The sequence below is a fragment of the Sciurus carolinensis genome, unplaced genomic scaffold (assembly GCF_902686445.1).
Source record: "Sciurus carolinensis unplaced genomic scaffold, mSciCar1.2, whole genome shotgun sequence".
Classification (NCBI taxonomy): Eukaryota; Metazoa; Chordata; class Mammalia; order Rodentia; family Sciuridae; genus Sciurus; species Sciurus carolinensis.
Genome location: NW_025920141.1, coordinates 1,797,924 through 1,870,012, shown reverse-complemented (window position 1 = coordinate 1,870,012; position 72,089 = coordinate 1,797,924). Strand labels below are relative to the sequence as shown.

The 72,089-nt window shown below is 40.9% G+C and overlaps 1 pseudogene; it reads right to left on the bottom strand.

The window, feature by feature from the left end:
• Positions 1-31,784: 31,784 nt before the first annotated feature.
• Positions 31,785-42,911, bottom strand: LOC124974280 (thiosulfate sulfurtransferase/rhodanese-like domain-containing protein 2; annotated as a pseudogene).
• Positions 42,912-72,089: the final 29,178 nt, after the last annotated feature.

The following is a 72,089-nucleotide window of genomic DNA, read 5'->3' as shown; positions in this document are numbered from 1 at the left end:
TGAAATCAGGATCAATAACCCCTGGGTGTACTATAAGTCCTTTTAGTGTTGAGGAACCTCTACCTAGTAATAGTCCTACACTGTTCTGTGGGATTTTTTCATGCCAATCAGTATCAATCATCTGCACCCCCATATCTGGGGTTAGTATGAGTCTGGAGGTGGCACAGATGTCCAATCCGGCACTTCCTGAGGTGGCTCTGCGCTCCCCTTCTCTGTGGGAGGATACCACCATTGGGGAACTTGTTGAATTACCCCGTATATTTGTTGCGGGTCCCGGGGAGGGCCCTGTCTCCCGTTTTTTTTGAAGTTTAGGATTCAACCCTAGGAAATTATCCTCCCTATCTCTAATAGGCTGACAGGCACTATTCCAATGACTTCCTCTTCTGCATCTTGGACATAGCCCAGGTCCGGTTCCCAGGTTATTCTTTGTATAGATGTTCCCACCCCGGGCAAAGGGTGGCCTTTTGTTTGGACAAGTGGCTTTTAGATGTCCCTTCTGTCCGCACACAAAACATGATCCTAAAGGCTCTTTATTAGTTCTTGAAGGGGACCTCCCCTGGGCTTGTGCAAGTGCAGCAGACAACAAGGTGGTTTGTCTGTCTATGGCTGCTACAAAGGCACTGCTCTGCGCCGAAGTGTCATTTACATCTCTACACACTTTTAAGTAGGCGGACAAGTCTTTGTTTCTCCATGGTCTTATGGCCTCCCTACACCACCTGTTAGCTTGTTTGTAAGCCAACTGTTTTACTAGGGGCATGGCTTGCTCTGCATCTCCAAAGATGCGTGATGCTGTCTAAATTAGCCTATCGACAAAATCCACATAGGGCTCACTATTCCCTTGAGTTACCTTTGACAACTGGCCCTGCAAATCTCCTGCTCCTTGTAATGTTTTCCAGGCCTTGGTTGCAGCCACGGCAATTTGTGCATAGACTGCTGGATGATAATTAAGCTGTGCCTGAAGGGTTTCATAAGGTCCTACGCCCATAAGCATGTCCCTATCAACTTGGGGATTCCCCGCTGCTGCATTTTGGCGGGCGGTATCTGTAGATATTTCTTGCCATGATGTTTTCCACATAAGGTACTGTCCCCCAGACAGAGCGGCCCTAGCAAGATTAGTCCAGTCCTGGGGCACTAAGTTTAATGATGTCAAGGTATCTACTAAGGCTATAGTAAAAGCTGACTGAGGACCATATGTGCTAACTGCTTCTTTTAACTGTTTCACTGTTTTAAAGTCTAAGGGTTGGTGGAATCTTTGATTTTGAGCATCCTCAAAAACAGGATACGCTACAGATCCAAGATGACTCCATTCTGAGCGTAACCCAAAACCGGACGCTTCATGAGGGGGTTCCGTATTTATGGGAGGTGCACTAGGCAACACGGGCACTAGAGGGGGCTTTTTATCTAGTCTTAATCTTTGTACTCTTTTTTCCAGTTCCTCCCCTGATAATTCCCCTTCCGATAGTTCCTCATCTGAGTTAGTTCCTTTTTCTGAATTTTGAGAAAGATATGAGCGTTCCTCTTTTATTTCTTCCAAAACCTGTCTTCCCTCAGCTAAAGGCTCGGTGAGTGAAGGTTTTTTGTTTTTATCTTGCAGACAGGATTTAATAAGAGACCAAATAGCCATAGTGCCTACTGGCAAAGGATTCTGCCTATCCGCTGTACGAAGGTCTTTCCCCAGCTGTTCCCACTGTAGGGTATTCAAAAGGCCCTCATCCAAAAACCAAGGGGAAATCCTTTCCACAGTATCAAGAAATACTTTAGCTGTTTTTTCCTTTAATGGCGTCCCATGGTTTTTTAATAACTCCCTGAGGGGTTGCTGCATTCTGAATTTAGACGTTTCAGACCCCATTGTTACTAATTTAAATAGCTTTAGTTATGGCAGTTACAATAACAAACAGTGGCCTAGCTGCCAGGAGCAACGAGATTACTGAAAGGAAAACTATCAAGTGTGCATTAGAATTTTTATAGCAGCTTTTCACGTACTACCTATACCCTAATTGGACCGCTTCAAACGTGTTTCTACTTTCACTTTAATTAGACCGCGTTCCACGCATCAGGACCGCCGACGGCGCATCCCGATACCTTTTAACCCGCATTCCACGCATCAGGACCGCTGATGGCGTATCCCGATACCTTTTGAACCGCGTTCTACGTGTCAGGATCCCGATACCTTTTAACCCGCGTTCTACGCGTCAGGACCGCTAATGGCGCGTCCCAATACCTTTCAACCGGACCGCACTCCGCGTGTCCCCAGGACCGCTGATAGCGCATCCTGATACCCTTTAACTTTTTTATAACCGGTTTAACTTGTATACAAAAAAAAATTTTTCAAATATCTTACCTTGTTTTCTTTTATAAGGCCTTCATCTTCCCTTCACGTCCCGGGTCTCGGCACCAGTTATCGTGCTCCCTCTGCCCGCAGAGACACGACAAATGTCTGAAGCTTTGGAAGTTTATTATGTACAGTCCCTCTCCTACACTTCCCTTACTCCTAGCTTCTGCGCACTCCCAGCTTCTCTTCTCTCAGCTTCTCCCAGCTTCCGCGCACTCTCAGCTTCCAGCTCAGCTTCAGGCTTCGCCTCCGCCGCTTCTTCCGCTTCTGCCTCTCTTCCGCTTCTGCCTCTCTACTCTCCCACCCACCAGGCTTATATACACTTCAACCAATCAGGGGAGAGTACACGAGGTAAACGCGGACAGCTGCAAGCATAGGATAAGTACACGAGGGGGGCATGCTCTAGTCACATCGTTAACTAGCCAATCATTGGAATTCGCTGGTTGTTTACTGTATAGCTGGCCACTTTTGGCTCAGCGTCAGGCACCATCTTGACCATGCCCAAGGCTGGGGGTCCTGAAAACCCCGACATGTTCCCACAAAAGGCCTGGTCTTGTCCACCTAGGCTCCCATCAGCCACATTTGCCCCAATTCCTCAATGGGGTCTGAAGTGTTCTCACACAAGAGGCCTTGGGCATTCTTACATGCCCTAATTCTAATGTGGGGACATTACTGACATGCTTGTGGCTCAAAAGATGAGTGAGTAAAGGATCAACTGTTCCCTGCTACTTACAGAGGAGGTGACTTTGTTAGAGGCAGGGGCTGGGGGCCTCTTTTATTTTGGACAGGAACTGTCCTGATCACTTTCCAACCCTGTGACAAGTACCTGAGATCAACACCTTCAATGGAGCAGAGATCTATTTTGGTTCATCATTTCAGATCTATGGTCATTTGCCACTCTTGCATCTGAACCTGTGGCAAGGCAAAACATCTGGCAGAGACTATGTAGCAGAGGAAACTGCTCACCTCATGGCACCTGGAAAGCAAAGAGAAACAGAGCCAGAAATGTACAGGGGTCCCAGGACCCATTCAAGGGCACATCCCAAATGAACTAATTTCCATCAACTGGGCCCCATTTTCTAAAATATTCCACCACCTCCCAATAGTGCCATCAGCTGGGAACCACAGGTTTAACAGGTAAGCCTTTGGGGAACATTAAAGGTCAATACCCTTGTCCCTTGTCCCCAAAAGCTCATGTCTGTCTCAGAAAAAAATAAATGCATTCAGTCCATCTCCAGGAGTCCACAAACCTCAACAGTGCCTGCATTTCTCAATAGTCCTCCAAAGTCTCCTCTGAGACTCAAAGGAACACAGTTATGCTAAACCCTGGATTAAAAGGTATTTTCCTCCACTCTTTCTTCTTTTGGATTCATCAGCATAACTTTCTTTCTTCCCTGTACACTCATCCTCTCTTAATGACTAACCACAGAGTTAGTTAAAATGCTACCCCTTGGACTGGGCACTCCCCCTTTCTAGGTCACAGGAAATGTCCAAATTCAAATGTATTGGCAGAAGTGTAGAGAAGAGACAGACTAGGGTGGAAACCAGATGCACACACTTTCAGAATCTAGCAAGCGTCTACAAAATCATGTAATCTTAGATTCAAAAGTCTCGCATGGCTCAGTGTCCACTGGATCCAGATAATACACACACAACCCCAGCTCCTGAAAAAGCACATCTGTCAAGAATAGTGAACTACCTCCTTGTGCCCATCAGACCAACACTGAGAGAACAATCCCCATATCACAGTATATACACTTTCATTCAGCAGTACTAAGCATGATGAAACCAGCAGCTACCCATTCATGTTGAATTACTGCAAAATGAACTCTTTTCTTCTCCCACCTCTCTGCCTCTTCAGGTACTGGCTGACTCAGGTGAAAGCAAAGCAGTACAATCAAAAGCAAAGCACCTTTTGCAGTTATGTTACCTATCATCCTCTCTAATGATCATAAAGAAAATAAACATATTTCCAAGATGCAATGGAAGATACAATGGCACAAGGGGAAACATAATTAGCCCAAAAGGGAAGAACAGGGAACTAACAAGGAAAAAATAGCAATCAGGGCAAAAATTTGGTCTAGTGCTCCAAGTGGGGAAGTATGGAGTGTGATGGTCTGATATGAATCCCTGAGGCTTGGACAAGTTTGATCCTCCAGCCTTGTCCCTTGCGGGGCCACTCCCTGGAGCTGGGTGTGCTCACTGCTTGTGACTTCCCTTGGCAGTCATTTCATTACCCTGGCATCACTAACTTAGGTCTCCACTAACACTGGCTCCACCCTCAGAGTTTGACAAATCACTCTTTCTGGAGTTAAAGACCTGGACTCCATCTGTGAAATACCCTTCCTGGCCATAAGCCTTTCCTCAGAATTATCAGTGAAAGCCCACAGTTCTTAAAATATATTCATTCCACAATACCCAAAGACACAATCAACTCCCAAGCACATAATGAACCTCTCGCATCTGCCAGAGTACACAGGCCAAGAGTCCCATGAATTCAAGACACACTCAGCCACCTACAACCTAGACTTCTCAAATGCATGAGATGAACCATAATTAAACACCAGGACCACACATTTTACTAATATCACCAATATCTTCAAGAATTATGTGCCACAATAAACACAAATACAATTCCTGAGCATTGGTATACACACAGATTTTAAATACCACATTCACAAATCCATGAACATACACATAATCACTTGTGTGCCTACACACAAAACACAAAAAATGATAATCTTGCGTGCATGAGATAGAGAGTTCAAAACCAGCACACACGAAAAAACATGCACCCAATAATCTCTAAATATGGATCAATATATACATACTTTCCACACAGAAATGGACAGACACACAAGCATTTTCAAACATGAATAGAGATTCTCTAAAACTACAGCATTCCACATCTCCAGAAAGCAAACTGCCAAGCCCTGCAGCCAAACATTCCCATATGGACCTAGAAATGTCACACATTCTCTGAAGAAATACATTTTGAATACTCCTAGCAACTTTATTCCCAATGAAGAAACTTACAGAATTCATGTACCCATGAGAATCCATAAACCAATTTGCATGCCCAAGACACAAAACTATCTCCAACTTCACATAAGCTCACTTACAAATCCCAAATTATCACACCCTACTAGAACAAATGTTGTTTCTAACAAATACTAACAAAAAACTGTATCATTTATCTCTAAAACAATTTCCACAGCCCCTGTTTAAAAGCACAATGTCACCTTTCCATCCCATATATCCATCCTTCCTTCTCACTTACATACAAATAACTTTCTACTTAATACAGATATCAACTTCCATGTCCCTTGAATACACATACTAATTGACACCTAAATATTCTTCCTTCTCACAACTATCGATAGTACATGAACACTAATACAAACACACACACACACATACACAACCTTGCAGTGTGGTACTGAAGCCAGAATTAAGGACAGGTAGTTAGTGTAGAAATAGGAAATCGGGTCCATTCGAGGAAATGAAGCCATGAAACCATCTGCCTTTGGAAGTTGGAGACTGCCCCTGGAAGAATGGAATGTCAAGGATCTCTGGAGCCCATTGATTACCAAATTTACCTGCCTTTATCAAGGACTGCAAGCAAGGAGCTGCTAATTAATGCCCCCTGGGCCCTTGCCTGCCTGAATCACCTTGGCCCTCCCCCTGCCCATGGTTTCTCACTTAATGCAAAACCAGGCCTAGTCATGTAGGCAGGAAGGAAGGAGAGATAAGGGGGGAGAGGACTAGAGAACAAAAGAGACTTTAACCTATAAAAGATGTAGGGTGTGCTCACTTCTTGGGACTTTAGAACATCAGCCATGGCCCCCTTCTTCCTCCTGGGAGAAGTCTGTATTATTACCTTTAAATAAAACCCGTTTAATAGGCTTGCCTTGGCGTGCTTCTCTAGTGTTCAATCTTCAACATTAGAAGGAGCAGAACTCGTCACCGGTAAATGGCGGTATCAGTACCCAACACAAACTCAATATACCAGTAACTCTCCATAGGCATCTCATCTCTACAGTTACCCACCACATACAAATAGGCAAATATCCCCCACTATACAAAAAATCTTATACTATGTTCATATACAAGCTCACACACTGCCAAATACGCTCGCTTCCAGGACAGAAGGCCCCGGGCCCTGCAGGGCCTGGTCTGGGTGCAGCTCACATCCAGATGAGAACAGGGCGCTGGAGGTGTCCCTTGAGTGGACACACAGCGGGGAGATCCGCCAGCCAGGATGGAAGACCCGTGCATGCACGACAGACTCGGGAAGGGAGAGGCACCCGGGTCCAGTACCTCTGGGGTGGGAACCCACTCTGGACGCCGCCATGGTAGCCGCGCTGGTGGTTGGGAAACCACCCTCAGCGCTCGCGCCTGCGCGTCATCCCCGCAGTAGCCAAAGCAATGAATTCTGGACAGTTGGATGGCGGCCCGCCAGCGCCTCACAGACCCTGGCCAAGGGTGTGCGCATGCGCGAGGGCTTCTGGCGGGAAGCGCGGAAAGCCTGCAGGACAGGATGGAAATGCTTCAGCATCTGTGAGGTTTCATCTGCAAGGCTGCTCCTCCTGGGGAAGCCTCAGGCAGCTCCTTCTTCCAGTAATTACACCTGAAATGACCATGGTGATGTTCACTATTACAAACCTGCCAAGCCTGCATTGGAGACCGCCCTGGCTGCAGCATTGCAAGGTCTCTACGCTGAAGCTCAGGCTCCTCATTTAGGACCATTGTTTTAACCCCCTTTGCACCACGTCCCTTTGATTTTTGTTCACTGGTCCAAACATCAGTGTGTGCCTTTCTCATACTCCATCAATAGGTTCCATTCTGGCAAAGAATTAGATCTGGGTAACACTCTGAATCCCCATTCCTTGAATTTGCCGGCTGGATTTACAGTACTCAGCTATTATTACATACATAGAGCCCTACCAATAAATACGGATGCTCAACTGCTTTCTTTGAAAGCTTTCCTTATATGTTTTTGAGGACTTTGCAATGTGGACCAATTTCAGTAGACAGCAAGTTAATGTTCTTCCTTTTCTACTACATGGCATAATTTTAGTTGGAACTTTAAAAATTGTACCATGGATTCACTGAACCTTGCAATACATGGGGAAAAAAAATCCCTCGATGCTCTTTCTGGGACTTGGGTAATTAGTATCACTTCCTTCCAAAGAATAATGGGGAAGATACTATGTCCTATGTGACACTGCTAATTGCCCCCAATGTGCAGATCTAACCTGTATGCAGCAGGCAGACAGGGCCTTTGCCATTCCTCCAAAGTTCCCTGATTAGGTAAACATCCATGTTCAGAAATGTGTGAGTGTGTATGTGTGTGTACATATATCTGTATACATACATATATCTGTGAACAGTGTTAGCTCTGGACTTTACAACAGCAATGGACACATGGTAGGGCAAAAGGTCATTTAACTGCTCCTTTCCATGGCAATTCTATACAAATTGAATTTGGGCTAGTAAGATTGTGTGCATCTGCAGTCTAACACTGTGAATTGGTACAAAACTGATTGCATAGGATTAGGAGTGTAGCTCAGTTGTAAAGTGCTTACAGAGAGTATGCAATGGGCCTGAATTGGATATTGGTCTCCCAAATAAATTTTGCTTTGGAAATCTGGTCTTCATCATTCATTACAGTTTAGTATTTAGTACTTAGTATAAAGAAGAAAGAAACAATTGTGGAATTAAGATAGAAAACAGTTTTTCCACACTGCACATTTTATATCACTTGTTCAAAAACATAAACCTGTCAATTTTATTAATAAGAATTACATGAATGAAATCTGTGGGAAATAATTAGCTCTCTTGAAAAGTGAAAGAAGAAGAACCAAAGAATCCAATTTTTAGTGCCTGGGTGGCATGTTTTGACAGACCATTCATTTAAAAAATTTTATGATACGGTGTTGAATATCTCATGAACACCCAAGTATGAGTTTTGCAGATGTGATGAGGTGCAAAAACCACTATCTCCATAAAATGCAAGCCACATCCTACAGTTTAGAGTAGAGGTTGTTTATACTCATTATTGTTTATAATTAATATGGTAGATGAGAGCCATGGTTCACCTGTTCTGCCCAGCAGGGAAGCAAACAAAGATGATTGATGGTGTTGTATTAGGGTTTCATCTACCAAGTCACTGATGAATACGCTTGTTTCTGTCATTCATCTGTGAATCTGATTTTATGGGAGTTAGGGAAGAAGTTCAGTGGTAAAGTGCTGCCTAAGAGTATGCAAGGGCCCTGAATTCAAACTTGGTCTAGAAAATAAAGCTTGCTTTTAATGTGTGGTCTCTGCCATTCATTATAGTAAATCATTATTTTAAAAAATTAAATGTGGAAATAGGAGAAGACAGTTTACCACATTGTATTTCATATAACTAGATCAAGAAACAAATAAGAAAGAGAGAAACACTCCAGGTCTAATACCAATGACATGAATGAAGACTGTAGGAAATAATAAGCCAAAATGACAAGTGAAAGAGCCAAAGAAGCCCATTTTCAGTGTCTGAGTATCCTGTTTTGTCCCATTCCTTTAAAAAGGCTTTTAATATGGTGGTAAATATATCATGCACACTGAATTGTGCTTTTTGCAGACATGATTGCATAAAAAAACCCACTATATCCATAAAATGCAAGCCACATCCTACAGTTTAGAGTATTGACTGTTTATACTCATGATTGTGTGACTGGTGAGAGCCATAGCTCACTGGTAGTGCTCAGCAGGGGAAGCAATCAAAGACAATTGATGAGGTATTTGAATAGAATGGCATCTGTCACCCACCCTCTGTGAATCTGAGAAATTATTTTAAAATGTTCCAGAGGCACACACCAATTGTGGCACCACTATAATATTTGAAGGGAACATGAGGTTCCTCCCTACCAGCCAAATCTCTTCATGGAATGTCTGCCCAGTCCCATCCAGGCCTGCTACCCCTTTTGCTTCCCCGCATGAATAATGTCTTGACTCATCCTTCCACTGGGGTTTCCCTGTACCAACACACCAGCTGTTCTGGGATGTGCCCCTGCCACCATGGGTGACTGAACCCATCTACCAGCATAAACCTCTGGTGCTGTCTGCTTAACCTTGAAAACTGTGTGTGGCTGATCTGTTCATCTGTGAAACATGAGGGCCAGAACTGAGGCCAGGAGAGCCTGCTCATATTCCGAACATTGACCACACTCAGGGACCCCTCATCTGGAGGGCCCCAGGGGCCTTCTGTGGGGGTGTGGAGCATCCTGCTCCCTTCCTCACAGCAGCTTCTGCCCTAAGGACCACTGTGGCTGCCTCAGTCAGTGGGGCAACCTGGAACTATGGGGCTCACTGGCACCAGGGCCTTTCCCCTCCAGCACCACCACCATTTGTCTGCCTGGACTCCACCATTTTCCCAATGGATGCCCACCAACAGCCAGGTGGACAGTTTGGATAGGACACCCTGTCCACCTTCTACACTTCAGTACCACCAGGTGCCTCCAGTGGACCTTAGAGCATCAATAAAATCTTTAAGGGGCTTTAAGACCCTGGTCCACAGGCACCTTCCTCAGACTCGAGATGTGGAAGCATTCTCCTGTTTCCTCATGTGAGCACTCTCCCCAGGGTCCCCAAACTCCTCCTAGTGCATTGACATGAGTAAAATCATGGAATGGAAAAAGGAGGCTGGAATGTAGGGGAAATGGAAGGAAGGTCCTGAGGTTTGGGGGAAGAGTTCAGAGACCTGATTCCCAGGAATATTTACCTCACACTAGGAGAAGAAATTTCCTTAACTCAGTTGCCAATCACAGCCCCATGAGAATAGGCAATGTTTCCAATGATCATCACCATCACACGGAGGACTCAAGGTCAGAGCAGGTGTCTGAGATAATGTAAGCCAGGATTTGGAGTTGGCTGTCTGACTCCATATGATGGTCCCTCCTCTGGTCATTTCAGATTCCAGCATCAACCAGATTGTTCATGGCACAGAAGACATCACAATCAGAAATAAGGTTTTGGATGCTGGCCCCAAGACAAAACTCTGCAGACACCCACACACATTGTCCTGAACTCCTGTGGTAAAGAGAAGCTCAAGGGAAAGTTCACTGTCTTTGGATTCTGGATGGGTATGTTCATCTTTGCCCCACTCTGAATCATGCTCCCAGGCCATTGTGTGTACCATCTCAAATAAATTGGGCTGCCATACCAGATGATATAGACTCAGTGGATGAAACCTCAGGCATTCACTTCTCACTGTTCTGGAGGCAGGAGTCCCAGAAGAAGGATGCCTGACCCAAAGTCCCATGAGGGCTTCCTCTCTTTCTTGGAAATATGACTCGCAGACCTATGTCCTCACATGACCAGCATCCCTTCAGTGTCTTCTCCTTCTCCTACCAAGACCACTAATGCCTTCATGAAGCCTCACCCTCAGGATCTCACCTAACCCTCCTGAACACTAAAATAAATCTCTGAATACCCTCATATTGGGTGTTAGAAATTCAACATGTGAAATTTGGAGAATAAAGACATTCATCACATAATACCCCACACCACTGAGGAATTCAAGTAAAATCATACAGTCCAATGAAGTCCTTAATGTTAATATTTGTTACAAGGTACATTGTCCCATGGCCCCAAAGCCAATAATTTTGACTTGAACAAGATGGGCTGATGCAACAAAGGTAGGAGAGTGTATTTGTCCAGGTAAGTTGAGAACAGAGGGTAACTTTGTGGAACCTGACAACTGCTGATGAATTCCAGTACATAGCTTTGGTGTCAGTCCCAACTGGAGCCCACCATATCCATGGAGGAGTGTGGAAGCCATCCTTACTTAGCAGAATCAGACTAAGTTCAGTCATGGGATGCAGAGGCATGTCTTCCAGGAACTAACCGCCACAGAAGCCCGTCCCAGATTGCCAGGAAGCATGTGGAACTGTGTGGGAGTGGTTCCCTGTCTCCTTGTGTAATATTCTCCCTAAGAAAATGGCTCCCCTAACTGCACCCTATCGTGTCCATCACAGAAATATCTCCTCCTGTTCTTTCCCCATTTACCTGAGTGTCTATAAATAAAAGAGAGTTGAATTACTCCAAGTCGTTGTTGTTAGAGGGCAGAGCTGGCATGGCCAGACCTGTCATGCTCCTCTCATTTAAAAGGATTATTGGCTGTTGTGTGTTTATTGAGTAGATAAGTTTGGGGGAAATTGAGAGATATGCAGCCAACATCTTCCTCCATCCATTAACCCTTTCTCATCCCTGTGGGACATGACTGAGAGACACCCCACAAAGGAGAGCCTTTGAAAGAGTTTCCAGGAATGGCAGTGCACAAGCATCTTTGATCATTGATGATACCCCAGAAATGTGAGTCAGGTTTCAGGGCCCAGATCCAAGTGGTGCAGGATTATGTATTGCACACTAGGGTCTCGTAGGTTCTGTCACCTATCTGTGTGTTGTTTCTGAGGCATCTAGCTTTCCAAATTGCAGCTCCCTCTAGCTAGAGGCCTAGGCATTCTCTCTGCAAATGTACAAGAAACTCCAACCTCAATGTTCCTGATTCCAACACTGCCTTGAAGTTCTGGGTCAGTTTGGAGAGGAGTAACCAGTCCAGCCTCAAGTTATCCTTCTGTTTGTGGACACTACAGAGGCCACTAGCCTCACACCTGCCTGGAAATGGTCACTTCTTTGGAGTGGAACTATCAGAGGTCATGAAAGTGGTGAGTACATCAACCTGATATTTCAGAAGATGATGGTAGTGGGGTGTGCATGGAGGGGTTCAGCAACACATCTCCAGTCTATATCAATATGGCTCTAATTAATCCCTGCCATTCTAATTCTAACAAGTGAAAAGAAATAAAAGAAACAGCCCTCATTGGAAGCAACCCAATGTTCTCAATTAAGCTTCCACTTTCACATGACCTCTCCTGTGTCTCTGTCTCCCAGGTGATTCTTTCAGGGCTCATGGTCCCAGCATCAATATCCCTGAATTTGTCATGGATGTTCCCTGATATGAATCTAATCCCTGATCAGCTTCTGGCAGTTTCCTGATCTGTGCAGTTCCTGGAAAGAACAGAAGATACCTGGAACAAGAGTCACCTATGGGTCCTGCCTGGGTCCCTCAGATCTGATTTTCTTCAGGAGCTGCTTGATATAGTGTTTCCCCAGAACTATGGTTCTTCCTTTATAGCAGCTCCCTTCTTGGACTGTACCAGTCCACTGCAGGATACAACTCCATATCCCTGCCACCAGCTCCTACTTGGAATTGAGCTAGCACCTGCCTGGTATGCCTAACTTGATTCTCAACTCAGCCTGTGCCACCCTTACCCAAACCCCACCCAGATTTATGGAACTTGAGACTTGACACCAAAGGGATCCAAGGGTCAAGAGAGATTGCTGTCCAAAATAAGAATTTTTCCTTCAGCATGGGGTATTTAATCTTTCAAGCAGAAGAGCCCCTTAGCACCTAATGTCCCTCCTAAACTTTTTTTTAGACTGTGCAGTGATGAGACCAAGTACATGGCTCCTTTTTCTCCATATCTTTCCAAAGAACCAACACACCAACTTTGCAGGACCTGGGTGGGGGTAGTGCATGGACTATCAGTGGCTCCAAATGTCCTCCCACATGACTGTACTAGATGTTCCACCTCCCTTAGGTCCTCAAGTCTGGTTGTCCTGGAGTAGGGCAGACCAGGTTAGGTCCCTGAGCCCTGCCTTCTGCCATTTGTTCGAAATGAAGTTGGATCCACCATCCATGCACTGCTCTGGTCTTCCCTGTCCTGGTATGCACCTCCAGAAAGACAATGCCTAAGGCATGACATGCCTGATTTTTAGCAGCCAAACCCAAGGTGCCAGAGACCAAGGCACCCAAGACAGGCACCCAATGAAATCACACATGAAGCCATCCATATGTACACCTTGGAGTCTACAAACTTTGCCACATGGCAGCCCTCCCACTTGCCCACTGGACAGTATTCTGCAAACTTGGGAGAGGAAGGACTGAAGCAGTCACCAAGAAAGGATAATTTATACCCAGATCCGTTTCCTGGGCTGCATTGATGAGGACTTTGTCAACAAGGTGGGCTGGGTCTACAAATCTTGGTGTAGCTTCATAGTTTAGACTCTCAGCATTGTATGTGTGTGTGTGTGTGTGTGTGTGTGTGTGTTTGTGTGTGTGTGTGTGTACACAGGTACATACATTTGTAAACATGTGTAAAACTGATGGTTGGGATTAACAACCCCATGGTGCAGACCAGGATGGGATCATCACCACTTCCTGTTTGTCCTAGAAGTCTTTCAGACTTGGAGTCATTTCCATCTGAGTTCACTCACACTCTTTTTCTTCTCTTTCCAGGTGTAAACTGTGATTCACCTCTACTTCCTGGAAGAATTACTTTTCTCTGAACTATATACAAATATCTTGGCTTTAACAAAAGTGCCTGAGCAGGAGAAAGGATTCACCCCTAAACAGATGTAAAGGGGAAGGAGGGTCTCCCAGTAGATCAGGGGCTGGTGATATACTGGCTATACAAGAGAAGCATGAACACCTGATGAACAAGTGAAGGGTCACCAGGAACACATGGGGTTGGTGAGAAACAAAAGTAGACCAGGAGAAAGGAGCACCAGGTAGAACTACAGAGTTGAAGACACCAGGTTTACTGGGGCTTGGGGACAGACACCAAGTGAAAAAGGCAGAGAGAGATACCTGGTAGGCTAGAAGAATAAAGGACACAAGTAGGTAAGAAAGGGAGTTTCCACAGGTGGACAGGGGAGCAAGGGATAGAAGATAGATGAGGCATATACAGGACCCTGTTCACATGGCACACAAGACCTCTTCTATCACCATCCTGCCTGTGATACATGACTCCTTGATTGTGACTGCTCCAGAACAGAGAATGTAGGTCAGGATGAAAACATTCAAATGGATTTTATGCATTCAACTTCTTAAAAGTAAGTAAATTTAAAGGCAAAATTTAAGAAGGGCACAGTCTCAGAACTGAGGACAGAACTTTTAATCAGACACATTTTACTTAAGAAAAACCTATCACATCATTTGTGCTGCTCTCAGAAATGTGTGTTTCATGACTCACATCATTGTGGCTGTGTGGATTATTAGAATATTGAAATATTTCCATACTGAATTCTGAGGAGTCCTGAGTAGGCCCCTGCTGTCATCCTGTCCCTGCTTCTCCTCTCACAATTGGGCTGTCATAACAAAGCATCCTGACAGATTTGCTTGAACAACAGAATTTTATTGTTTCACAGTTCTGAGGATTTTAAGGCTGACAATTCAGATGTCATCAGGAAGTGTTCTGAAATTTCTCTCCCTGGATTGTGTATGCTGTCTTCTCCTATGTCCTCACATGGTTCTTCCTGGTGTACCTTTCTCCTAATCTCCTTTATTTTCATGTGTATATATATAGAGAGAGTGAGTATATATATAGTCACATATTGGTTGTATAAATTAATGGGTTTCTTTTTGTCTATTCCATACATGCATGTATCATGCATGTCTTTTAATTTTGGTTTCAAGAATTGAACTGAGGGAAAATGGACCACTGAGTCCCACTCCCAACCCTATTCTGTATTTTTCTGAGAAGGGTCTCACAGAGAAGCTTAGGGCCTTGCTTTTCCTGAGGTTGGCTTTGAACATGTGATCCTTCAGTTTCAACCTCCTGAGTCACTGATGTTATAGGTATGCACCACTGTGCCCAGATTAAAATTTCAAAGAAATGTAACAACACACCAGAAAGGGGAAAACAATGCAGAGAGGCAAGTTTTTAGCAATATATGCCTAAACAAAAAGAATTAAAATCAACAATATCATGATTCATCATAATATCTTACAAAAACAAGAACAAACCAATTCCAAAATTTTTGGAAGGAACAAAGTAGTAAAATTCAGAGAAAAAAATAAATAAATTGGAGGAAAAAAAAAGAATAATGCAACCCTGATACCAAAACCAGATATAGACATGTCAAGGAAAGAAAATTTCAGACCAATATCCTAAATCAACATAGATGCAAACATTCTTAGCAATTTTAGCAAATTGCATGCAAAACCATATTGAAAAGATAGTGCACCATGATCAAGTGGGTTTTATCCCAGGGATACAAGGTGGGGTCAACATCCAGAAAAAATAAATGTAATTTACTGCATCAAAAGACTTAAAGTTAAGAATCATATGATTATTTCAATAGATGCAGAAAAATATTTGAAAGAATACAGCACCATTTATGCTCAAATCACTAGAAAAAATAGTGATAGTAGGAACTCAACATTGTAATGGCTATTGATACTAAGCCCATGGCCAACATCATTCTAAATGGACAAAAACTGAAAACATTACCCTTAAAAGCTGGAAAAAGGCAGGGATTCCCTCTTTCACCACTTCTATTCAACACTGTCCTTGATATTCTAACCAAAGCAATTAGACAGACCAAAGAATTTAAAGGGATACAAAGAGGAAAAGAAGAAATCAAACTATACCTATTTGCTGATGACATGATTTTATATTTAGAGGAGCTGAAAATTTCCACCAGAAAATTTCTAGAACTCATAAATGAATTCAGTAAAGTAGCAGGATTTAAAATAAATTATCTTAAATCTAAAGCATTTTTTATTCACTTGTGAAGAATCCACTGAAAGAGAAATTAGGAAAACTACCCCATTCACATTAACCTCAAAAAAAAAAAAAAAACTTAGGAATCAATCTAACAGAAGAGGTAAAAGAACTCTACAATGAGAATGAGAGAACACTAAAAAAACAAATTAAAGAAAACTAGAAGATGGAAAGATCTCCCATATCCTTGGATAGGCAGAATTAATATTGTCAAAATGGCCATACTACCAAAAGTACTATAAAAATTCAATGAAATTTCAATTAAAATCCCAATGATGTAACTCATACAAATAGAGCAAGCAATCATAAAATTCATTTGGAAGAATAAGAGACCCAGAATACCTAAAGAAATCCTTAGCAGGAAGAGTGAAGAGGGTGCTATCACAATACCAGACCTTCAACGATTCTACATAGCAATAGAAAATAAAAACAGCATGGTACTGGCACCAAAATAGGTGGATCAGAGGTAAAGAATAGAGGACACAGAGACAAACCCATATAAATACAATTTTCATACTATATAAAGGTGCCAAAAACATACAATGGAGAAAAGATAGTCTCTTCAACAAATGGTGCTGGGTAAACTGGAAATTCATATGCCGGGAAATGAAAATAAAATCTGATCTCTCACCCTGCACAAAACTAAACTCAAAAAGGATTGAGGACCTTGTATTCAGACCAGAGATTCTGCAGCTTATAGAAGAAAAATTCCAAGCTCCAAGTCCCGGAGCCAGCGCGGCATACTCCGGCCCGCAAGCAGCTTCAGGGACCAGGACAGGGCAGACAGAGACTTCCCCAAGCAGCCTGGACCCCTGCAGTGGGAGGCGCCTTTCAAGGCTAGCTTCTCGGAACAGACCGCCCAGTGAGAGCCTTTCTACATAGAGCCAGCCACAAGTCCCCACCCAACGGAGAGCTTTGATCTGCAAGCAGCCTCTGGGATCAGGGCAGGGCAGCCAGAGACTTCTCCAGGTGGCTCTGCCCACTCCAGCTGCAGGCTCTTTCCACTGGGCAATCCAAGATGGTGACCTAGAGGGTGACTGCATCTCCAGTCACTCCAGAACCCAGGACTCAAGAAGTGGAGGCATTGAGAGACTTGGACAAAAATAGAGTCACAGGTGAGTCTCCTGCACTGGGCAAAACTTGGCCTGGGCAGCAGGCACAGGTAGGGGTGGCTTATCAGAGCAGGGCAGGGCAGCTAGAGTCTTCCCCAGGTAGCCTTCCACACTTCGGCGGTGGGATCCTCCCACATGGCCAGCTGCATGGTGCAGGCCCCCAGTGAGAGCCTTTCCGCACGGAGCCAGCTACAAACCCTGGAACCAGTAGGGGGCTAGGTGCAGCTTTCTTCAGATGCACTGCATTATCAAATTCCTCCAAGACATCAGGCTACTGAAGGCTGGGAGGTGATACACTGGAAATCTACCGGGACACTATAAGCCAATAGAGGAAATCTGCAATATCTCAGGGTCCCACTGACATCTGACCAATATGAGAAAACAAGGGAAGAAAATGTCCCACACAAACCTAGATACTCTATCAATAAAACCCAATGACAGCACAGCAGAAGAAATGTCAGAAAGGGAGTTCAGAATGTACATAATTAAATAATCAGGGAAGTAAATGAGGAGATGAAAGAGCAAATGCAGGCATTGAAGGAAAAAATTAAAGAGCAAATACAGGCATTAAATGATTGCACCAATCAACAGTTAAAAGACCAAATACGGGAAGCAAGAGATCATTTCAATAAAGAGTTAGAGATACTAAAAAAAAAAAAAACCAAACTGAAATACTTGAAATGAAGGAAACAATAAACCAAGTTAAAAATTCCATAGAAAGCATAACCAATAGGATAGAACATCTGGAAGACAGAACCTCAGACATTGAAGACAAATTATTTAATCGTGAAAACAAAGTTGGCCAAACAGAGAAGATGGTAAGAAATCATGAACAGAATCTACAAGAATTATGGGATATCATGAAAAGGCCAAATTTAAGAATTATTGGGATTGAGGAAGGCTTAGAGAAACAACCAAAGGAATGAACAATCTATTCAATGAAATAATATCAGAAAAGCTCCCAAATCTGAAGAATGAAATGGAAAACCAAGTACAAGAGGCTTATAGAACTCCAAATATACAAAATTACAACAGACCCATACCAAGGCACATTATTATGAAAATACATAACATACAAAATAAAGACAAAATTTTAAAGGCCGCGAGAGAAAAGAATCAAATTACATTCAGAGGGAAACCAAAAAGAATATCAAGAGATTTTTCAATCCAGACCCTAAAAGCTAGAAGGGCCTGGAACAACATTTACCAAGCCCTGAAAGAAAATGGATGCCAACCAAGAATCTTATACCCAGCAAAACTTACCTTCAAATTTGACGATGAAATAAGATCCTTCCATGATATACAAAAGCTAAAGGAATTTACAAAAAGAAAGTCAGCATTACAGAACATTCTCAGCAAAATATTCCATGAGGAAGAGATGAAAAACAATGATGCAAATCAGCAACAGGAGGTGCTAGCCTAAAGGAATAGCCAAATAAAGGAGAAACCAAATCATGTCAAAAACAAATATGAGTCAATTGACTGGGAAAACAAATCATATCACAATGATAACCCTGAATGTTTATGACCTGAACTCATCAATCAAAAGACATAGACTGGCAGATTGGATTAAAAAGAAAAATCCAACAATATGCTGCCTGCAAGAGACTCATCTTATAGAAAGAGATACCCATAGACTAAAGGTGAAAGGATGGGGAAAAACATACCATGCACACGGACACAGAAAATAAGCTGGAGTATCCATCCTCATTTCAGATAATGTGGACTTCAAGCCAAAACTAGTCAGAAGGGATAAAGAAGGACATGACATGCTGCTTAAGGGAAGAATAAATCAGCAAGACAGAACAATCAGAAATATCTATGCCCCGAACATTGGCTCATCCACATACATCGAACAAATCCTTCTCAATTCCAGAAATCAAATAGACCACAACACAATAATACTAGGCAATTTTAACACACCTCTCTCACCACTGGATAGATCTTCCAAACAAAAATTGAATAAAGAAACTATAGATCTCAATAACACAATCAACAATTTAGACTTAATGGACATATATAGAATATACCATCCAACAAAGAACGAATACACTTTCTTCTCAGCAGCACATGGATCCTTCTCTAAAATAGACCATAACAAAGCTAATGTTCACAAATACAAGAAGATAGAGACACTACCTTGTATTCTATCAGATCATAATGGATTGAAATTAGAAATAAATGACAGAATAAAAAACAGAAACTTCTCCAATACCTGGAGATTAAATAATACACTATTATATGATGAATGGATAACAGAAGACATCAGGAGGGAAATAAAAAAATTCTTAGAAGTAAACAAGAACAAAGACACATCATATCAAAATCTCTGGGACACTAAGAAAGCAGTACTTAGAGGAAGATTTATTTCATGGGGCGCATTCAAAAAAAGAAGTAGAAATCAACAAATAAATGACTTAACACTACAGCTCAAAGCCCTAGGAAAAGAAGAGCAGACCAATACCAAAAGTAGTAGAAGAAAGGAAATAGTTAAAATCAGAGCCGAAATCAACGAAATTGAAACAAAAGAAACAATTGGAAAAATTAACAAAATCAATCATTGGTTCTTTGAAAAAATAAACAAAATTGATAAACCCTTAACCACACTAACAAAGAGAAAGTTCAAGAAAACTCAAATTACTAAAATACGGAATAAACAAGGAAACATCACAACAGACATGACTGAAATACAAAACGTAATTAGAAGCTATTTTGAAAATCTATACTCCAACAAAACAGAAGACCTCGAAGACATCAACAAATTTCTAGAGACATATGAATTACCTAAACTGAACCACAACTTAAATAAACCAATTTCAAGCAATGAAATAGAAGAGGTCATCAAAAGTCTACCAACAAAGAAAAGCCCGGGACCAGATGGGTTCTCAGCCGAGTTCTACAAAACCTTTAAAGAAGAGCTCATTCCAATACTCCTCAAAGTATTCCATGAAATAGAAGAGGAGGGAACCCTTCCAAACTCTTTCTATGAAGCCAATATCACCCTGATACCTAAACCAGACAGAGACACATCGAGGAAAGAAAATTTCAGACCAATATCCTTAATGAACGTTGACACAAAAATTCTCAACAAAATTTTAGCAAATCGCATACAAATATATATTAAAAAGATAGTCACCATGATCAAGTGGGTTTTATCCCAGGGATCCAAGGTTGGTTCAACATTCGGAAATCAATAAATGTCATTCACCATATCAACAGACTTAAAGTTAAGAATCACAAGATTATTTCAATAGATGCAGAAAAAGCATTTGATAAAATACAGCATCCCTTCATGCTCAAAACACTAGAGAAAATTGGCGTAGTGGGAACATTCCTTAACATTATAGAGGCCATCTATGCTAAGCCCATGGCCAATATCATTCTAAATGGTGAAAAACTGAAAGCGTTCCCCTAAAAACTGTAATGAGGCAGGGATGCCCTCTTTCACCACTTCTATTCAACATCGTCCTTGAGACTCTAGCCAGAGCAATTAGACAAACCAAAGAAATTAAAGGGATACGAATAGGAAAAGAAGAACTCAAACTATCCCTGTTCGCTGATGACATGATTATATATTTAGAGGAACCTGGAAATTCCACCAGAAAACTTTTCGAATTCATAAGTGAATTCAGTAAAGTAGTAGGTTACAAGATCAATGCTCATAAATCCAATGCATTTTTATACATAAGTGACGAATCTTCAGAAAGAGAAATTAGGAAAACTACCCCATTCACAATAGCCTCAAAAAAAATAAAATACTTGGGAATCAATGTCACAAAAGAGGTGAAAGACCTCTACAATGAGAACTATAGAACACTAAAGAAAGAAATTAAAGAAAACCTTAGAAGATAGAAAGATCTCCCATGTTCCTGGATAGGCAGAATTAATATTGTCAAAATGGCCATACTACCTAAAGTGCTATACAGATTCAATGCAATTCCAATTAAAATCCCAATGATGTACCTTGCAGAAATAGAGCAAGCAATTATGAAATTCATCTGGAAGAATAAAAAACCTAGAATAGCTAAAGCAATCCTCAGTAGCAAGAGCGAAGCAGGGGGTACTGCAATTACAGATCTTCAACTCTACTACAAAGGAATAGTAACAAAAACCGCATGGTATTGGTACCAAAATAGACAGGTAGATCAATGGTACAGAATAGAGGACATGGACACAAACCCAAATAAATACAATTTTCTCATACTAGACAAAGAGGCCAAAAATATGCAATGGAGAAAAGAGAGCCTCTTCAACAAATGGTGCTGGGAAAATGGGAAAACCATATGCAACAGAATGAAATTAAGCCCCTATCTCTCACCCTACCCAAAACTCAACTCAAAATGGATCAAGGACCTCGGAATCAGACTGGAGACCCCGCATCTTATAGAAGAAAAAGTAGGTCCAAATCTTCAACTTGTTGGCTTAGGATCAGACTTCCTTAACAGGACTCCCATAGCACAAGAAATAAAAGCAAGAATCAACAACTGGGATAGATTCAACTAAATAGCTTTCTCTCAGCAAAGGAAACTATCAGAAATGTGAAGAGAGAGCCTACAAAGTGGGAGAATATCTTTGCCAACCATACTTCAGATAGAGCGCTAATTTCCAGAATCTATAAAGAACTCAAAAAACTCTACACGAAGAATACAAATAATCCAATCAACAAATGGGCTAAGGAAATGAACAGACACTTCACAGAAGAAGATGTACAAGCAATCAACAGATATATGAAAAAATGTTCAACATCCCTAGTAATAAGGGAAATGCAAATCAAAACTACCCTAAGATTTCATCTCACCCCAATTAGAATGGCGATTATCAAGAATACAAGCAACAATAGGTGTTGGCGAGGATGTGGTGAAAAAGGAACACTCATACATTGCTGGTGGGGTTGCAGATTAGTGCAGCCACTCTGGAAAGCAGTGAGGAGATTCCTCAGAAAGCTTGGAATGGAAACACCATTTGACCCAGCTATCCCACTCCTTGGCCTATACCCAAAGGACTTAAAATCAGCATACTACAGAGATACAGCCACATCAATGTTCATTGCTGCTCACTTCACCATAGCAAGATTGTGGAACCAACTTAGATGCCCTTCAGTTGATGAATGAATAAAGAAACTGTGGCATATATATACAATGGAATATTACTCTGCAATGAGGAATGATAAAATTATGGCATTTGCAGGCAAATGGATGAAATTGGAGAATATCATGCTAAGTGAGATAAGCCAATCTCAAAAAACTAAAGGACGAATGATCTCGCTTATAAGCGGATGAGGACATATAATGGGGGGTGGGAGGGGTCAGCATTAGGTTTAGGGTTAGGTTTAGGGTTAGGGATAAGGAGTGTGGTAAGAATGAAGGAAAGAAGGACTGTATAGAGGGAAAAGAGGGGTGGGAGGGGTGGGGGGGAAGGGAAAAAATAATCAAACATCATTGCCCTATGTAAATGTATGATTACACAAATGGTATGCCTTGACTTCATGTACAAATAGAGAAACAACATGTATCCCATTTGTATACAATAATAATAAAAAAAAAGAAAAATTAGGTCCAAATCTGCATCATGTTGATTTAGGACCAGACTTCCTTAAAATGACTTCCAAAGCATAAGAAATGAAAGCAGAAATCAATAATTGGGATAGATTCACATTAAAAAGTCTTTTCTCAGGAAAGGCAATGATCAACAATGTGAGGAGAGAGCCTCCAGAGTGGGAGAAAATCTTTGCAACACATACTTTAGATAGAGCACTAATCTTATATTTTTCCTTTTTTTTTTGAACACTAATCTTTACCATGTATAAAGAACACAAAACTTTACACAAATACAAAAAAAAATAAACAATCAATATATGGGCCAAGGAAATGAGTAGACACTTCACAGAAGATCTATGAGCAATAACAGATATATGAAAGAATGTTCAACTTCTCTAGTAATAAGAGAAATGCAAATCAAAGCTACTCTAAGATTCCATCTCACCCCAATTAGAATGGCGATCATCAACAATACAAGCAACAATAGATGTTGGTGAGGATATGGGGGAAAAGTACACTAATACATTGATAATCAAGTTGAAAATTAGTGCTGCCACTCTGGAAAGCTGTATGGAGAGTCCTTAGAGATTTTGGAAATGGAACCAACATTTGACCAAGCTATCCCATTCCATGGTCAATACTCGAGGGACTTAAAATCAGCATACTACAGAGATACAGCCACAACAATGTTAATAGCTGCTAATTCACAATCAATAGATTTGGCAACCAATGTAGATGCCCTTCAGTTGATGAATGGAATAAGAAACTGTGTTATACATATACAATGGAATATTACTCAACCATAAGGAAAAATGGAATTATGGCATTAGCAGGTAAATGTATGCAGTTGGGGAATATCAGAGGAAAAATCAGGGTGGGAGGGGGTGGAAAAAGGAAAAAGAACCGAATGAGACAAATGTCATTTCCATATGTACATGTATGATTACACAAATGGTGCAGCTCTACTTCATGTACAGAGAAACAACAGTTGTGCTCCATTTGTGTACAATGAATCAAAATTTAAAATTTTAAAAATCACAAAAAATAAAATAAAGACTAATAGAAAACATCCAAAAAACAAAGAGTTGGATGTGTTTTTTATCCCCATTTATTATTTTTTTAAATTTATTTTTATTATAAACAAATGGGATACATCTTGTTTCTCTGGTTGTACATGAAGTAAAGGCGTACCATTTGTGTAAACATACATTGACATAGGGTAATGGTGCTTGATTCATTCTGTTATTTTTCCTTCCTCCCTACCCTTCTCACCCCTTTTTTACCTCTATACAGTCCCATTTTTTGCCCCCATCCCACCCCCCATTATGTGTCATCATCCGTGTATGAACGAGATCATTTGTCCTTTGTTTTTTGTGAGATTGGCTTATCTCACTTAGCATGATGTTCTCCAATTTCATCCATTTGCCTGCAAATGCCATAATTTTATTATTCTTTATTGAGTAATATTCCATTGTATATCTATACCACAGTTTCTTTATCCATTGATCAATTGAAAGACACCTAGGTTGGTTCCACAATCTGGCTATTGTGAATTGAGCAGTTATGAACATTGATGTGGCTGTATCACTGTAGTATGCTGATTTTAAGTCCTTTGGGTATAGGCCAACGAGTGGGATAACTGGGTCAAATGGTGGTTCCATTCCAAGCTTTCTGAGGAATCTCCATACTGCTTTCCAGAGTGGCAGCACTAATTTGCAACCCCACCAGGAATATATGAGTGTACCTTTTCTCCACATCCTCACCAACACCTATTGATGCTTATATTGTTGATGATCGCCATTCTAATTGGGGTGAGATGGGATCTTAGGGTAGTTTTGATTTGCCTTTCTCTTATTACTAGAGATGTTGAACATGTTTTCAAATATCTGTTGATTACTTGTACATCTTCTTCTGTGAAGTGTCTGTTCATTTCCTTAGCCCATTTTTTATTGGATTATTTGTATCACTTTGTAGATTTTTTTGAGTTCTTTAAATATTCTGGAAATCAGTGCTCTATATGAAGTGTGAGTGACAAAGATTTTCTCCCACTCTGTACTCTCTCTCTTCACATTGCTAATAGTTTCCTTTGCTGAGAGAAAGCTATTTAGTTTGAATCTATCCCAGTTGTTGATTCTTGCTTTTATTTCTTGTGCTATGGGAGTCCTGTTAAGTAAGTTTGATCCTAAGCCGACATGTTGAAGATTTGAACCTACTTTTTTTTTCTATAAAATGAAGTGTCTCTGGTCTGTTTCTGATGTCTTTGATCCACATTGAATTGAGTTTTGTGCAGGGGTGAGAGATAGGGGCTTAGTTTCATTCTGATGCATATGGATTTCCAGTTTTCCCAGCAACTTGGTGAAGAGTCTATATTTTCTCCATTGCATATTTTTGGCACCTTTGTCTAGTATAAGAAAATTGTATTTATTTGGGTGTGTGTCCTTTTCCTCGATTCTGTGCCATTGCTCTACCACTCTATTTTGGTACCAATACCATGCCATTTTGTTAGTATTGCTTTGTTGTACAGTTGCATTTCTGGTATTGCAATACCTCCTGCTTCACTCTTCCTGCTTTAGCTATTCTGGGTTGACTATTCTTCCAAATGAATTTCATGATTGCTTGCTCTATTTATGTAAGGAACATCATTGGGATTTTAATTGGAATTGCATTGAATCTGTATAGCACATTTGGTAGTATGGCCATTTTGACAATATTAATTCTGCCTATTCAAGAACATGGGAGATCTTTCCATCTTCTAAGGTTTTCTTTATTTTCTTTCATTAGTGTTCTGTAGTTCTCATTGTAGAGGTCACCTCTTTTGTTAGATTGATTCCCAAGTATTTTATTTTTTCAAGGCTATTGTGAATGAGGTAGTTTCCCTATCTTCTCTTTCAGAATTTCATCACTTATGTATAAAAATGCATTCAATTTATGAGCATTGATTTTGTAACCTGAAACTTTACTGAATTCACTTATGAGTTCTCAAAGCTTTCTGGTGGAATTACTGGTTCCAATAAATATATAATCATGTCATCTGCAAATAGGAATAGTTTGAGTTTTCTTTCCTATTCATATCCCTTTAATTTCCTTGGTCTGTCTAATTGCTCTGGCTAGAGTTTCAAGGACATTGTTGAATAGAACTGGTGAAAGAGGGCATCATTAGCTTGTTCCAGGTTTTAGGGGGAATGATTTCAGTTTTTCACCATTTAGAAAGACATTGGTCTTGGGCTTAGCATAGATGGCCTTTACTATGTTAAGGAATGTTCCCATATCCCTATTTTTTCTAGTGTTTTGAGCATGAATGGGTGCTGTGTTTTATCAAATGCTTTTTCTGCATCTATCAAAATAATCATGTAATTCTTAACTTTAGGTCTGTTGACATGGTGAATTACATTTATTGATGTCTGGATGTTGAACCAACCTTGTATCACTGGGAGAAAACCCACTACAGACTTTTTGCATTGATGTTGATTAAGGATATGGGTCTGAAATTTTCTTTCCTCAATGTGTCTCTGTTTGGTTTAGGTATCAGGGTACTATTGACTTTATAGAATGAGTTTGGGAAGGTCCCCTCCTCTTTTGTTTCATGGAATACTTTGAGGAGTATTGGAATGAGCTCTTCTTTAAAGGTTTTGTAGAACTCGACTGAGAACCCATCTGGTCCTGGACTTTTATTTGTTGGTAGGCTTTGGATGACTTCTTCTATTTCATTATTTGAAATTGATCAATTTTAATTGTGCAAGTCCTCCTGGTTCAGTTTAGGTAATTCATATGTCTCTAGAAACCTGTTGATGTCTTCGAGATTTTCTGTTTTTTGGAGTATGGATTTTCAAAATACCTTCTAATTATGTTTTGTATTTCACTCATGTCTGTTGTGATATTTCCTTCTTCATTCTGAATTTTCATAATTTGAGTTTTCTATCTCCTTCTCTTTGTTAGTGTGGTTAAGGGTTTATCAAGTTTGTTTATTTTTTCAAAGAACCAACCATTTGGTCAATTTTTTCAATTGTTTTTTTTTTTTTGAATTTCATTGATTTCACCTCTGATTTTAACTATTTCCTGTCTTTTACTACTTTTGGTGTTGCTCTCTTATTTTTCCAGGGCTTTGAGCTGTAGTGTTAATATTTTTTTGACTTTTTCATCTTTTATTGAATGCACTCCATGAAATAAATTTTCCTCTAATTACTGCTTTCATAGTGTCCCAGAGATTTTGATATGATGTCTTTGTCCTCATTTACTTCTCAGAATTTTTTTATTTCCCTCCTGATGTCTTCTGTTATCTATTTATGATAAAATAATATATTATTTGATCTCAAGGTGTTGGAGTAGTTTCTGTTTTTTATTGTCATTTATTTATAATTTCAATCCATTATGATCTGATAGAATACAAGGTAGTGACTCTATCTTCTTGTATTTGCTAACAGTAGCTTTGTGACATAAAATATGATCTAATTTTCAGAAGGATCCATGTGCTGCTGAGAAGAATGTTTATTCGCTCTTTGTTGGATGGTATATTCAATATATATGTACATTAAGTCTAAATTATTGATTGTGTTATTGATATCTATGGTTTCTTTGTTCAATTTCTGTTTGGAAGATATATGTAGTGGTGAGAGAGGTGTGTTAAAATTGCCTAGTATTATTGTGTTGTGGCCTATTTGATTTCTGGAATTTAGAAGGATTTGTTTGACATACATGGATGAGCCAATATTTGGGACATAGATATTTATGATTGTTCTGTCTTGCTGATTTATGCTTCCCTTAAGCAGTATAAAATATCTTTTGTTATCCTTTCTGACTAACTTTGGCCTGAAGTCCACATTATCTGATATGATGATGGATACTCCGGCATTTTTGCTGTGTCCATGTGCATGGTATGTTTTTTCCCATTCTTTCACCTTTAGTCTGTGGCTATCTCTTTCTATGAAATGAATCTCTTGCAGGCAGCATATTGTTGGATCTTTCTTTTTAATCCAATCTGCCAGTCTATGTCTTTAGATTGATGACTTCAGGCCATTAACATTCAGGGTTATTATTGAGATATGATTTATAATCCCAGTCATTTAGCTCATTTTTTTGACATGACTTTGTTTCTCCTTTATTTGGCTATTCCTTTAGGATAGTTCCTCCCTTTGCTGATTTGCATCATTGTTTTTTATCTCTTCCTCATGGAATATTTTGCTGAGAATATTCTGTAATCCCAGCTTTCTTTGTGTATATTCTTTTACCTTTTGTTTTTCATGGAAGGAATTTATTTTGTTGGCAAATCTGAAAGTAAGTTTTGCTGGGTATAAGATTCTTGGTTGGCATGGGTTTTCTTTTAGGGCTTGATAAATGTAGTTCCAGGCCCTTCCAAATTTAGGTTCTGGATTGAAAAATCTGCTGATATCCGTATTGATTTCCCCCTGAATGCAATATGATTCTTTTCTCTCACAGCCTTTAAAATTCTGTCTTTATTTTGTATGTTAGGTATTTTCATTATAGTGTGCTTTGGTGTGCGCCTTTTGTAATTTTGTATATTTTGAGTCCTATAAGCCTCTCACTTGATTTTCCATTTCATTCTTCATATTAGGGAAATTTTCTAATATTATTTTATTGAATAGATTGTTCATTCCTTTTGTTTGTTTCTTTAAGCCTTCCTCAATACAAGTAATTCTTAAATTTGGACTTTTCATGATATCCCATAATTCTTGTAGATTCTGTTCATGATTTCTTACCATCGTCTTTGTTCAGTCAACTTTGTTTCAAGATTAAATACTTTGTCTTCATTGTCTGAGGTTCTGTGTTCCAGTTGTTCTATGCTATTGGTTATGCTTTCTATGGAGTTTTTAATTTGGTTTATTGTTTCCTTCACTTCAAGGATTTCTGTTTGTTTGGTTTTTTTTTTCAGTATCTCTAACTCTTTATTGAAATAATATTTTGCTTCCCATATTTGCTCTTTTAACTTCAATTGGTGTGATCATTCAATGCCTGCATTAGCTCTTTATCTCATCATTCAATGCCTGCATTTGCTCTTTCATGTCCTTGTTTGCTTCCCTGATCATTTTAATTATGTACATTCTGAATTCCCTTTCTGACATTTCTTCTTCATGCTGTCATTGGGTTTTATTGATATAGCATCTAGGTTTGTTTGGGACATTTTCTTCCCTTGTTTTCTCATATTGGTCAGGTATAAGTGGAACTCTGATATATTGCAGATTTCCTCTATTGGCTTATAGTGTCCCTGTATATTTCCAGTATATCACCTCCTAGCCTTCAGTAGTCTGAATTCTTGCTGGAGGAACTTGATAATGCAGTGCTCCAGAAGAAAGCTGCCCTTCTAGGTGTGGTGGCCATTAGGTGAAGTATATTCCCTGCTAGCAGGCAGAGTTGCCTCCACTTGTTGACCGATGATCTGCCCAAGGGGAACTAGACTGCAACCTGGGGCATGGCTGTTCTGTGTCTGTGTCCGGCCTACCGCCCAGGCCAGGTAGCCTAGTTGTGTGGAAGCCTCTCACTGGGTGGTCCTGCTCTGAGAAGCTGCCTCAGGACTGGGCCTGCAGCCAGAGAGACCCTGACTGTGCACAGAAGGAAGAGTCTGGCTGTTTGTGGAAGCCTCATGCTGCTCAGCCCTGCTCCAAGATGCTGTCTGCATTCCAAGCTGATCCTTGCCCAGTGGCGGGGATTCACCCAGTGGCTCTGAGTTGGTCCCAAGTCTCTCAATACCTCCTCTTCTTAAATCCTGAGCTCTGGAGCAACATGAGATATAGTCACTCTCTAGTCCACCATCTTGGTGTCTACAAGAGTTGGGGTTTTGAAACAATAATAATGAAAAATCCATAGCTAAACTGGAAAAAAGAAAGAGAGAGAAGGCCCAAATAAATAAAATTAGACTAAAAAATAAATCTTAAGCCAGAAACAATAAAATTTAAAGGATCATTAGGGAAAATTTTTGAAACACCCTATGCCAAATAAATTAAAAAATCTAGAAGAAATGGAAAAGTTTCTGGATACATATGACTTACCAAAATTGAACCAAGAGGATACAAAATACCTTAATAGATGAAAGTCAAGTATTGAGGTTGAAGCAGTAATAAAAAGTCTTCTGATTAAAAATAGAAGAAGAAGAAGCATAATCCTAGGACCACATGGAATCATTGCTGAATTTTACCAAATTTTTAAAGAACTAACACCAGTGCTGCTCAATCTAATTCAAAAATAGGGAAAACAAGATTTCAAACTCATTCTGTGAAAATGGTATTACCTCGCTAACAAAACCTGTAAGGGCACAACACAAAAAGAGCTATAGATCAATATCTCTGATAAACATATGTATTAAAATCTTTGATAAAATGCTTTCAGATTTAATTTAAGAGCGTATTAAAAGAATGATATGCAATGACCAAGTTTGTTGCCTTCCAAGGATGCAAGAATGGTTCAACAAAGATAAATCAATAAATGTAATAAGCCTATAAATAAAATCAAAGATAAAAATCCTATGATTATCGCAATAGATGAAAAAAATCATTTGATAAAAATCAGCATCTCAGTCAGGCATGGGAGTGCACAACTGGAATCCCAGCATCTTCAGAGGCTGAGGCAGGGGGATGCAGAGTTCAAACCAGCTTCAGAAAAAGTAAGGTGCTAAGCAACTCAGTGAAACCCTGTCTCAAATAAAATACAAAATAGGCCTGGGGATGTGGCTCAGTAGTCGACTATCCCTGAGTTCAATCCCCAGTACCCTCCTGGCCTTGATACAAATCAGCATCTCTTTATGATGAAAAGTCTGCATAAATTACATATAATAGAACCATGTGTCAACATAGTGAAGGCTATACATCATACTAAACTGAGAAAAGCTGAAAGTAATTCCTATAAGATCAGGAATGAGACAAAGATCCCCACTCTCACCACCCTCATCAACATAGTACTAGAAATTTAAGCAAATTAGGCAAGAGAATGTGAATAAGAGAAAGGACCCATAAGAGCTAAAGCAATTTTCAGCAAAAAGAGAGCAATGCTAAAATCACCACAATATCTGATTTCAAATTATACCTGAGAGCCACAGTTACAAAAACAGTATAATATTGTCATAAAGATTGGCAGGTAGACTAATAAAACAGAACAGATAACCCAAAATAAATACACACTGAAAATGATTATCAACAAAGGTGCCAAAGTATTGGAAAAAGGATAGCCATCTTCAATAAACAGTGCTGAAAAAAACAGGATATTCCAGTGGAGAACATTGAAACTAAATCTCTATGTCTCACTGTACAAAAATAAACTCAAGATTAAAGAGACCTTAATGTAAGACAGGATTCTTTAGAACTGCTAGAGAGAACAAAGGGAAACACTTCAAGATCATGGTGAAAGCAATGATTTCCAAGTTAGTACTCCAACAGTTGAGGAAGTCAAAACAACAATGAACAATCACAATTGCATCAAATTAAAAACCTTATGCACATCTAAGAATACAATCAGATGAATAAAGAGAAAAGAAAGAAAAAGGGAGAAAATTTCTGCCATCTATTCATCTGACAGAGGATGAATATCCAGAATATAGGAAAAACTTTACAAACAGAAAAAAAACAATATAATAAAAAACTGGATAAATGACCTGAACAGACATTTCTCAAAAAAAGAAAAGCAAAATGCCAGTAAATATTTGTGAAAATGCTCAACATCTTTAGCTATCATGTAAATCCTAATCAACACTGAGATTACACCTTACCCACTTGGGTAAAATGTTTAGTCCAATCAGAGAAGAGACAGAGGCAGGGGAAGGGGAAGGGGAAAGTGGCAGATGACATAAGTGGCCTGCTTTAGGAATCCATATTGAGGGCCACAATTCACAGATTTGCAGCAGGATGGACAGGTTTGCTGACAAGGGCAATGACTACTAATAGCCTGTGGCCCAGCAGAGAGAAGGCGTGAGTGACACAATAACCTGGCTCAAGACTCTATCCCTCCAAAGCTTTGGGATCCCATACAGTTTACCATGCTCTATCATCTTCTGAATTAGAATACTTCAATAATTGATCAAAACTTGACTCTCTCTCCCCTCCCTCTGTGAAGTGTAGGTGGTCAACATGGTGACCAGTTTGCCATGATGGCAATGACTGACAATAAAGTTTCTGCAGCCTTGACATTCTCTTATACATGGCACCCACTGACTCTGAGAAGGCTTGGGGAATGCTAAAGGCACCACTTACAAAAGCAAATCCCTATCCTCTCCAACACTGGGCTTTGGTGTGTGGTTCACAGAGAGCTGTGCATGCTGTGGAATTTCCCTTGGGATGCATGGACATTGAGCTATGCACTCACATTCCTCTTTAAAACTGTCCTGTATAGGTCCTGAAGCCTGTCTGTCCCCTTTGTCTTGACATGTGACACAACAGCTGTGAATCCTTGTCCTTGACATGCAGGACAGTTCAAAACAAGATGGTGGCACTAGGAAGTGGAGTAGAGTTTATACTGGTTCACTGGGCTTCACAGTATGAACATTCTGATAACATGTCACTGTTGTAGCACAGGGCATAACCCTTGTCAAAAACAAATGACTTCCCCTTATAAAAAGCATTGGGAAACTATTCCAGGTACTTGTGGATACTACACTTGAGCTGGAACACTTCCTTACACAATACCTTGGCCTTCAGGTAGGCTGAGCCACGCTCACAATGGATGACCCCAGTGCAGTACATCAGCACCCTCTTCTCTCTGAAAGTTCTACATTTTTGTCAACAAAGCTAGGAAAGTAATTGAATTTCCTGATATCTGGGGCTAAGCAGCCCTGCAATCGGCAAATTTTGCTTTCATAGAAGTTTCTGCACTCCAGTAGAATAGTACCAATATGTTTTTGATCTGGTTGAGTTAAAAACTTTTCTACTTCTTTATGAAATTCACCTGGGGATAAATGGATTACAGGCTCCTTGTAGGAGATCTTATTGGGGCTGATCCACATGGGCATAATTTCTTCAAATACACCAACATGGAAATCTGGAAAACAGTGAGCTCCTCCTCTGCTGGTGTTAAAATCTTCCTTACAAAGATAATCCTTAAATAATGGACAAGAAAGCATGATTTCTACATAGAGTCTGGTGGTCAATTTGCTTCCACCAACTGTCCCATTGATTCCTTTTTTACCAAATCTAATCTTGTCTGTGAGGTGCAAGTGATGACACAGAGTTGTCTGCCAGGCATAGATCCACTGGGAATCCTCTAGGTCACAGTATCAGTAATAAAGTAGCACTTCCCCTTCTTCACTGCCCAGGTCACATTTCAGCTCATCAGGGCTAAAGCAGCTTGTACCAGGGATCCAAGCAAACACCTTGTGGCTATAAGTAAGGTACTCTTTTAGAGGGTTCTATTTTTCTGCAGATGTGATACTTTTTGAGGTAATCAATGTTGTGGCCAGTTGCTTTAAAATAAAAGTAGTCTGGTGATAAATTTCATCAGCAGGTTGTGTTGCCACATTTCTATGGATGCTGGTCTGGTTCATGAATAGCTGATGACAGTATTTCCACCATTTTTTGTTTTTACATTCATAAGGAGCTGCAGGAACTTGTTGTTTTTGATGAAAAGGGCAAAGGTCACCCTGTCCAGAGTCTGAGGACCTGCCTCTGCCTGGCAATGGTTGCCGTTTCTTGCCCTTGAGCCCACACCCAGGTTGTGAGTTCACTAGGTTTGTGAAGTCACCTCGCTACAGAAGTCATCATGCATTCTTGCCATAGGTCTCAATGCCTCATCTTCTGGGTTGCTCAATAAATGCTGGTGCTCTAACTAAACAAATAAAACATTTTTATCTCCATGTAACTTGAACATCCTAGAAAAGTGTAGAATTACCCAGGTAGAACTATTTTCTGAATGGAAAACACTTTTGGTGAGCCATTTTCACATTTGGCTGAATGGTGAGTGCTTTCTCACAGACTGTCTATTTTCCTTCCAAGGTTCATAGGGGGAAAAGAGAGGGCTCTATCCAAATTTTAAGTCAGAAATTTTCCACCTTGGAATACATGGCATGCATAGGAAAGTTGATGGAGGGTTTTTGAGGCAGGGACCTCACACAGAGCTGTGGGCAAAGATGAGGAGTCCACTGATGGACCACCTAAAAGGAGGCTGCACATCCAGGTGTGACAGGGAGAGACATGCTCCTGGATATTGGCATGAGGCCACCATGGAAGAAATACTGCCACCTCAGCAGTGGGCTCAGAAATCAGTCCCTGCCAGGATGGTCTCCAAGCAATACCACAGAGCTCAGGGAATGAGCACACTGGCCTCTTCCCCCTCCAGCTTGCTTCCCCTCAGAAGTGTCTCTCATTAGGTGAAGATGAATCATTTCCAGAGGTCCAAGAAGACAGGTTGATGCAGGATGGCATGCAATTGAGATGCTGCTGAGGGGTGAAATGCAAAAAAGAACTAAATAGTGCAGAGTTGTGAATGTCATGTATTTATATGTATCTGATACATTTATGTATATGTATCTGCATTGATGATCTGAGAGGTATAAAATGCTTCTCACTTAACCAACATCACAAGAGGAGATGTAATAAAGAACATGCTGCATGACATTCAGTGCTGATTTGTCTATCTTTTTACTTTGACACTTTGCTCACAATTCTCTATTTATGTGTTTAGAGTGTTGCCAAGGTCAGATAATGGTTAAGAGAATTTGTGAGATGAAAAAGATAACAATCAACCACATGAACTCCTAAGACTGGGATGTAGTATCTCAATGTGGAAACACTGAAAGTTTATGAAAATGCAAATGGAAAAAAGAAGAAAAGTACACATTACAGAGACCAAGAAGATTAAGAACAGAAATGAGCAATTATTTCTTAGTAACTCATTGATGGAAAATTAAAAAGAAAAAAAAGAAGAAATACAGGGAAAAAAAGATTCTTACTGCCAGCAAGAACAAGAACAATTAGAACAAATAGTAACTTAGTCATTAGAGCAACCAGCAAGAGGGAACTCTGTAATATTTGAAAACTTTTAAATAATAGAGAAATTTGTGATTTGTTATGGGTTGAAATGTGTCCCCCAAAAGTTTGTGACATCTTAACCCAGTAGCAACACATATGAACCCATAAAGAAACAGATTTTGAAGACATTCAAGTTAATAGGAAGACATTGAATAGACACCAATCCAATGTGACTGTGTTCCAACTATATGATGTTATCTTCATTCTCCAAGGGAAAAAGCACTGTTGCAAATGAAAAAACTCAAAACAGACCAAAAACAGGGAAGCATTCTACAATGTTATCTGCAAGAACAATTCCCTTTGTAGATGATAATGCGATTGACAATTTTAAGCACTTTTACTTTTAAAGAATTGTCACAGAAAAAATTGGCTCCAAGCTTCCCCAGACACAGCTACACTATCTGTCCTTCTCATCACATTAGCAGTGACACATCACACTCCAGACAGTCCCATTGGCTTCCCCCTGTGTTCCCTAAGGTCAGTCACATTCATAATCATGCTGCTGTTACACAATCAATTGTAATTACTTCAAGGGCCAATGTGGATGGCTGTATCTCCCAAACATGTGGCGGTCTCTGTGGTTACTCAGAGGTTTATCAGAGTGCCCATCCCTAGACAGAGCTGTCATACCCAGAACAGACCATCTCCCCATAAACATGTGGCCCATGCTTCTCACACACATGGAACCAGAATTATGCAAACCACACAGGTGAAACTAACATTCAGAAAGTGATAAAATGCTATGGCAGTCAGTGAATGGGGATTAGAAAATGCTAAACCCTCCTCTAGGCATCATGCCTGTCACAGCCCTGCAGTCCTGAACAGGTTTGTGTATTAGATTTCCCACCCTCATCCACTCTCATTATGTCTGCAGCTTTTCCTTTCCCTTTTTTTCAATACTTGAAATTGCTGCCATCTGCTCCCTGATGTTGTCACAATCACTACAAATTTTATCAACAACCTCATAAGCAACAGACATCTATCAGTTCAGGGATCCTCTTGAAACACTACAAGAAAGACCATTCCAACACCTATTTATATGCCTGGATAATCTGTTGCTACAAACACTTTACATACCTAAGTACAACATCAAGAAAAACTTCAAGAGATGTATGAATTTATTTTGTACACTGTGGTCCCTGGAGTGAGAGAAACTTTCCACAGTCCAAGTCTATGACATAGGAAAATCACTCAGGATCTCCAAACGTTAATTCCTAAAATGAGAATGAATGCTAATAATGTTGTAGTGAAGGGAAAATGAGTTACAATATTACAACACTGCATAATTTCTACTGAATGATTTTATCATTGTTTTTATTTTTGTTTCCTTATTATTACCAAAAATGTGATGATTTTGATGTTACCACTGTTTTTATTTTGACTACATGTTTGAACAACTTAACTTTTACTTGCTACCTAAAACTACACAAAATTGTCTTATATTTTTTCAGGAATTAACCAATTAATTTTCTAGAACAAAAGATAATGTTTAATATCTACTAGGGTCTTACAGTTCTGAGAACAAAATGAATATTCTTTCAGTAATTTTTCTACTCCCTTCTTTGAACATGATATTTAGTGGGTATCTATCAATTTAATTTGGTGTTAAAGAACTGTCTTCTCTACTCCCAGTTACTGCTACTTTCATGGCTAACAAGTTGCACTCATGCAGTTCTTCAAACTGTCTCTGTTCTCTCCACACTGCCTATGCACACCTGCTCCTTGGTGCTGTCTCTCCAGCCCTTGGGTGAAATCCAGGGTCCCTATAGCTTACCATCTTATGTTTAAATAAGAAAAATCCACTGGTTCTCTCCAGACACAAATGAAGCTTGGTTACAATAATTACATTGCCAATAACAGGTTAATACTCAAAACAGGACATTGCATTTAAACATGAACTCTCTCCCAGGAACAGCTAGGCTTGCTGAAATCCTGTACAGCCAGGCCAGCAAGCAGGATGTAGACTTTTTGATTGACATTTGATTTATCTATCCCCTCCACCCTACCAGTCTATTGATTGTGTCTTCTGACCACTTCAAGTCCAGCAGCTACCCTGAGATTCAAAGAGCAAGAAAATACCACTTGATTGATGCTGCTCTTTCCTGAACCCACAAGGATGCTATCTGGAATGGTCATGTGATCAGAGGGAACATTTCATAGGTATTCCCTGCATTTTCCAGGGCCTTGCTCCTGAAAGTCTCCTGGCTGATAATCACAGTTTTCAACTCTCATGGGGTAGAACCCTTGCTGTCACCATCTCTTTCTAAACCTCAGGGCTTTTGAGCTATATTCTACCTTTATACCCTGTTGTGGGAAAGCACTTATTCCAAAGTCAACCTCTTTAGTGTTATTGGGGACTTCAGCTTCTTCTAGATGGCTCAAAGATGGTAAGAAAATGGTCTCTGGTCCCCAAATGTCAGAAGGAACTTAGGCAGGTTCTCACAGTTGGTTCATAGATTGGAACTGTTTTAAGAAAAACTATAACAGATGATTAGGAAAACCTTGCAGTTAAAAAAAAGGAAAAAGAAAAAAAAAACAGTTCTGGTACCAGGTTGCACTTGGGACTAAAGACCATTAACTACCTCACCACTGCAGATTACACTCAGTCAGAAAAGAGGAAGCTCCATCTGGAAACTCTCTGATGGGCTGCAGTCAGCACGTTTGACCACAAGGCACATGGTCAGGTCAGTCCTCAGCACAGGATTGCCTGAAGCTGTCCTGCTGTGATTGGCTAAGACATAGTTGCTTGATTACAAGGGAATTCCTATAGTTAAATAGTTTACAACTTATTTGCATATTAAGATAGGTTACAGTTCACCTATATGGAAGCCACTTTGGGACAAATTTTATCACCCAAGTATGGAGACCAGTTTGGGGCAAATTTATTTCAGTTTAACAATCAGCACCATTTGTTCATATTTTTTGGGGCGGTGCTGGGGATAGAATCCAGGGCCTTGTGCTTACAAGGCAACCACTCTACCAACTGAGCTATCTCCCCAGCCCCTGTTCATATTTTACATCTTTGAGAGAGTGACCAAAAAAATTAATGTAGATACCGACACTATCTTCTACAATCATCAAAATCGACCTGCTTGAATTCAATATAGACTTCATAATTTCCTAGTGTAAAGTTATTTAGATGATCTGGCCATTCTGAAGCATGGTTATATTTGACCAATCAGGAAACCAAGACCGGAGGATCACAAATTCGAGGCCAGTCTCTGGAACTTCAGGACCAGAGACAAATTCAGAGACCCTAATGAAAATAAAATATAAAAAATAAAAAAATAAAAACGGAGATGTGGCTCAGTGGCAAAGCAGTCCAAGGTTCAATCTCTGGTAATGTCACTGCCCCAGAAAGGAAGGTAGATGTCTTATAGCTTTTACGCCTACCTTGACAAGTCCAGGGATATGCCAGGAAAGCACTGCATGACTGTTTGAACTGAGTACATGATGCAGTGTATTCAATGAAACCAGCATGAGAATGCAAAATTTCAAAAGCCCCATTACTAGGAACGTAAAAGGCAAACGAGGAACTGGAGGAAACATCTCACAACACAGATACCTGAAAATAAATGCCGGGGTCCAGCCCTAGCAGGAGTCCACGGGTTCCATACTGGTAAACAGGGCTCGGGGAGACGGCGTCGGTGATGGATGGAGAATGAAAGACACAGACTCTAGTTCTGGTGCAATCAATCCATCCCACTTTATTCTGGGGAAGGCTGGGTTTATATACATTTTCTTCAGGCTATAATGGCAGTCTTGTGGTTAATATTAAAGAAGTTTTCAAAGCATAGGCAGAAATTGTTTTTAACAAGGAACAGAAAATTATGAGAAAACAGTAACCTTACAGATTATCCTTACCTATTCACAATTGTTTTAAGAATATCTAACTACCTCAGTGAACTAATACAATATTTACTTTCTTAATATCTAAACTCTATGTGACCTAAAACTATTCTTAATATTCTCATGGTTAAGACAATAGACAAGTAATCTCATGTGACTATCTCTACTAGGTCCATCTGGTTAATATCTGAATTACTGAGTTAAGGGGTACAGGAGGGCAGCGGTCCCAATTGTAATTGTGTACCAACATTTATTATAGGGGTGACATATTCTTAGTAGGAAGGAAGGAATGTTATGAAACCTTATTCTCGTACCTCACCACCACACATGAACAAAACCATCATTAAAATTTAACCAGCCTGTTGGAGACAAAGGCAGATCTACAACTATTTTCTCCAGAGGCTTTCAGGGACTCATTGTATGGTTGCAAAATTATTTTTAATTTTGTTAGTGGTAAAGACCCATTGTTTTTCAGATTGTAGGTAATATTTTCTGGAATTTTTGTTGTATTCCCTTCATCCCCTTAAGCAATCCATTCAGACTGAAATGAGTAATATATTGTCAGAGAAACACAGCAGAGAAAACACCATGCTTTGGAGCAAAACATCCGGCAATTCCTTTTAGGATGAGCCTTTGCAATCATCCTCCAGAGGATCTGTGTCAAGCACTGGATGGAATTCCGGATGCCCCCGCAAATAAACTCATATCTAAATGTACAAAGCAAACTTACCATTTTGTAGAAAGAATAAAATTCTAATTAAAAATAAGGTAAATTACTTAAACAGACCTAAATTTAGGAGGGGATGGTACTTGGGATAGAACTCAGGGGCAATGGAACATGGACCACATCCCCAACCCTATTTTGTATGTTATTTGAAGACAGGGTCTCACTGAGTTCATTTGTGCCTGGCCCTTGCTGAGGCTGGGTTTGAACTCATGATACTCCTGCCAACTGAACTGATGGCACTATAGTATATGCCACTGTGCCCTACTCTGTAGACATATAAATTTTAAAAGACAATATATGAATGGTAATTAAGCACATAAAAACACAGTCAATAAGTAAACACAAATGAATAGCACACTAAGATATGTCCACATATGATACTTATTAATATAAATATAAATAAAAAGAATTGACAGTAAAGATTCATGGTAAGAATATGGAGGGACAAGAACTCTAACACTCTCTGGACAGATTAAAATGGTACAAATACTTTCAAAAACAGTTCAGCAATTTCTCTAAAATGTAAGCATGGGACTACCATATTGTTCACTATCCTACTCTTAGATATTCACCATGGAGAATGAAAGCATGCATTTATACAAAGATGGGTATGTGGGTAATTATAACAGAGAATTAGAAACTACCTTTGCTAAAAACACAGACTCTTCACTCAGGCCTTTCAATGTCCAAACAGTAAATTTTAAGCAGGATAAAGCCTATCATCTCTGCTTTCAATTTAGTTTTTATCATCTTAGACTTTGGACCAAATCCTGGTTCAGTTCTGTACAAAAGCTACAAGGTTTAAGAGTCCTAAATTTAGCTAACCTATCTTGTCACACTTGACAACTGAGGACACCAATGTAAGAGTAAGTTTCAAGATTTGCAGGGACATTCAACTGCGAGCTTTCATAACCTCCTGTTCCAGACCCATTCAGTGGCTCCTACAAGATTCCTGTCACTGTCCTAAACCTGCAGTCAATTTGGGTTCTAGGAGTAGCAGAGCCTCACAAACAGATGATTCCCCCAAATGGGAGCAATTACCCCTCATTGTAACTGAGGCTGCCACACTAAGCTGGAGCAATTATCCCATGTGTACTGTGGCTCCCCTTATCTGATAAGGACTACTCCAGAGCCATCACATAGAACCAGTTCTGAGATAATGAGCAACCAGAACATAGCCTGACAAGGTGAACTACTTTGCTGGCTCTGAAAACCCACATTCAAATCCTGCACATTTTCAGCCTTTTCTGTATAACCTCAAGGTTCCTGTCAATGTCTTGAAGCAGATATTTAGTCATTGTACCCCTACACCTGTTCTTCCTGGTGTGGCAACACTGATTAAAACTCCTTTCCAGCCCTTCACCATTGCTTGTCTCTTTGATTGGCATATTGGGACAGGAGGCCATGGGCATTGAGGTACCATGTCAAGCATAAATGCATCCCACCTTCAGGATGCTTCTTAGTTATCTCACCACCCTGAAATCTGAGTACTGACACATGACATATATCCAAGCCTGAGCATCTTTCAAACCCTGAGAGGAAGCCTGCACTTCTCTAGGACTGGAAGCACCTTACACGCAACCTCTTCCCACCCAAGGCTGAAGAGGGGAGGGTCCCTGATGCACTCTTCTGCCTCAAACAGCCACAGCCAGGGCTGCAAGACAGAGATGGCTCCTTCATTCTCTAACTGGAATAGAAAATTCCTGAGGAAGGATTGGCACTTACAGTCTGTCCTCCAAAGGAGATGCCATCTGAGTTCCTATCAGGGGATTAATGCACAGATTACATTAGGCTCTCGTAACCCAAACTTTTCCTCTAAATCTTCATTGTCTCACACATGAGTTTTGCAGAACTCCTTATATCTCTACCGTGACAGCTTTTCCATCACATTACTGGTAAATTAAATCAACTTTCTGGTATTTTTTTTCTTGTCTTTTTAGAGATTTATCAGAATATTGCTATTTTAAAAGAAGTGCCTCTTGGTTGCATTGATATTTCTCTGCTGTTTCCAATTTTATGTATCTCTTCTTATCTGTTTCTTTCTTTCTGCTTGCATTGGGCTTAATTCATTGTTTTCTTGAATGTCTTTTGTAATATTTTTGAGTTGTCTTTTTATTAATTTGATTATCTTTCTTGAGTTATCTTTATATTAGTTAATCTTCTTTTTTGTAATGTGGGCATTTAAGTGCTATAAATTTTCTTCTAACCACTGCTTTTATCTGTAATCCTGAGTATGATATTACATTTACTTCAAAATATTTTCTAAATTTCCATGAGCAAATCTCTTAGACCCATGGACTATGAGAATTGAACTGGTTAATATGATTAAAGAATTCAATGTTATCTTTCTCTTGGTGAATTCTACCTTAATATCAGGCCATATAAGTGTTTTGTGTGATTTCTGTTCTTTCAAATCTGTGAAAGTTTCATCTAAGACCTAAGATGTGATCAGTCGTGGTTCACGTAGGAAATGATGCCATTACCACGCTGGTTTTGTTACTATTGCTCTGTAGTATAATTGAAGGTCTGGTATTGTGATACCAACTGCTTTGCTCTATCTGCTGAGGATTTCTTTATCTTTGCTGGGTCTGTTATTCTTCCAAATAAATAAAGTAGAGGCAGTGTATCTATACACAAATTTAAAAAATTAAAAAATAATAATAAAAAATGAATGATGAATGACATGCCACACTAGGAGGCTATGTTCACCTCCCTGAATATTTTATTAAACCCATTAGGTCAAGATCACAGGTTCAGCATCTAAGAAGACTCCCAGGGATCCAGTTAAGAGGGTTGAAGATTCCTCAAACTGTGGCAAGAAGTAGCCAACCCATCTCTGGGGGCCAAGTCACTTGAACAGCCAATAAATTGTCCCCTATCCTGGATTTAAGGCTTACTGGGTACAAAACAGCAGAGCTCTTTTTCTTTGTATCAACTCTGGGAGTATACAATCTGGATGCACAGCTTGGACATGCATGGTTGGGGCAGGGGCCACAGTTCCCAAATCCTCATAGGACAAGCATCCCAGACTTATGACCATTTACATTTAATAACATTTCTTTTGTTATTTGTTCTTTTGAAATGTACATGACAGTAAAATGTATTTTGGCATATGATACATATATTTCTCTGAAGATTCCAGTCCGGCTGGCCAGAGTGGGTTTTCCTAATATGGCCAATAACTAATGCTTAAAGAAGACTTTCTTTCTCGACCAAACCTGCTTGCTGCCTCAGGGTTATATGCCAGATGGAAGTTTCATGACTCATCTTGTCCTTTGGACCAATGCTGAACACCATGGTTTTGGAAATGGGGGTCCTGACACTGAGAACACAGTGTGAATACCCATACATTACATTAGCTTCTCAAGACCTTTGAAAGTGTTGGATTGAATAGCTCTATTCCTAGGCAAAGCTACACAGGTTAAGGCATATTTGTGTCCTTTAATACCAGGCAAAAGGACAATATGATCAATCTGCCAATCCCACACTAGTTGGACAATTCAGTGTATTTGTTCCTGAATGTCCCTTAGAGGACAGGTCTGGGGGCGGGAACACACTTGTCACTGTAACCAAGAGCAAGTAATGTAACCAAGAGCAAGTAATAATATTTTAGAAAAATCCTGTCCCATTAGCCCTGTTCCATTCCATTTTTACAGTTTATAAATTTCTTCTTCTGTACCTTTTTCATCTGGTTGACTGCCTGCATCCTGACCAGAACCTGCACAGTCAAAGCATCCAGCTTCATATTTCCAGGGACAAAGGTGAGGGTGTCAATCATTTTTTCCAATTTCTTGTCACATTTTTTGTCACATGCTGGTTTCTAAGAAAGGTTCTCCCAGTAAAGACCAATTGTGAACGTGCCATCTACAATGTAAGGCCATGCTAAATCATCCAATTGTTAGTACAAATATCCCGTGAGCAGCTCACAGGTACTACAAGCCATACTGCATAATTCTTTTTTCTATCTGCTCAAATTTTCTCCTGTCTCATGCCAGATAGTATGGATAACAGGTTGTATTGCTAAATCAGTACACAAACTTGGCTTCACCCATGCTCAACCCATCTGTACACCAACAATTTTAAGGTAGGGAGATATTCCTCCTTAGGCTTGTGAGATCAACGGCACTGGGGAGCCACCTGGGGTGATGAGGAATAGGTAATGGTACCTGTTCAACAAGCTGTTGGTGAGAACACTGCATTGCTGTAATACACATGCCATTTATTTAGGACTCTGTGCTATAGAAGAATGATGCTGATGAAATAGGTCATCAACTCACCTATGTAGGTACACCAGTTCACCTTATGTTCAGTAAAGTTTTAGACAGTGACTTACCTGTGGTAGGTCATTTCACACTCCTAAAAACTGCTGTTATAAAGGGCTGGCTGTATCTACTAGTTTCAGCTTCTTTCTACATCACTGAACAAAATTCTTCAAGTTCATTTTTAATTCTTGTTCTTCATGTCATCTCTGGACAGTTGATATTTAACCATATTGGCAGCCCTGGTAGAGATGTGCCCAGAGAGTGTACCTGGGTTATTGAATTTGCTTTCTCATATACTCTGTGCTGGGGATCATCCTAGTTCCATTTGGCTCCCTTTTTCATCAGCCCAGTAGTGGCTGTGGTTACTGAGTGGGATGAGGAGTGAAAGTCTGCTAATAACCCAGGGGCCTAAAGGCCCTTCTACATTCTTCACATCATGGGTGATGGTAAAAGTGTTCACCTTATATCTTGCCATGGCTTGAATCATATGCATCTTACCTGACCACCCCATGAATGTCATGGGGCCCTGGATTCTGTTGAGGTTGAAAGCCCATCTTTATTATGTAAATGAGTTGTTCTACTGCATCCTATACACAGGATGATCTTCTCCATTAAGCAGAATATCATTCATATAATGGAACCAGATAACATCAGTAGAGAATGAGAACTGAAGTTTCCAAGTCACCATGCCATGAGAGATCATAGGACTCTGTAGATATCCCAGAGGCCAAACCTGGAATGTTCACTGACTTTCCCAATAATTAAATGTGAACTTACTTTGCAAGTCCAGTTTCAAAGAGCTGTAGAAAAAATCATTAGCTAAGTAAAGTAAACCATGCACAGAGCCAAGGGAGAGTGTATTTCATGAGTATAAGTTTTAGTTTGGAAGATGAAAATGTTCTGGAGATCCATTACACAACATTTTGAATATACTTAACATGTTAGAACTATATATTGAGATGTGCTTAAGAGGTAAGATAAAACAAAATAAAAACAGATATAATAACTTAAATATGTTCAGCATGTTCAGTTTATGGCAAGTCAAATGTACCTAATAAACAGTTAAAAGTAAAATTAAATAAAGAAGGAAATTCACAGAATGATAGAAAATATTTGAAATTCAAATTTGGTGAAGAATTATTTTTGAGTTTCTATAATTCACCAAGGAAGCATCCCAGTTTGAAAATGGACCAAGTACAACAACCAATAGGTATTTCCCCATAGAAGTTGTACAGTGAATAATCATAGGAAAAATAATACTCTCATGAGGGAAAAGCAAGTCATACACTCTGTGGTTTCACTTTACATGCATTACAAAGGATATTTTAAGATAAATGGGAAATAAATGTTGATATGGAGAAAAAGAAATCCTAAAAATTTTTGGTGGGAATTTATGCAACTACTATGCAAAACAGTATGAGAGTTCTTCCAAAGATTGAATATGGAATTATTATATGATAAGTGAAATTCACTTCTAGGTATATTCCCAAGAGAATTGGAAGGAGAGACTAAAACCAACACATGCACACCAATGTTCATGGCACCTTTATTCACATTAGGCAAGTGGTGTAAACAACCCATATTTTCCTAGATAAACAAATGAAAAATTATGCAACCTGTTGCACATCCATGGCAGCAGTTGTGTGCCAGCATACCTGCATTTTAATGCTACTTGTCAGCCATGAGCTGAGCAGTTTTCCTCTGCCATGCTCTTCCACTGAGATTCTACCTCACCTAGGCCCAACATGGAGAAGGTAGAACCCAAAAAAAACTTTCTACCTGTAAGTTGTTCATGTCAGGTATTTCATTTACAGAGACAAAATTTTGATTAATATAGGAATGATAGTGTTGTATATTTCAAAAATTGCTAAAATGTAGACTTAAATTTTCTAACAAATAAGTATGTGAAGCAATAGATAGCATATACTAATTTACCTGACATAATGTATCAAAACATTACATTAGGCCTATTATGCCATATAAATATGTGATTATTTGCCAAATAAAAATTAATATAGGGGCTGTGTGAATGTACCTCAATGGTAAAACACTTGCCTAACAAGTGTGAGGTACTGGGTTTGATGCTCAGCACTGCATAAAAATGAATAAAAGAAAATATAATCCTTGACTCTCTAGACAATATATCAAATAAAAAACCTATAAATGATGAAGATTGGAAACTAAAAGGGTGGCATCAATACTAACTGCATAGACCTTAAAAGACAGTCAAGGAAAACCACAAATTATTAAATTCAAGAAACTGCATGGAATCTATGGATTTCTTGCAAAACAAATATGCCAAATTTAACACAAAAAAATGATCAATCTGAATAGAACTGTAATTTATCAAAGATCTGAACCACTAAAGTTATCCCACCATTTCAAGATAGGTTCCTGGTTAATCTCTTCCAAAAGATAAAAGCAAAAGAACTACTTTCTGACTCATTGTTTCAGCCAGCACTAAAGAAATAACAAAAACAGAAAAAGATTATGAGACAACTACAGACTTAAATATGTCTTGAAAGTAGATAAGAAATACAATGAAGTATTAGCAAGTATTACCCAGAAAGAGACCTGCATTAATTTAGCCAATTGGGTGCTGGCAGAAACAACAGGAAATAAATTAAGGCCTCCTAGGGCAAGGTGAATGGGTAGAGTTGGAAATAGAGACCTTGAAGTTCCAGGAGGGTGGAGGACATGCTGGACTGGAGGGAGGGGCAGGGGTGTGCTGCAGACTCTTCTTCTTAACCCTCCCCTGCTCTCAGGATCCCTTTGTGATGAGACAGCACAGCAATCTGATACATGCCTGGGACCTACTCCCCATTTCTGAAGAGACCTCTCAGGACTCATTTATCCAAAATGGACAGTGCCATTTAGATGATGGAGAATCCTCTTTCCTTTGAATATTGTTAGTGTCTCATGGTTGAACCCAAGCTTCACCACCTGGGCAAAGGATATGATCCTTGGCTGTGTGTATGAACTGAGGCTCTTTCTTCTCCTGTTACCATGCCTCTAGGGTAATCCATCTTTCCCAACACAAAGGAAAAAGGAAAAACCCAAGGTAAGAAACCCTTAGGCCAGCCTCACCAGAAAAATTGATTTTCTATTGTCTACTCTTCTTTCCACTTTTCCAAAATAACTACAGATACTTCAAAAAAGAGAAATCTAAGGACAGAACATAGCATCATTCTGGGACAGATGGAGCAGGGCAGGGAGGGAGCTTGCACTATGTCTTTTCCTACGTGAAGCTCCCAGACCATCCAAGTGGTGAGTTCCATGTACCAGAGAAAAGCACACATCGTTACTCAGTGTCTGAGATCTGAACTCCTGAGAGTTGGGAACCTGTAAAGAAGGACAGGCTTAAGGACTGGCCCATTAGTCACCTTCTCCTGGAAGGTGTCTTGGGAAACAACTCTTTCCTCTGAATTTGTTTGATGTGAGGGCTGTGCTGAGCCCTTAGGGCCTCTATCACAGGTTGGAGTCACCTCTGGCCTCAGGAACAGAACCCCTGCCTGGCAGCCTAGAAGAGCCTGTGGAAATGAGTCTTATCCTCAGTGGAGAAGCAGTGACTGAGGACATCAATGGTGCATTTAAGAGAGAAAATTCCCTTTTGTTTTCAAAATTAGAAAAATGAAGTATTTTGCCACTTTATTAACATTCTGTGAATAAAAGAGTCTTCATTAGCTCACTGTAGAAAGTTGTGCTGTTCAGAAACATGGAATGTCTACAGCTGGAATAGGAAAGCAGAGGAACAATAGGGCACCAGCCTCCTTTTCATTCTTGTTGGTCAGCATCCAAAGGAGAAGGGACACAGCAAGAACAGGAAGAAGAGTGGCATTGTGAAAGGTAAGACCATTCCCTTGCATCCCAGAGGCGACTTGCTGTCCCCTATCCCAAGAATCCAGAGCCATGTCCCAGAGAATGTCAGCTGCAGAGACAAGACAGAAAGGATGCTGGAAAGGAAATCATCATACCAGAGACACTTCTCAGGTCCTATGCTCAGAATGAAGCTGTGGTGGGCCAGGGATGGGTGATGTCCATTATGACAATATGGGCCATTGTGGAGCCATGCTGTCTGGATTTTGAGGTGGAAATTCCTGGTCAAAGTTGGACAAGTTCTCACTTCCCTAACACACATTTCTCTTTGAGATGATTCAATCTTTCTCCCTGCAGAGTGGTTATGAGTACAGTGGCACTAGTGGAAGTGAAATAAAATGAACAAGAGCTACCTTTCCGTGTGCCTTCCAATATGTGTCACGTGACAGGAAGACTTGAACACTGGTGCTTGCCCTCCAGAAACTACTCTCCCACAGTCTGTCCCACATGTATATTCCACTCACCCTCCCTCTCCACAATAACCGTTCTCCATTTTCAGGTTATAGGGATTGCTGGAAGGAAGTGGAAGAGACAGAAGTTCTGGTTTCACTTTTACAAAGGTAAGTAACGTTCCACTTCCTGTATCCTTCTGACTGCTGCCTATGATATGATCCAAAATCAAAAGAACCCTCATGGGACAAGGGAAGCCCTCAGTTTGAGCAGGATGTGACTAAAGCTCTGGGATATGGGAGAGTAAAGGCTTCATAAACTCAGGGTATGGGACAGTGAGGGACCATGCACCGCAGGTGCCCTCCTTTCCCCACCTGCCCTATCTCCTGGCCCCATCTGCTCCAGCTACAGCCTGTGCCTCCTATCTCTTGCAGCCACCTAGGGAAGCTTCATGAAGAGAATAACTTTCACCATGTCTTACAAGGAGATGATCCAGATGAAAAGTACAAACCAGTGTCAGCTAGAGTCCACCAATCATGAACACTGTCTGTGCAGGATGCTCTGGTCACTACCTTCTTCCCCTTGGATTCCCTCATTTCACTGAGCAGACATCCTCTGCTTCTGCCTTCCTCCTCCTCACCAGAACTCATGAATTTCTCTGTGTCTATTGGGTCACACTCATCCATGAGTGACACTCAGTCACCAGAGTCTGTGATTCCTCTGGAACAAAATTCACCTCAGCCTCATGGATTTCTCTTTCCCATCTCACCATTCTGATCCCACGGCCTGCCCTCTATCTCTGCTGAAAGGAAGCCTGAATCCTCCTCAATGTGACTCAATGACACTCTCACAGGGAACCACACCACGGGCTCAAATGCTTGTTGCCTGCTTCTGAGTCAATGCCATCTCCTCTTACAGTGCCTTTTCATGTCACATCCCTTTCTACTTCCCATCCCCTTTTTCCTGTTGCATTTCCTTCTCCTGTCCCATGGCCTACTCCTGTCCCATCACCTTCTTCTCTCACATTGCTTTCTCCTGTATTTGCAATCTGAAGCCACATCCCCTCCACCTATCCCATCTCATCCCTCTCATGGTGGTAGGTCACTGCCATAGTCTTCTGTCTCTCCAATGATCCAAAAACTGAGCCCAGAGAGACCATGTTTCACACCCACCAGAGGATTCTTCCTGGGCAAACCACCTACTCTCATAGGTGGCAACTGGAGGTACCTCTTTCAGTAAACCTGATATCCAGAAACTGCTGGAAATACTGGTCAGCAAGACAGAAGAACAGAACATTGGTAATGGGAAGACAAAAGATGAATCAGACCACTCCCTGAATTCTCTGGGAAGCACAGTGAAGTCACTGGGCAAGGAGCAGGACATCACCATCCCACAACCCTGGGACACAACTGGCAAGCCAGAGAGGCTTTCTTTTCCTCAGCACCTTTTACACCAAGGGCCTGTGGGATGATTTGCAGAAGAAATGCAGCCAGCTCTTTAGGGTCCTCCCCACTCTGCATAGCAAGTTCCTTGTGGCTGCTGTCAGCATGTCTGGACCCTCTGAAGACTTTTCCTGCAAACTTCTAATTCCATTCCAGTTTAGGTGCTGGCTCCACCCAGACAACTCTATTTCTCTCAGTTCTTGCTTCACCCTGCCATCCAATTCCAGCCTGTGACTCCAGCATTGACCTGGACCCAGTCCCCATCACTGGCTCAGATCCAGAATCAGGACCAAATCATATCTTCTCCCTCAAGCATGCCATTCCACTTTCCCCTGAACACTGCCTGTGAATTCTCAGGTCCTACAAGTCAGGAGAGTACCCATCTGCTTTGTCCTTCTTTTTGTCAACACCTGGAATATCACCTTTTCATGAAACAACTACAACGTAGACAGCCTTTACCTTATTTGATCCAAATATCTCAGAACACAGTCATCTCACTTTTGAGAACAGGGCCTCCTGTAACCATAAGCCCATCAACAAGACACCAGCAATTTCCTCAGCCTTTAATTGAGGAGAAACTGGAGCTTCAAAGGAGCTTCATGCATCATCCATTTGGACTACCACCCAATATCTACCCATCTGAATCTGAAGGAGTCCTGGGACAGAGTCCCCAAAACAGGTCAGGCAAAGAATAATTGTGGGTCTTCCTGGAATTCCATGTTTACAGATGACAGCAGCCATGCTATATAGGAAAATTGTTCAGAGAGACTAGAAATGTTTCAAGGGGGCTTGATTCCTTTGGAGTTAGATCTTTCCAGGTGTAGAAATTTTCATGTCTCTGCCCCACCTGGAAATTCAAACACCCACAAGGAAACTGGGGATGAACCATCAATAAAAGTTGAGGAAACCTTCACAAAAACCTTCCAGAAGCTCTCCCTCTTTGATGCTGACACTTGGTATGTGCTGGAAGCACATGTTACAAATTTAAGAGTGAGGCACAGGTGGGGCCTACCCCTCAAGGTCTTCAAGCACATGAATCCATTCAAGATGAAACACTCTGAGTCTTCACCACTTCCATATCCTCCCCTTCCCTCCTCAGCCTCCTGTAACTCCAGTGCTGACTCCATTGCCCATGATACCAATGTCCTGGGAAAATTCATTCACAAATTTCCAGGATTCCAGAAGGTTGCAAAACCTTCAGTTCCCACCCTGAAGTGTCCTCTCTCTGGTGCTCACTTGAGTGTGTGAGCACAAATGCATCTGGTGATATCTGTGGGCGCTCAGAATCTCCATCACCTACACATGAGGGCAGCCTGATCTCTCAGCCCCACAGTTACATTTTTGTGGGAAGAAATTGGAACAGTGATGCTCTTCTTGGTTCTGGAAGAGACACCCTGGAACCAAGTCTCAGCCTTGAATTAGGCACACAAGAGCCATTGAGGACTAGAGGTGTGAGCTTACAAGGATCACGCTACAGTCTGACATCAGTTGGGGTAGGATCCCAGTTTTTAAAAATTGAAGAAATCAGAGACCTTGAGGATGATGAAGTGTTATGACCGGGCAGTCACCATGGAAATCAGGAAGACATCAAAATCCCCATATGTTCATATTAATCTGGGGAATTCAAAATCTTGGGTAACAAGTAACAGCCCCTCCCCCTTTAGAAGTTCTATTTTCCAGGACCAGGGATACTCATTCCTGAAGGCACACACTGAGCCACAGAACCAGCCTCAGGTTCTGGCTACTGGTGTTATCCTGCAAGACTATGCCACTGAAATGTTTCATGAGGACTGTGCCTCTGAGATTCTCTTGACTGCAAACATCCTAGCTTCCCAGGAGAGACTATCCAGCTCCCTGTGCATGTCCACTAGCAGTGTACCAACTTTCCAGGGGCTATATGGACTATTAACTGGGGAAGAGAGCAGCCAGGATCTGCAGGAGCCCCAGATCCTTCAACCCTAGAACCCGCATAGGTACAAGGGAAATAAGTTTAGGCCAACTGGCCAGAGAGGGGAGAGTGTATGGCCCAGGTCACAAACCCAGAAACAGAGGTTTGCAGGAGAGTGACCCTCCTGTGCTGCAGAAATGAGCCTCTCTATCCCTGTAACAGAGGTCATAGACACTGTGTGGGACAAGTCCTCCAAGGCTCTTTCAAACAGGCATTTTGGGAGAGAATAAAGAACTTTCTGCAGTATATTTTCCCCAGGAAATGCAAAGGGCAGGCCAACTCCCTACCCAAAATCATGACACCATCAACTTCTACCCAAAATCCAGGGTCAGTCACAAGCTAACTCTTTACAGAAAAAAGTGCATCAGAAGCCCAGGCACTCATGACCACATTTGTAAGGATCATACAGCAGAAAATGAAGTCAAATAATGACCTTTCTGCCTCCAAGAAAAACATACTCAAAGAGGAACCCCAGGCACCTGTGGGAGGCAATCCCATTATTCCAGGGTTCCTCCCTCCCTTGACCAAAGGAGAGTGATGGAAGCTATGGCTTGTGGTCACCAGGTAAGTTCCATGGACCACCACCATCCTATGAACAGAAACAACAACAACTATCAGGCCTTGCTGCACAAGGGGTCTGCACATCTGGCCAGCACAAGTACCAGAGAGGGGAGAGTGTATGGCCCAGGTCACAAACCCAGAAACAGAGGTTTGCAGGAGAGTGACCCTCCTGTGCTAGAGAAATGAGCCTCTCTATCCCTGTAACAGAGGTCATAGACACTGTGTGGGTGGTCAGGTATCTCTGGCCACAACATGTACTATCCAAGACACTGTACCCTTCAGAGACTTTTGTTCTTTGGTCAAAATCAATATGTTTCTCACCCCTGTCCTGCTGGAAAAAGTTTTTCCCATAACTGAGACCATACTGAGAAAAACTGTCCCCATGTGAGCCCATTGTTTGTTTAATAATGGTTTCTTCATAATTGAGGTGAAAACTGTTTTATAATAATACTGTTTTGAATAATTTCAGAGGCTTCTGTCTGTTGTGGTGTATCATAGGGAATGAGGTCATGTCTGTTCTTCATTACAATGGATTCTAGAAGAGACTGGACATGCAGGAATGTAACAAGAGCATTGAGTACCTACACCTACAGCACATCCCCTCATTATACCTTAGGAATTCATGACTTTTGGTCATTACAGAAATAGTGTAATAGTCTTGGGTTTCTAAAAGATGGGAAAATCCCATGAGCACTTCTCCTCCTAATGACTGAATCAGGTTTTCCCTCCACCCTCATCATTGTGGGTTGTGGTGTACAGGCTTACCATCGGACTTACTAGTTTCCCATTACACAAAATGGGCCCAGGGAGATTGGGGAGAAGGGAGGTTTCATGGCCTTGAGTTAGAGGTGGTCAAAGCATCTTGGCTGCTAGATACCTTGGTAGTAACAGAGGTGCTTGGAAATCCTGCCTTATCAAGGCTACCGTGGATATGGGCCTTGCCAGCTCCTTTTAGCTCAGGCTGAATGACAAGGCCATGTCACCTGCTTTTGCTCCTGCCTGCTTCATCTAGACCCAGGATGAAAATTACTAGACCAGTGGACAGAATGGAATTGCAACTCAATGTGTGAGGGAACTGCAAGTCAGCCTCTCAGGCCCATGTCACAGGCAGCACACCACCCGTCAACCACCATTGATGGCAAGAATATGCATGCAATATCCATCTGACAGTTGGGGGACAGTGGGCATAGCAGGGATGTGGAGGATTGAAATAGTGCCAAAAAGAGAGGCAGAGTAACATGGTGATACCACAAATTGTGTCCTCAATGGGAAGCCCTTGAACTCCCAGAGCCAGTGACCAACCTGGGGGGAGGAGACATTCTGATTTCAACCTGGCTCCAGTCCTGCACACCCTGCTCTGCCTCCCAGGTCACAGGCCTGGAGAAGCCTTTTTATCAATGGCACAGGCTAGAGAGAATGTAACCTCTTTGATACGGAAGACTCACTTCCTGATATTATGTTGAATAAGGGTGAATGTCTTTGCCTCTTTAATTACAGAAGGGATGATATAACAATTGGTAAAGTAGCCAGGACTAGGGAATTCTAGCTATGAGTTCCAGTTTAGTGACATTTAGACATAAACATGGTGCTTCCATGTCATCTACAGTAGAAAGGTGGGGACCTACAAAGGCCAAAGGGGTAATCTGGGAACATGTCCACAAGTACTGATGAGTGCATGAATGGATTCTATGGGAATTGGGAACTGAGGGCCACAGATGACCTGGATTTCTCCTTTGAAGACAATAGTAGCCACTCTAAGAGGTCATTTCCCTGAGCAGAGAAATAACCTCTCAGCCTGGGCTGGTGCTGGGCTCTGGAGGCAAGAGAATGATGTGTTCAGCAGTAGATTTGGAGGGGCTAGTGTGCAGACGCTGCTGACCTTGTAGGATCCTGTTTTACTCCAGTGAATAACTACAGAGCATGGATGGAGAGGCCTGGGGAGTGAAGGAACTGTGCATCTGATTTGTCATCAAGTTCAGTGGGGCCTGATCCTAGTGTCCTGGCAGAGCCCAGCTTTGTTGACTGAGAACACTTCCTATCAGTAATTTTCACCTTGAACATCTGGGTCATTGGAGGTTGTGGTGACCATTCTTTCTTTCTGGGTCCAGTGAACCCAAGAGGATCTGAGATACTCCCATGAGGTACTGGTAATCCCTGTTCAGGCTGCTCAGGGTGGCTGAGACCACATGCAGAGGACCTGTGGCAGTGGGCATGGCTGGGAGCCAGAGCACTAAAGCCTCAGAGGTCAGGGTAAGGCAGTGAAACCAGCTATGGCACAGGAATTGGATGTGTCCTGAGAGCCACATCCAGGCAGCCCATGTGCTAGACCACTACCCAGTTACTCCTCCCTCCCTGTCCTGCTCCATTCAGGGGACAAAGGTATGGGGATGACCTGGATTCTTCTGTGCACTGAGTCCTCTTTCTCTGACACCAGCCCTGCCATAGCACACAGTCTACAGGGGGCTCAGTATGTTCTAATTGCATTGTTCTTTTCCCAGTGGCCTGAGACTCAAAAGTCAGCCCCCAAGGAATTTTGAATAAGGATACAGACCCACAAAGTGGAAGGGTGACTCAGTTGGACTCCTGCTTATTAAAGAGACACCACAAAGAATTGGCAGACCCCTCCAGTGGGGAAGGTTGTGCATGGTTTCCCTGGGTTTCTTTCTAGCTCACCTCAAAGAGTTCCTGGTTATTACAGGGGGTTTTGATACACCTCTGCATCTTGTGCCAGTTAACTTTACCCTATTCATTACTGTCATTTAACTTTATTTGCATTCCATTTTTATAGTACTAGAAATCTTGTGCCTTCAGAGATGCACCCTCAATAACTCTACCATTACCATTCTCCCCTCCAGAGAATGCCTATGTATTCTAGTTACTGTTTTCCCTATTATTTATTCAGCATTATCCCCAGACTCTATCCTTGCCTCATGAGTCAGGGGGAGTGGGAACTGAGCATGTGACCATGAGCCATGAGTGTCCAGCTGACTGAGACCTATAATCATGAGCCTCAGGACACAAGAGCAGAGCCCTGTGCTGGAGCATTTTCTCTGGAGTGTGCATCTTGTTCCCTCACAGAGCTCTGCAGAAGAAGCTGAAATTAAGTACCTACCACCAGTAACTCATGCTTCATTGAGCTTGTTTCCTACTTCCTTTCCATCTAATGGAGTACTTCAAGGAAACCACATTTAGAATCATATCTACAGCAGGTGCTAGTCTTCCAAGCAAAGTCTTCATTCATTTCAAAAGAAGTTCACAGAGATGAGCTGTGATTCATGACCAGGACAAGTTCTTTAAAATCTCAGCCTTTCTGCTCCACTGCAACTTAGCACACAAACCACCTCATGAGAAGTTCATTTTGCAGGTGATTCTTACGCATTTGAGCAACAAAACTAGGAGTACAGTTTAACATGTATGAGATTTATGAAATTACAGTGGTGTGCATAGTGTCTGTTTCATTTAATATTATAAATAAGTGCTGTAACAATTTCTGTTTCTTTCATCACTGTCCTTTCCATTATTAAAGAAAGTAATTTCCATGGAATTATGGATAAAAACATTGAGATTAAAATAATCAGAGAAAAACTAACTGGAATGGAAAAAATGCTGCACTAATTGAAGACTTAACTACAAACTTTTAAGATATTTTATAAAATACAAGGGTTACTATTTTAGTCTCATTTCTCACTGCCCTGCCTAAAGAAACCATCCAGAACAACTGTGAAGAAGAAAAGTTTATTTCAAGGTTCATAGTTTCAGAGGTCTTAGTCCATGGAAGGTCTGCTCCATTCCTCAAGGCTTGAGGTGAGGCAGACAATCATGGTGGAAGAGTTTGCCAGAGGGAAGCAGCTCGCATGGCAAGCAGGAAGCAGAGTTTATTCTTTAGATATAAAATATATACTCCATAGCCATGCTACCAATGAACCACTTCCTATAGCCACACCCTACCACTTCATTTATCATTTATTCAGTTCATCCCTATCAGGGTATTAATTCACTGATTGGGATAGGAATCTCACAATCCAATCATTTCTCCTCTGAACCTTCTTGCACTGGCTCACACATGAGCTTTTGGGGGACACCTCACATCCAAACCATAACATTTTCCTATCACCATCTTTTGTCCCATCACCTACTCCTATCCTATCACCATGGTCCAGGTCCATAACTTTCTCCAGTTTCATTACCTTTTTCTGTTCCATTGCCATCTTCTGTCCCATTGCCTTATCCTCTCACAGCAATCTCAGGCCATGTTCTCCACCTATCCCATTTCATCGCTCTCCTAGTGGAAGATGGCTGCCAAAGTTTCATTCCTCTCCAGCTCCACACACAGTAATTCAAGAGAGATCATGTTTCCCACCAACAGAGGACTTATTCTGAGTAAACAAACCACTACTACAGGTAGAGACTGAAAGTACCTCTTTCATTAACTCTGCTGTCCAGAAACTGCTGTAGGCAATGGTCAGCAAGAGAGCAGAACTGAACATTTGCAATTTGAGAATAAAAAAGAAATCAGATGTCTCCCTCATTAACTGGGGAGCACAGAAAAGTCATTGGGTAGGGAAAAGGACACTACCACCCCACAAGCCTTCTAGGAAAAAAAAGGCAAACACCAACAGCTTTCTGTTCCTCAGCAGTTTTCTTGAAACAAAAACAAAACCAAGGTCTTGGAAGATCAATTACAGAAAAATGTAGCCAGCTTTTGTGGGGCCTTCTAAACAGCAATGCTGTGGAGCCTTCTATAGGGATCCCCACTAGGCATCCCATTTTATGCAATGGAATCTCTAATTCTATACCAGTAGAAGCTCAGACTAAAACGCATAACACTTTTCTCCTAGCCCTTGCTCCACCATGTTCTCAAAACTCAATCTTTGACTCCAACCTTATCCTGGTCTCTGTCCCAAGCACTGGCTCAGATTCAGAACCAGGGTCATCAAATGCTGTCTCTTTACATACTGTCAGCCATTCCCACTGGATGGTATCTGTTGCATTTTATGCCCTACAACCCAAGATGGGGATAGAACATTTTCTGTTCTAACTGCTTTTTAACACTTAGAACACCACCTTTTGAAAAATCAACTAAAAAGCATGAGGGTTTTTCCCCTATGTGATCAAAACAAACCTAGATGCCCTTTAGTTGATGAATGGATAAAGAAACTGTGGCATATTTATACAATGGAATATTACTCCGCAATGAAGAATGATAAAATTATGGCATTTGTAGGCAAATGGTCGAAATTGGAGAATATCATGCTAAGTGAGATAAGCCAATCTCAAAAAACTAAAGGACGAATGATCTCACTGATAAGCAGATGAGGACATATAATGGGGGTGGGAGGGGTTAGCATTAGGTTTAGGGTTAGGTTTAGAGTTAGGCTAAGGAGAGCGGTAAGAATGAAGGAAAGAAGGACTGTATAAAGGGAAAAGGGTGGGAGGGGTGGGGGGGAAGGGAAAAAAATAAACATCATTACCCTATGTAAACGTAAAAAAATAAAAAAAATAAAAAAACAACCCAGAAAATCTTTAGATAACTCACAGCCAGCACATGACCTCCCAGAAACAATTCCACTGCCAGACTTCCAAGGCATTTTATCAGCAATGAAAAATTGTAAAAACTGAAGTAACACCCATGAGAAGAGGATCACTCAGCAGTAGAGTGGAGTATTCCACAAGATCCAGCTATCTTCAGACTCAGGGGAGCCCAGGATAAAACTGCCAACCACTGATATGACAAAGGACACTTATGGATCTTTCTAGAGCTCCACATTCCAGATGGTAGCAGCCAGAAGGACAGGGAACCCAGAAATTCTCCAGGTGGGGAAATGCTCAGGCAACAATCTGGGGTACATTCTGAGATGATCCTAGAAGAGCTTCCCAATGAACTTTCCAAGGGTCATCTCTGAGAAAAAATCAGGAAGGGACTTGATGAGACCCTAAGGAAATATGTGGGAAATGATTCACCAAGAGACCCAGACAAGAAACATATACATATCTTTCATGTACTTTCAAGAAGGAAGTTGGAGCAGACCAAAAAGGCATGAATCCTGTCAGTAGTTGTAATTAAAGGTTTGCAACATACCATCTGTTTGTCCTGCCTGAAAATTCAAACACATGGAACCTGGGGATGGACCATCCATAAAAATTTGGGAAACCTGCAGAACACCTCCCAGGAACTCTACCTCCTGGATGCTGAAACTCAGCAGGTGCTAATAGCACATATTAAAAGTCTCTGTGTGAGGCACAGATGGAACCTAAATCTCAAGGTCCTCAAGTACATAAACCACTTCAAGCTGAGGAAGTCTAAGCCTCAGTCCTTCCATTGTCTGCCTTTTCATTATCAGCCTCCTATGATTCCAGGTCTAACACCTTTGTCCACAATGTCAGTGTCCTGTGAGAACACACTCAGAAAGGTCTCACCCTTCAGAATCTTCTCCCTGGCCTTTCACTTAAGTCCCACAGTAGGACTCCATCTCATGAAACCTGTGGACCCTCAGAGGTCTTCCTTTCAGGACCACATAGGTCCTGTGGGTAAAACCTGGCACAGGAATATTGTCCTGGGATCTTGAAGGGGCACCTGGGAGTCAAATCCATGCCCAGAATAGGGAGGCATGGGCAAGTGGAGAGTAGAGGTGGGCTCACAAGAACCATATCACAGCATGCCAACACTAGGTCAATGGATACTTCCAAACTTCAAAGGCTGAAGAAAACAGGGAAAGAAAGCTGAGAAGCCCCTGACAAGGTAGTCACTATGAGAACCAGCAGGATATTCAACTTTCAAATTGTTCATGTGAATCTGGGAAGTTCTGGGAAAAGTAAAATCCCCTCCCCCCTTGCAAAATACTCCTGCCTGAGAACAGATGCTGAGTTAGACAACCAGCCTCAAGATATGGCCATTGGCATCATCCTTCAAGGCTTTGCCACTGATGTGTTCCTTCAGGACTGCACCCCTGACATCCTGGCTTCCCAGGAAACTCTGTCCACCATCCTGAACATATCCAGCAGCAGTCCACCAACATCTTAGGGAATGTGTGATCTCTTAAACATCAAAAAGAGCAGCCAGGAACTGCAGAAGCCCAAGATCCTAAACTTGCAGAACCCATAGAAGAACAATAGCAAAAGGTTTGGTCCAACTGACAAGAGAGAGGGCTGTGTGTGGCCCAGGTCAGGCATCCAAGAAGGATTGTTTTCAGGAGGGAAGCCTTGTCATGCTGGTGGATGTACCCCCTGCACAGGTAGGGAAATAGGAGACACTATGGGGACATGTCCTCCAAGGCTCCCTGTAGACAAAGGACAGTCTCCATCAGAGGCACTCTAGGAACAGGATAAGTAACTTTTTGAAGAGTATATTCCCCAATAAAGGTAAAGGGAATGCACATTACTAGAAAAAGGTAAATTGTCATTAGCCATTTCCCAATCCTCATGTCAGTAGCAAGCATAAAGTTTAGAGATGACAGTCGGGTGTAGGGGTAACAGCTGATGCCCAGATACTCATAACCAATGTTTAATGGATCCAAGAGCTAAAAGTGGGGCTTCAGCATGAACCTTCTCCCTCCAAGGATAATTTGTACAAACAAGAACTCCAGACCCTGGTTGGTAGATATTCCTGTTGCCACAAGAGTTCCTCCCCCTAGAACAAAGGAGAGTGATGTGTAATTTTGGCCTGTGGTCACCGAACTCACCACAAGGGACACAACCATCCTATCAAGAAGATGTGGATGAGCAACAGGGATAGCAATCAGACCTTGCCTCCTAGTGTGTCTCTACACCACTCTCCAGCCCCTTGCAGCATAGGCCTATGAGAGCAGGCCACCAGTTCACTGTCACAGCACTGTCATCTTCAGAGAATTTTGTTTTCTGATGAATACCATCATGCTTCTCATTTCTTTCCTCTTGGCAATCTTTACCCCAAAAACATCTCATTCCACGTGGAGGAAAAGATTTTGTCATGACCATATCATGGTGTGTTAAGAGCATCTTCCCACTTAGATGTCTACTGCTTCTGAACACAGGATCTTTCTCATCTGAGGTAGGGTCTTCTGTATTTCCCATGGTGGGAAACTGGGAAGGGGTCAGCTTATGCTCTTCCTCACAGTGTGTTCTAGGAGGGAGAAGACAGGCAGAGAGGTAAAAGTGACATTGAGTACCACCCTCACCCGATTCCTCATTGTATTATGTATTTATTATTTGGTTATCACATACATGAATAATAGAAAACTCTCAAGACTTGCCAGTATGGGGTCACCCTACACAAACTATTCCTGAAGATTCCTCAACTTGCCTGCCCCTTTCTTTCCCCCTCCCTTGAAATTTGGGCAGCTGTGGAGAGAAGTGTATAGAAGCACCGTGGGTCATAGTGCCTTCACATAGGAGAAGATGAGCTCAGGAAAGTTGGGGTGGGGCTTAGTGTGCTTGCCCTGAGTTCAGAGTTGGGAGAGTCTAACCCCTCATATATCTTTGGGGGGCTGGGGATTGAACTGATGACTCTTTACCACAGAGCTATAGAGTATTCCCCCAGGGCTGTTAGTTTTTTACTTTGAAACAGGGCCTCATATTAAGATGATGAGTCTGGTCTCAAACTTGGGACCACCTTTCTCTCTTTCTCTTTTCTCTCTCTGTCACACATGCATGCATGCACACATACACACACGCACACACACACACACACACACACACACACACACACAAACACCCATGAACACTAATATACCACATGTTGTGGAAGTGCTACACACCAGGCACTGTAGTTAAATTGGAATAAGTATTGATTTAAAAGAGAAATAGTTTTCTGCTTCTAAGAATTGTACAGTGCAGGACAGAAAACACACAATTACCAAGAACCCCTCAGCCATTATGTTGGAACTAGAGTTAGGGCCCATAAGCCCAGGATTCAGCAAGAAAACTGTTAAACCCTCTCTGCACCAAGACTCTGCCTTCTACCCTCATTCCTCACAACAGTGCTCCATAGGTGCAGGCCTGGAGCACATCACAGTCTTCTGGGAGACAGAGGAAATGACTCAGTCTCCCACTTCTGGAAGCCGATAGAAATGTCAGGAACACAAATGCGAGACCCCTCTTGGACCCCCTCAATAGCCCTTCTCATGAGACCAGTATCTTTCCCAGCTCTGCCTTTCCTTCTTTCCTATTCACAGAGCCACCAAAATTCCTACAGTGAAAGCCACATGAGCCATGCCTTCCTCACAATTCTCTTGTGTGACCTTACCTAGTTAAAATAAGTTTAGCATCTCATTCACTGCCCAAAGTCCTGCAGGGTGTGGCTCCTGGGGGCCTCTGTGGCCTTGTTCTCACCAAGTCCTTTCCCCAGGGCACTCAACACAATCTGGGGTTTCCCTGAACCATTCTTGATGCTGTTCCTTCCCAGGAACCCTGCGTGATTTCCCTTGTGCATGGAATGTCCACCCCCAAAGAGACAGGGCTCTTTCCTTTCTCAATGGACTTCTCCCTGAGTGCCCATTACAAAGATATCCTATGGTCCCTAGGCAGGTGTTTTCTGTTCTTCCTTGTTCATGCACCTTCCTGGCCCACTTCTATCTGTGGTATTTAAGTATTCATTCAATGTCACACCCTCTTCCTCCATGTACAAGGTAATGAGAAGCTGTGTGCCAGAATCAGGCACTTGTAGTATAACCACAAGTACTGATGAGTGCATGAATGGATTCTATGGGAATTGGGAACTTAGGGCCACAGATGACCTGGATTTCTCCTTTGAAAGCAGTAGGAGACACTCTGAGAGGTCATTTCCCTGAACCCAGAAACCACATCTCCTGAGCTGATGCTGTGCTCTGGATGCAAGAGAATGGTGTCTTCAGCAGTAGATTTGGAGAGGCTGCTGTGTAGAGGCTGCTGACCTTGTGGGATCCTGTTTTACTCCAGAGAGTAGCTACAGAGCATGGGTGGAAAGGCCTGGGGAGAGAAGAAACTGTGCATCTGGTTTGTCATCAAGTTCAGTGGGGCTTGATCCTAGGGTCCTGGCAGAGCCCAGCTTTCCTGATTGAGACCCACCACACACTACACTTCTCACTGTCATTTCCACTATAAAAGAAAGCAGTTTCCATGGAATTATGAACAATTGTTATGAGACTGAGACAGGAGTTAAGAAATATCTTGAATGGAAAAACACAAACCTGAACTAATGAAAGACCTATTTAGGATACTTTAAAATTTTACAAAACACAAGGTTTTCTATGTAGCAGCAGCTAGTGAAATAAGGAATCTAAATGTAGTTGTTATGTTTGTTAATCAAAAGAATATTAAAATTCCATACCTTACTGAATTGTAGTGGTGACCATGAGTGTGAGCAAGGTGAACATTCTCATGTCTTTATCTTGTTAACTTTACTAAAATTCATGAATAAAATGAAAATTAGAAAATATAAACAATATAAATTTATTTTATCCTAATTTATTGTTGTTTACTTAATGATGTCCATGGGATTCCACTCTTGATTTCAAATTACTACATAGGAAATGTCAGAGATGTTATATAGAAAGTGTATTGTTCAACTGATCTATGAAGTAAAAGATGACAAAATAAATCAAAGCTGAGAGAAAATACAAGATTAAAGGTAACTTCAATAAGGAAATATAGATCTTTTGGAAGAATTATTTGGAAATTCTCAACATGAAAGCATTTGTAAATCAAATTAAAAATCCAAGGAAAGCATCACCAACAGATGAGACCACAAGAAGATAGATTTTTGAGGACTTGTAGACAAACTATATAATCTTAAAGAAAAAGAGGACTACAGATATACGATTTTAAGGTACTATGAACAGAAATTTTAAGATGAAGATTCTGAAAAATAAACTAAATAATGCACAATATTAACAATAAAATAACATCAGGAAATTATCCAAGTCTTAAAAACAAAATGAAAAATCAAATACATAAATTATACAGGACTCCAGATAAACAATATTGCAAGAGACTCATTTGAAGACACATCATTTTGAAAGTGCCCAATATACAGATAAAAGAATCTTAAAGCAGCATGATTAAAAGAGTGTTCTCTTTTTAAGAAAAACCAATGCAAATCTTGGCTAATATTTTAACCCAGACCCTGAAAGGTAGGAGGTCTTAGAATAACATATACCAAGCACTGAAAAAAATAGATGCCAACCAAAAATACTATATAAAGCAAAATTAAGACTTTGACTTGAAAATGAAATAAAAATTTTCATGATAAACAAAGGTTAAAATAATTTATAACTTAAATTTGACACTATGAAAGATATGCATTAAAATATTTCAGGAATATATGGAGATAAAACAAAAACTAGCAAAGCAGAAACAACACTAGAAGAATACTCAAAGGAGAATCAAGTTAAAAACTAGAAATGACCCAAAATGTCAGTAAATTAGAGAACATATTTCAATAAAAAAACACTGAACAGAAAATTGTCTCAGCTCATCTAAAAATGACATAGGCTAGCAGGTTGAATTGGAAAACAAGTCCCAAATATATGTTGTCTTCAACAGACTTAGACATAAAGAAAGACAAACACAGAATGAAGGCAAAAGTTTGGGGAAAATATATTAGTCATGTTGTCTTCATATACAAGGAACAGTTTCTATTCTTATATCAGATAAATTGGACTTCAAAGCAGAGTTAATAAGAAGAGACAAAGAAGGTCCTTTTATTCTCCTTAAGGGAATTATGCAAGAAGTAATAGCAGTCATTGATATTTATGCCCTAATAAGAGCAGCTACATATATCAAACTCTCCTCAACATCATGAGTCAAGTAGGTCAAAACACAATACTACTAGATAATCTTAACATACACCCCTCTCAAAATTAGTTAATATAAATAAAAAACAAACATGCTACAGAATGAAAAAAATACTCTTAACAGACATACGTAGAATATTTCATCCAGCAATGACTGAATACACCTTCCTCAACAGCACTTGGAACATTTTGCAATATATACCCTATTTTAGGCCAAAAAAATCTCATTGCAAATAAAAAAATAAAAATGAAGAAAATCCTCTGCATACTATTTCATCATAATGGAATTAAATTAGACATCAATGAGAAAACAAAAGTAGAAAATACCCAAGCACCTGGAGATTAAATCTTAAAAGATAATTTTATTGAATGACGAATGGATACCAGTGTGAATCAGAGATGAAACAAAAAAAGCTTCTTAGTAAATGAGAATAGTGGTACAACATATCAAACTTTTGGGCCACTATGAAGGAGGCTGTAAGAAGAAAGTTCATATTATTGAGCCCATTTTTAAATAACAGGAAGACACCAAATAAATGAAATATCATTATATCTCAAGGCCCTGAACAAAGAAGAACAACCCAGTAACAATATCAACAGATCACAGGAAATTAAATCAGACTCCAACTTAATGAATTTGACATTATAAAAATAATTCAAAAATTAATGAAAAAAGTTGGTTCTTTGAAACATTAAATAAATTTGATAAAGTTTTAACCCAGCTGAGTATAGGAAAGAGAGGAAAATGAAAATTTTAAAAATCCATGATGAAAATAACACCACAACCCCTACTGGAATACAGAGGAGAATCAGAAATTACTTTCTGTTTGTGTACTCCAATATATTAGAACATTCCTAGATACATATGATGTAACAAAACTGATTCAGAAGGATATAGAAAATTTGAAGAGATCAAATTCTAGTAAGGAAATTGAGAAAGTCATGAAAAACATACCAAAAAGAAAAGTCTAGGACTGGATGGATTCTCATCCAAGATCTACCAAGATTTTAAAGAAGAACTAACATCAAATTCCTCAAATTTTTCCACAAAATAGAAAACTAAGGCATGCTTTCACACTAATTCTATGAAACTTGTAGCTTGGTACCAAAATAAGACAAAGTAACATCAAAGAATGAAAATGTCACATTGATTTTCTTGATGAATATAGATGCAAAAAATTCTTAATAAAATATTGGCAACTTGCAAAGAAAAACATATTAAAACAACAGTTCACCATGGTCAGCTCAGGGATGTTAGTTGGATCAACAAATGGAGATAATCAAATCTGACCCATAATATTAATAGACATAAAGACAAGAAATACATGATCATCTCAATAGATGCAGAAAAAGCATTTGACAAAATACAGCATCCACTCATACTTAGAACTTTGGAAATACTAGGGATATATGGAATTTCTCCCAAGGTTTTAAAAGCTGTATATTACAAAACGAAGGCTGACATTATTCTAAATAGAGAATCTTAAATCATTCCCACTAAAAGCAGGAAGAAGACAAGGATGTCCTCATTTACCAATTTTATTCAGCAATCTCCTTGAAACTCTGGCTAAAACAATTAAGCAAAATATATAATTTAAAGTAATATGAATAAGAAAAAAGGTTTCAAATAATTTATTTTGCAGACATCATGATTCTATATGTAGATATCCCAAAAACTCAACTGGTAACTTCCTAGAACTAATGAAGATACTCAGCAAAGTAGTGGGATACAAAATTAATATCCATAACTCAGTTGAAATTCTGTACATCAATAATGAATCAGCTAAAATAGAAATAGGGAAAACTATCCCATTCACATTAGCCTCAAAAACAAAACTACTTCAGAATCAAATTATTAAGGAGGTGAAGTATCTCTACAATGAAAACCAGCAAAGAGAGCTGGTTATTAAATATATATCATGCACACACTGCTCAGAGACAGCAAAACCAGGTAGCACCTCAGACACCACTGGGTCCAGTTGTGGCTCCTGAGAGTCCCAGGTAACATCCAGAGATACTGTTGTAGGAGGTCAGCCAAGTCCTTCCTCAATGCGTGGGTCCTCCTGGCCAGCTGCACATCCTTGGGGAAGAGAGTGACTCACCCAGTGTGGAAGGAGAGGAGGTGCGCACCCTCAAAGAGGTGAACTAAAGATGCCTCTGCCGCCTCCTGAAGGGCCAGCAGGGCCTGGGCTGGCCAATTGAAGTGCACCCCACTGTGAATTCCAGACCTATTTCTATTGTCAAGTGACTGAAGGGTGCTTCCTTATCAAGGTGCTGGCCGGGGTCTTGGGAAGCCTCTCTCTGGGGTCTTGGGGGGCCTCTCTCCTTGTCTTATAGAAGTCCATCTTCTTCCTAGATGTGTCTTCCTTTTTTCATCTGCTCTTCATGTAAAAACCCTGCCATAGTGAATCAGGGCTGTCCTTGCTGACTTCATGTTACCCTAATCACCTCTTAAAAACTCCAAATGCAGTCACTTTCTGAGGTACTTGGGGTTAGGACTTCAACACAGGAACCTGGTGGTGATTGGGGAACATGATTCAGCCCATAAGGGATGGAGCCTTCACATGGATGAGGGGGAAGCTCATTGAAAATGGCCCCTCCATCCAGTCAGCTGTCAGGACATAACAGACCACCCCAAAATGGAAGGCTTAATGAAGGTTTAAAAAAGTGATTCATGCTTAAATTAATCATTTTAAATATTTTTCAGTGATCTTTAATGCTTTGATGTGTTAATGTACTTATTTTTCTCATGGATCTGGGAGTGGCCACAGACACCTCTATCTCAGGAGGCACCATTAGGGTGGCTCCATGTCTAGGACTGGAAAATTTTGGGATGCTTATTCATTTGCACACTGGGGAGTTGATGCTGGCAGTGGCTATTGGGAGACACACTCCCTGTGGCCTCTGCCTGCACTCTTGGCTTCAACAAAACATGGTGGCCATGCTCCCAGGATGACTGTCTCAGGAGAGAACTCCAAGGGAAAGCTGTGCTCTCCATGTGACCTCATCTCACAGCATCCCTTCTGCTGCATTCAGTCAACCATGAGATTGCCAAGGCCTGATCTGCTTCCAGGGAAGGGGAGATCTGTCTGCACTTCTTGCTTGACAAACTTCTATAGTGCTTTTGTAAAATACAGCATGCCAGAAGGCAGAGTGTTCTCAGAAGAGGAAGTCCTGCCCAGCCCACACAGAAAAAGATGCCCATATTCACACCAGTCTCTGGGAGGGTGTTCACTCCCCATGCAGGGGCAGAGAAGGTGGCCTCCTTCTCCCAGAGCCCACACAAAGGCCAGCAGCTGGACCTTAGTCTGCCTGTGGGATTAATATTTTGTGGGAGGAAAATAACTGATTTTCTGCATTTTCTCTAACTCCTTATTTGCATGTTGGTCAATTGAGTGTTCTCAGTCCTCAGAGTCCTCCAGTACCACTTCCTCTTCCTTTTCTCTTATTTCTCCTTCACTTTTTCTCCTTTTCTCTCTGGTTCCCTTTCTCTCTCACCTTGGCCCCTACTCTACTTCTCTGGTATTTGTGCCCTGCTGAGTTCTGTCCTCTGGAGGCAGCTCCTTCCTTGGAACCAGGCTTTATGTCCACTCAGCACCTTCATAACCACTGTGGACCATGTCCTGCCCAGCTGTCAGATGGCCATGCCACATCTAGGCAGGAAGTTGAGAGGGAATAAGCTCCCTCTGTTATTACTTTATTTTACTTAATGACTTTTTTTTGAAAAAAGATGAAATACACATAACACAGAAATAACCATTTAAAATGGGCTTTTACTGCAGTCACAGAGTATGCATACACTGCCTCTATTAAGTTCCAAAATATTTCCATCATTCCAAATAAACCCTGTGGCTATTAATCAGTCATTCCCCATGTGCTCACTCCTGACAATCTCACATCTATGTTCTGCCTGTTTGGATATCCCAATTCTGTATATTTTGCAAAAATGAAATCATGCAATATGTGACCTTGTGTGTCTGGTTTATTTCAAGGTTTAGCTTATCATAGCATACATTAGTACTTTGATCATTTTCATGACTGAGTAATATTACATTGTATGGATATACCACAATGTGTTTACCCATTTATTTTGGACTTTTGTGTTATTTCCACCTTTTAAATTAAACATCTGTATAAAAGAATTTTGGAGGGAAAGTTCCTATTTTTGATTATTTGGAATAAATAACAAGGAGTGGAATACCTTGATCATAAGATCATTTTATGCTTAACTTTTTGAGGGACTCGTAGACTTCCTCACCATTAGACTATGAAGAAATTTACCATGTGTTTAAAGAACTCACTTGCATCCCGAAGTCTTCTGCCTACTGTTCTGCCAGGTCTTTTATGAGTGAAACCACTTATAGTCTTGAAATGTGCACTAGCTCTTCAGCAATGAAACCCTGAGCAGGCCATAGAGGGGAGTATAGGACAGGGATAGAAAGCCAAGATTCATCCACCCATCCATTCCTAAATCATTCATTCACTAATTCACCATTCACTATTTCATCCATTTACTAATTCATGCATTCACTAATTCATTGGTAAAATATTTACCGTGAACCTACCCTATGCCACTCCCTGTGCTGGACATGGGAAGATGTGCAGAAGATACAGGTGTTTCTTCAAGAGGCTTATGGTCTTGGGGCAGGGAAAACAGACATATTTTTAAAAAATCAGGTCAGACATGGTGGCCTATGTTTGTAGTCCTAGCTCCTCAGGATCCTCAGGCAGAAGGATAACACAAATCACTTCTGGGAAGGTAAAGCAAGAAACAGTTAACATGATCATTTCCAGGCATAGGCCTGGGTCAGGGATGCTGTTCTCCTCACTTCTGTAACTCAAGAGCACAGCACGGTCTAGGTGGTCAGTTTTGCCCCACACATAGTAATTGTTCAATAAGAAATTGTCAGTTGCATGGATTAATATTTCCAGAGAGAGATCTGACAATTTAGTTTTAGGTCCTTCTATGCAGTTATAATTTGTTTTAATCATACATGAGTATAAAACAAAAATTGATTATATTTTTTAAATCCAATTATTCTGTCTTCCAATTTTCCTCACCCATCACTGTGCTGAGGAGGGGAGGATGTGGGATCACATTTATATGAAGATGTACAATGATCAAAATGTGTTGTTAGAAAAATTCAGAGAAAAACTGGCCACATCAGCCATTTATGTTTATTTTAAAAACTCCTGGCAAGAGAATGAGGGCTTCCCTGCTTCCCACTCTTGGATTCCATAGAGGGATTCATTGTGCCTGGGGTTCTTCCAAGTCAACCTCACTTGCCTCACAGAAAGAGCCTGCCAGGGGAGACAGATCACTCCTGAGTCCTACCAGCCTGCACTGCACCTGGGCTTCAATGGGTGGACACTGTTGCCTCCATCTGTGACAGTACAGCACCCAGTCTTGGCAGGACCCTCCACCACGATGTGCAGGGAATGCAACATATATATCTAAATCTCATTTTTTTTTTAAATTTTGTGTGCTGGTTACTTTCCTGCCCCCATCTCCCCACTCAACCTCCCAATGCCAAACCTCACTTCACTTGGAGAAAGATGTTCTTTCCAGGAAAACAGTTCCACTGCACTGAATCAAAGGGAAAGATGTACTGCAGGGAAAAGGGACCTTGAAGTGGGCTCTCCAGGACTGGGTGTGACTGGGCTTGGGGACTGGCAGCCTGGGTTCCTTTCTTGCTCTGCCAGAAACAGCTGTGTGAGCCCTGAATTTGCAACTCTGCCTTCTTCACCTTGTTTTTTTCTTCTGAAAATTGGTAGAAGAGTTGAAGCTACATCCTTGGGTGTTGTGAGCAGTTAAAGAGAAAAAAGATCATAGATAAACACAGAAATGTGCTCACTGCCAATATCAGCTCTGTTGCAGCCTCACTTTTTGATAGACTGGTCACAGATGGAGGACCCATTTGGGAAATGAAAGCAAAGTCCTCAAGCAAGCTAGGAGATTTAGGTTCCAGAAACCAACAGCCAGCTCTGTGGGTCCAATCCATGAACTGTTGGAAGTGGAAATAATTTTGGACCAAGGACCCGCATAAGTTCTTCCTGAAATTTGCATTTAAGCAGAAATAGAGAACATGAACATTGACTGGGGGCCTGGGGTCCAGGTACACATTAGCACCTGTGTGGGGTCACAGGTGTATACAACACATCTACCAACTGTTTTCATAGAACCTGTGAGCTAAAAATAAATCACACACTTCTAAAACACTGAAGAAAATGAAAAGAAGAATAATATTCAGTGGATGTGAATATTATATTAAACTTAAATTTAAGCATCCACATATATATAATTTTATTATTATTATTATTATTATTATTCAGAGCTGGGAACAGAACCCAGAACATGCTAGGCAAGCTCTTTGCCACTGTGCTATGCCCCCAGCCCAACCAGAAACACATTTCCACTGGAACAACACCACTCCCATTCTTTTACATTTCAGGTAGTGCTACTCTGGCCACACCCCAGTGGCAGAGTTGAGTAAATGCAACAGAGGCCACCTGGCCTGCAAAGTGGAAAATACTTACCAAAAATATTTACTGACCTCACCTTTCTAGACTGTACTGAAAGTTCAAAGTAACTACATGAGTCTTGGTATCCTTGTAAACCCATCTTAGAGGCAAATAAACAGGATTCAAGCAGCTCAGGTAGGTAGCTGATCTCAGGGTCACAGGGAAACTATTCTTATTGCTCCCATTCTCCAGATGAGGAGACTGAATCCCCCAGAGATCAAGTGACTTGCCCAAAGTTAGCCAGTGAATGGAATACCATTGCAGGTATGAGAATCCCACTTTTAGGGACTGGGCTAGTTTTCTTTTCTGCCTCTCCTCTTTTGTGGGACTTCAGGGGTAAGGATTCTAGAATACATGGAAGGAGCTGCCTCAGCCAGAAGACTGAATGCCCCTGCCAACTGGGAACTGGAGCAGTGGCTAATGCGTTAGGGGCTTGGGTCCTGCAGCAGGCACTCATTTCCAGGAAGGAGGGTGAAGGGGAGAAGAGCAGGAAGAGAGGAGGTTAAGGTCTCTCCTAGCTCCCTCTATGAATGCACCCACTCTTCTGCCTGTTGTTCAGAGGAGGAGCGAATGGGTTGCACTCCCTGCTTCTGTTCTTGTAACCACTTGTTTTGTGTCATAGTAACAATCCCAGAAGAACAACTCTATAAAGATCCCTCCCCCCTGCCCTGTAGCAGCCCCAGGAACCATTGAACAATGCCTGTCCTTAAAATGATTCTCATTCAGATGCAACCTCCATGCCAAGGAGAGGGGATGGACACAGGGCGGCCTCACGTTGGAGACTGAGATGCTGCTGACTCGTAGGAAATGCTGTGGAGAGATGCTGACAAGGTATTAGGGAATGTGGAAATGGGGTTCATAACCATGTTCTGTGGTAATTGATTAATGGCTGCAAACTTAACTTACAAGGAATCTCGAAGCACAGGGAAACACTTAGGGGTGCAGGCTCTGGTATCAGAAGACTGGATCTTAGTGTGGACTCTGCCTATGAGTCACTGAACTTCATTTCTTGAGCCTTCTCAGTTTTGCAAGCTGTAAGATGAGGATATAGAGTGCTACCTCTCATGGTTGGCATTACTTATCTACAATGCTATATATAAATGCTTGTCAAGAAAAATAAAAGAAAGAGGAAACCTTACATACAAATGTGGAGAACTACTGACCTAAGCCAACATAGACATTTGTAGGTTGGGCATTATGGCACAGAGAGGTTGAGTGACTCATCTGTGGTCACACAGTAAGAAAGGGGTAAGGTGGTCTAAGACCAAGGCCTGCTAGAGTTTTCAGGGAGATGTACCCATGAAAGCAGTGCTGGTCCCTAAGCAGCCTGGTTCAGGCTGAGTATTATTCCAATATGTATATGCACCACACTTTCTTTATCCATTCATCTGTTGAAGGGCATCTAGGTTGGTTCCATAATTTAGCTATTGTGACTTGAGCTGCTATGAACATTGATGTGACTGCGTCACTGTAGTATGCTGATTTTAAGTCCTATGGGTATAAAATGAGAAGTGGAATAGCTGGGTCAAATGGTGGTTCCATTCCAAGTTTTCTGAGGAATGTCCATACTACTTTCCAGAGTGGTTGCACCAATTTGCAGTCCCACCAGCAATGTTTGAGTGTATCTTTTCCCCAACATCCTCACCAATAGTTATTGTCACTTGTATTCTTTACAATTGCCATTCTGACTAGAGTGAGATGAAATCTTGAGTAATTTTGATTTACATTTCTCTAATTGCTACAGACGTTGAACATTTTTTCAGATATTTTTGATTGATTGTATATCTTCTGTGAAATATCTGTTCATTTCCTTAGCCCATTTATTGATTGGTTTGTTATTTGTTAAGTTTTTGAGTTCCTTATGTATCCTGGAGATTAGTGCTCTATCTGATGTGTGTTTAGTAAAGATTTTCTCCCATTACGTAGGTTTTCTCTTATGGTATTGATTTTTTTTCTTTGCTAAGAAGCTTTTTAATTTGAATCTATCCCATTTATTGATTCTTGATCTTAATTTTTGTGCTTTAGGAGTTGTTTTAGGAAAATCAGGCCCTAAGTCAACATGATGAAGATTTGGGCCTACTTTTTCCCCCTCTATTAGGCTCAGGGTCTCTGTTCTAATTCCAAGGTCTTTGATCCACCTGGAGTTGTGTTTTGTGCAGAGTGAGAGTCAGGGGTCTAATTTCATTTTGCTACATGTGGATTTCCAAT